At 41.8% G+C, this 60,948-nt stretch overlaps 2 protein-coding genes and 1 long non-coding RNA gene across 4 annotated transcripts; 2 read left to right on the top strand and 1 right to left on the bottom strand.

Moving 5' to 3' along the window:
* The first annotated feature begins 214 nt into the window (after nucleotides 1–214).
* Nucleotides 215–28,691, top strand: ano5b (anoctamin 5b). 2 transcript variants are annotated; one of them, XM_044031217.1, is made up of 21 exons: nucleotides 215–571; nucleotides 819–840; nucleotides 12,498–12,562; nucleotides 15,108–15,215; nucleotides 16,017–16,085; nucleotides 16,287–16,571; nucleotides 16,669–16,788; nucleotides 17,454–17,569; nucleotides 17,639–17,773; nucleotides 19,484–19,589; nucleotides 19,836–19,896; nucleotides 20,239–20,390; nucleotides 20,469–20,543; nucleotides 21,234–21,459; nucleotides 21,560–21,738; nucleotides 22,379–22,476; nucleotides 23,498–23,628; nucleotides 23,734–23,939; nucleotides 24,585–24,769; nucleotides 25,951–26,056; nucleotides 26,145–28,691. In XM_044031217.1, the coding sequence occupies exons 1-21, from the start codon at nucleotides 527–529 to the stop codon at nucleotides 26,355–26,357; spliced, it is 2,703 nt and encodes a 900-aa protein (XP_043887152.1). In that variant the 5' UTR covers nucleotides 215–526; the 3' UTR covers nucleotides 26,358–28,691. The 2 variants fall into 2 exon arrangements, with proteins under 2 accessions (XP_043887152.1, XP_043887151.1); XM_044031216.1 differs by lacking the exon at nucleotides 819–840.
* Nucleotides 19,964–30,423, bottom strand: LOC122772887. Its single transcript, XR_006360828.1, has 3 exons — nucleotides 29,786–30,423; nucleotides 29,321–29,410; nucleotides 19,964–20,085 (listed from the first exon to the last, which is right to left on the bottom strand). It is a non-coding gene; the product is annotated as an uncharacterized LOC122772887 (long non-coding RNA).
* A 551-nt stretch (nucleotides 30,424–30,974) lies between these two features.
* On the top strand, nucleotides 30,975–49,047 carry slc17a6b (solute carrier family 17 member 6b). Its single transcript, XM_044031218.1, has 12 exons — nucleotides 30,975–31,338; nucleotides 32,754–33,009; nucleotides 34,002–34,120; nucleotides 36,077–36,191; nucleotides 37,133–37,220; nucleotides 37,312–37,398; nucleotides 39,393–39,535; nucleotides 39,637–39,786; nucleotides 40,704–40,836; nucleotides 41,153–41,263; nucleotides 43,677–43,804; nucleotides 46,016–49,047. Exons 1-12 carry the CDS (start codon nucleotides 31,265–31,267, stop codon nucleotides 46,376–46,378), a joined length of 1,767 nt encoding a protein of 588 aa, XP_043887153.1. The 5' UTR covers nucleotides 30,975–31,264; the 3' UTR covers nucleotides 46,379–49,047.
* Nucleotides 49,048–60,948: the final 11,901 nt, after the last annotated feature.

The raw sequence follows: 60,948 nt of genomic DNA, 5'->3' as shown, positions 1-60,948 counted from the left end.
TCATTATATCTATGGTACTCGATGCTTTTGACAATTCATCCTCTAAAACTGCATTTTATGCCTGTTTGTGCCTTTGTTTTTACCCATTGGAAATGAATGGAGGGCAGATGAAAGGCAGGCACATAGATCACGTGAGTACTCATTAAGGACTATGCAAAGAATTTCGCCGACATAAAAGAGAAAAAAAGAAAAAAGAAAGTGTCCCTCCCCTTTAAGAGCCGCCTGCTCTCCCGTGGCAGCAGCGCGGAGTCCGGCACGCGCACAGTTACAGTCCCAATGAAAATACGATCCGTCTATTTTCTACAGATCCGGATCGGACTTATTGATTGTGGGCTGCTGTGTTTGAATGGCCGGAGTTGGTCGCAGCGGTGCGGGATCACAGTGACATAGTCTCTCCTCCTGGTCCTCCTGCTCCTCCTCCTCCTCCTCCTGCACCAACATTACTCCGTCTCTCCCTGAGAAGGTGAGGCGGCCTGTTATCATAACACCTCCGCCGCTATGAGCCAAATAACGGGAAAGGCGAAGGATGAAACTTACGAGCTGCAGAACACGGCGGATTTACACACTGAAGGTAACTCAATTATTTTATTTTATTTATTTAAAAAAGAAACACATTTGTCCAACGTGTCTCGCTGTTGTTTGTCATCCAGCCTCTTAATAGTTTAATCCTAATCCCTGGATGAAAATCTATCACAAATAACCGGATAAACAAAGTAAAAGTCAATGACTATTTTATATCATTTGAGTGTTTGTTGCTTTGCTGTTATTTACTTTAAGTTTTGTCTGTCACTTTTCACCACTGTGACGTCATACGTCAGCGTACATTGGAGGGAGTTTGGGGTAAGTGTGTGTGTGTGTGTGTGTGTGGGGTCTCAGGCAAAGGTCAGATTATTGGATTCCAAATTAACCAATCCACTCTACTGCATGTGTGCTATTCTACAGCCAGTTAACAGTGATCACATGACTCTTCCTTTTTGTGAGGATGTTTAATCTGACGCATCATGAATGAATGTCCCTGAACAGAGACACATCTGTGGGGGTCAGAGTTCATTTTAAGTCACAACTATCCCACAACAAAAGTATCCAAAGGTTCATGACACCACAACACTGCAGCAACAAGTCCATGGTACAATATTGATATTGTGATGGTAACATGGCTCCGAGTAGCTCCACCCATTCATGGTGAGGGAGATATACTCTGATGGTCTAAATGTTTATCTAGCTTTAGGTAGCTTTACGACTGGAGTACACAACACAAGTACAGGAGTACACAACACAAGTACAGAGAAGTATATTTGTAGAGAGCTGCTAACAGTGTGTCCATAACACAACTGAATCCATTGGTGTCCACTACAGAAAATGACCTTAATTCTTTTGCTAGATATTCACAAATACAGCTTCTGATCTGTTGGTTACTATTTTATGGTTTGGTCCATAAAATGTCACATAATGTGTTTCCCAAACCTAGAAATGATGATGTTTCAAAATGTCGTGTTTTGTCCGCAAATATTCACATTCAAGAAGTTAAAAAAAAACACCTGATATAAGTCCTTTCTTTTCTTTTGTGCCGACTGGATTGCTTTGCTTTGCCCTTATATCTTCTCAAATCTTTTCTGAGGATTCGACACGTGGCCATATTGGACCACCGTGTTTTTAATGGACTCACGGCACTTTTCCATTCTACGCGGGCGGGGTCGTCATAGCACGGCTGCACGAAACTGAAGTGTTTTTTTCCGGTGTACTGAATTACAAATATTTGTTCAGTACTTCCTGCATGACCGGAGCACAGACTCCGTCTGACACAGTCACGGAACTGAAATACGGCTGACGGGGTTGTGATTCGGCTCACTGAGCGACAGTTGTGCATTATTCGCTTTGGTTCATGTGTCTTGACGTCACATTTTAGTATCGGCTACCAGGTACCGTCTCTAATGGAAAAGCGTCTAATGGAAAAGAGTCGTGCTAGAACGGTATAATGGAAAAACGCCATAACTTAACAACTTTTGAGTTTTTATGACGCCTGTAGGTCAAGTCTCGTGTTGATGCTCCATCATTTTTTTATTATAATGAATATTGAACTGAAGTTTGACAAAAAAAAACAACGCAAATTAAATCACAATTGTGATGTGTCAGGAAAATTGCTGAAATAGATATTTTAGCCATATTAGACTATTGTTTACCGGGAACTCCCTTCATTAAATAACAACAGGTGGTGAGATGATGGTGCAGAAAGAGTGTCCGACAGTGTTTAAGCCAAATCCTAGAAAACTCTGCCCCTGTTTTCCTGTAACATCATCAATTTTGTTATTTGTCACTCTAAGCATCCCTTTGTTAACTTTTATTTGGATTCTAATTAATTGCATATATATGTACGTGACGGCGTCCAACTCCTGTCAGAATGCGTACTGCACGTCTTCCCAGCCTCATAACAGGATGTACAAAAACAAAAACAAGAATTAGCTGTGTTAACGTGTTCATCGAACGTCCGATATGACATCACGACATTGACAATATGCAAAGTAAAGATATGTTCTCCAGTTGCCGGAGGGACTTTCATCCTCTATATTAGTGTCCATATCCATATCTTGTCTGAGAGAGTGAGGCTTCACTGACTCACTTACTTAACAGCCAACCACTTTCACTCTGTGGCTTCAAACAGCATTTTCACTCACAGATATGCTTTTAAACACGGTGGAAGTAAATAGGTTCCACGTCGTTTGTTGCTCTCCTCCACATTCATCTCCCGTGACAACGGAACATAAGTTAAAAGTAATAGTTCCTGTCATTCCAGTAATGGAGGGCTGTGGTCTTTTAAGACTTGCATCGGTGAAGAACTAAGCAATGTCATCAATCCCACGATGGGACATTTGGAACAGCTTGTCCAAAAAGACAAATACAAGATACTCGGAGGAACTAACTAATAAAGGGAATATACTGCATGTAGCTCTATCTAATGAAGGCAGTAATCATTTATAGACGAATCCGGCGAAGTATTGGAAGTAAACATCAATCTCGTCTCCCTCCAGTATACGCGTGATTGAATGGGAGCTGTCGTAAGAAGTGTATATTTTTATGCAGCATTCATTTTGACAACGATGTCTTGGAAGTCGGGAAGAAGAAAATTACTTTCGTAATCGATTAATCTGTCGATTATTTTCTCGATTACTCGTTTGGTCCATAAAATATCAGAAAACCTTCAAAAATGTCGATCGGTGTTCGTCAAACCTGGAAATGATGATGTTCTCAAATGTCTTGTTTTGTCCACAAACCAAAATGATTCATTTTTAATGATTTCTTGGTAATCCAGAGGGAAGAAATGAAGAAAATACTCACATTTAAGAAGCTTAAACAATCGGAAATCTGGTTTTAATCATGAAAAAAGCTTCAAACTGATTAATTGATTATCAAAATAGTTTCATTTAGTAATTGATTAATAATCGATTAATTGTTTCAGCTCTAGCTCTAACTAGGGCAAACTCATGACCACAATGTAAACATCAAGTAGCTGATTTAATCACATTACTGTAATTCATTGTGGAGTACTCGTACTTTTTGGGAGTTTTTCTTCAGTCTGTAATTTTACATCACGTTGTCATCTGCTTAGTTCATTTTAAAAATCAGAATTTGCCACAGAGGAAGCCTACAATTTGAATAAATATCCAGACCTCTCAGCTGTAAAACCCTAACCCACGCGGATTCGTCTATTGGATAACATAACGTCCTAATCGAAAACTCAATGATGTGGTCAGAAGACAATATGCTGGACTCTGTACCTTCTGGAGGATTTATTAGATTCAAAAAGAATATAGATCCCTTTGGTTCACTTCACTGATCTTACAACACATTTTTGACAATATTGCTCTGGCTGTTTCTTGTCTTTTGGGGCAGTGGAACTAGTAGATGAGAGAAACTCCCAATAATCACCCACTAAAAGACGAACACAATAGTGTGGCAGGTCTGTCAAGGGTTTTGAAGTTCTTTTTTTAACAGATTAGTGTAAAATATGCAGTTAAAATACAATTTGGATGTCATTCATTGACACTTCACACTGTAGTACACTGTAAAAAAAAGCTTATGTCATTTATCAAATCACCAGTAGATAAAAGCACTGAAGTCTTGAGATATCTTGAAATGTGTCATGGCGTCAGAAGAGCCTCTCAGTTGTAACTGTCCTTATCTTTGGAACCCTCCGTGTCAGCATGCATGGGGACAGTGTGTTGTTGCTGTGATAAGAGCAGTGTCGCAGTCAGGGGCTCAACGTCAGAAAAGGGCGGGATTTTCAGGCCTTAATAACACAATATGTAGATGAATTAATAAACTACTTAGTTGTGTATCCCGTGTAGCTGTGAGTGTCATGTGACCATGTGCCATTTCTTTTTATTCACATTATAATACTGAGGTTTGGAAGACATGCAATCCAGCTGCAATTTTAAAAAAGCAATACAACACTGGTTTATTATTAGGCCATTTAGTGTTGAATATAAAGACGTTAACATTGAACATTGAAAAAAGTACAAAAATAATTAATGGAAAAGACTTAAATGTGAATATTATTCTTTACTAAAATGAGTTAACAAGCAGTTAGCTTCACCTCCTCGTCCCTGACTCTCTTTTTGCTAAACAGAGTATATCTTATTATATATTATGTGAATTGTCTTGGTATCAAAATAAAGATGACACTTGTGTGAAGTGTAAGCATCGCTGTAGATGCTACTGTGTCAGAGTAAATGCAGATGGAACCCAACTTAAATGAAAAAAAGTATTTGTATTTTTAAGTAAATATCACTTTTAAGTAAATATCCCCTTTAAAACCTCATGTAACCGGTGCCGCTTTTCAATGTTTACACTGTTGTGGTGTTTTCGGCTCCTGCTGGTTTGATCGATTCAACTTTAAACTGTGTTTGGTGAACATAAGAATGGAACTATCCCATTTCCACCGGTTTCTATCGGTTTGAACTGACATTAATCAGTGGAAATCAGACACGGGAGCGCATGCTAATTTCCTCATTTTAAAATTAAATTAAATTGTATTTCTGCTGACATAACGCTGACATGAGTTTGAACGAGGGATTTTAATGTGAAAGAGGCTTAAGCGAGACCTAGGATGAATTTGTTTCACCAGAGGACATGAATGAAATGTCTTTATTATTCATTTATTTACTTATTTATTGCCTTAATTGATGATTAAATAGCCACCAAAGTCCACACGTCTGGTTTCAAGAGCTTTACAGTAAAAGCTTAGCTTCTTTTGCTAATTTCTTGGCGGATATTGGCTACCACAGATGAAATGTTGCATCTATAGCTAAAGACCATTTACCATAGATAGAGAGACAGATGGATTAAACGTATTGTGCTGAGTCTCTTAATTATTTGTGAAAAGATATGGGCTATAACATGCAATAAAGCAATCCATATCCAATAAAGAGGATGCCTCTCTGCAGAGGAAATGTATCTGCATTGTGTGCTAAGTGGAAATGCACGAGCAGGCTAAGGGGCTGTCACACGTATAGCATCTAAAATCCTATGTGGAATAAGCCAGTATTCCTAACTAAGGCCCTGGGTGGTAGCACTCCTGTTATATGTTACATGTTGTCACTAAGCAACCAAAACCTGTGACGACTGTGAAGTTGCTGCAGCCTCATTAAATGATTTGATGCATTCAAACAATAAGTCTTCATTAATTATTACTGCCTTCTGTGATGCCTTATATCAAAATCCGTAAGTCAGTATATTAGGGGGAAGCTTTTATAATCCTACACGCTGGCCCATCAGTGCTGACTACAATGCAAAGGACTCCACGTCTCAATTTGTAGACCCATTATTGTGTTAATCAATTAGTTGTTATTAAGACACACGGCTGGGGGATAATGGACTGTGCTCGTTTTGCGAAGGCTTTGTTCAGGCTCTTATCAGGACAGACCTTCAGCCACATGTGAAAGAGAAAGCAGAGAGAGCAAGAGTGAAGAGGAAGGTGTCTGTCTTCACCTCTCTGTCTGTGTACGCAGGTGGCCAAACGTGATTTACAAAAGAAGTCGTGATGGATGATGGACTATTGGATGAACACCAGATGTACAGTTTCACTGGTTGTCTAAATCCAATACAACAGAAAAAAAAGACACTAGGTCATCTTCATTCATCCTGTTAAAGCTACTGTCAGTATAATTCAGTAAATCCAGTAAATCCAGAAGAAACCTTCCGAGTATGCTCTATACTTTATCCAATCAGGAGCCAGAGCTCCACAAAGAGACAGTGGAGCCTGGCACCAGGATAAAGAGGTGTTTAAAAATGGTCGTTTCCTAAACAGAAAATGAATCCAGCTTCAGAAAGACAAGAAACTATAGTTTCAAAGGTGCATCTTTATGTAGAAACAGGTGCTTGTGACTCCCATGTCGTGCTTAATAGATCAATCTAAGGGCACCTGTCGTTGGCGTTGTTTGCCTTCGGTGATTTTTGACAATTCACTTCTGAAACTTTCAGTTACAGTTTCAGGAGTGTGGTTTTCAGTCACACTCCAATCTTAGTGGCATAGAGTTACTGCCATGAATCACTTCCTGTGTGCAGAGCTGTAATGTTGCCAGGCAACACAAGATCCAAACCCTGCTACACCGATGAACACTGAGAGAGTCAAGTGGAGCTGATGGGCTTAATCAGCATTGTGCGAACTCATTAAACAATGGTTTGAAAGTAACAGACGTTTGATATTTAAAAGCTATAATACACTAAATACACATTAACTTGGAGAACAAGAAGGTAAATGTAGCAAAGCACTTAAAATTGCTGTGTTTGTGATTGTGAAATTAGCCAGAGAAACAGCTGTTTCATGTAGAACAACGTAAAGAAACAGCTGCTTGTGACTCCCATTCTTCCTCTCGAAAGATATCTTCATTCTTTTCTTTGTTACGTGCCCACCAGTGACACTTGGTCCAAGCCTTGGATGCTAATTCGACACTTTTAAGACCCACTCGTGGGGGGGGAGGGTCCTCATTCCCAGGCTGTAAACAGTGTCCGCCATCTTTGCTAACAGTTACGCTAACAGGACCAAGTGTCACTGGCGGGCACGTAACAAAGAATGATGCAGATAATTCAACTACACACATTCAAATCCACTCAGAAAGGCCCTAGTTTGAACCAAAATTCAAACTAGTGACCTTCTTGCTGTGAGGCAACGATGCTAGCCACCTCTCCGCCATGTAACACATCTGGAAACACAGTCAAACAGCTTTTTTCCCTCTCCGGGAGTGGATCACCTGGAGAGAAATCACTCATATTTTAAGGCCTTTGCTTCCATTTAAGGTGATTTCTCTCTGCTCTCTCTGCGGCCTTATCGGTGAAGTCATTGTCCGTGTCAGACATAAAACAGAGCCAAAGAGTTGCTATGGAAACAGTTCTTATAATTTCATTAGCCCCCTTCCGATCGAAGCGTGATACTGAATGAGAATGTGGAAACCCAAGATTTCCTCTCAGCAAACAAGGAGATGCTGGCAGTACAACCGTTTGTGCTATTTGATTGTGTTTGTTCCAGATCATGTGTTTTCTTTTGAGATCTTTGTTTACAACATGACCTGCGGGTGCCTTTTTTTGTTTTATGTCTACTTAGTCGGGGTAAAAGAAATGTCCTTGCAGGCCAATGTTTTATGTATGAGCTGCTGATCGAGTGACTGTGCCTGAAGGAGCTATATTTGTCCCAGCACAGCATCTATTGGTCACTGTTGCCTCATATAATTAATTATATGGCAACAGATAATAATTGCAATTGTGCATGACTGACAATGATTGCGTACAGTGAATGTTAACCTCCTGAATCCGAATTTTAAATGTATTCTGTTGTTTTTTTATGAAGATAATGCAGTATTGTCTGTGCTCTGCATGTGACCTCTTGTGTATGAGTCTGTGGTATTTTTATCCCACTCAAGGTTTCCGGGGATTGTCAGACAAAAACGCCCCGCAGGGAAAAACCATATCCTCCTGATAAGAGAGGGAATTAATGACAAAACATGAACACATCGCACAAAAAAAGCCTAATTTTATACGCACGAGTCTGGGAAAGGCAGGCGCTACAGATTAGATTTTCATCTGCTGTTACAGTTTAGAAAGGCGTATCTTCAAACGTAAGGTCAAAAACCAAGGTCATAGTGAAAGTAAAACCTTTCAATAAATTCACATCTTTTCAAGTTGTCTGCCCATATTTGTAGGTCATTCTCATGACCACATTTATCTCTGGAGCACCCAAGTGGGAATTCCTCCAAATTTGAGATACTGAGACGAACAGGTCAGGATTCTGTATGTGTTGTCCATGCCTCGTCTTTTTCACTCTCAAATGTGTACTTGAATGAAGCAGGTTCCCTTTGCTCAAGGCGCGCTGAGCTGGCCCGGCAGGAAACATGCTAAAAAGATAGAGAGGCTGTCTTGTCATAGAGCGCCCCGGGTTCTAGCTCAGGATGTTGTGGTTTCATGTTAGTGTGACGCACAGCACATCTGCAACATGTCTCACTGTATCGTGCATGTTTTTTGGGATGCAATGTTATATTTCAGTTTTTTAATAAATGTGAGTATCTGCCACGTTTGACTAAATCAATTTTTTGCCAAGAGGGAAGAGAGAGATGTCACTTCCCTCTTGGTTGTCAAAATCCCAGCTTGTGGTGTGCACTTGTTGATGGCCCAGAAATGGGTTAAATAGTTAAATAGTTAAATAGTTAAATAGTTAAATAAAAAGGTCTGTCTTAACTGAGAGGCAGCCTTGAGCGACATCTACACAAGAGCTCAAAGAAACCCACACGTTTTGGTAGTACTGCTGCTTGTTTAGACATAAATGGAAGCAATACACTTAATAACCCTGCATGTTGACCTACAGTTTTAACACCACCTCCTAACCTGTCATGTCTGTCTGTCCTTAAAAGACGGCCTTGCAGTGTTGACTGCGTTCAGGATAAACCTGCACTCAGGTACGGGCAGATCCGAGGCTCTTTGTGTGCTGCCCGTCTGTCCGCGTTCACGTCATCCTATCGTACTCATCCGCCGTCTGGGCTGAAGTCACGTTAGTAGTGTGGCCCGTATTTTTGCCTGTTCATTTGCTGATGTCTGTGTGTCTGTCTACTCGCTCAGGCTCTGCAGGCTCCTTGGTAGTTGTTGTGCCGTGTCCTGCACTGATGCATGCACTCATGCAGTGTAGCATGTGCACATGGGTAAAGTTTCATTTAGATGCAACTTTATCTTATCCATAAGCAGTTGTGACTGCTGTTGACATTCATCAATATTAGAGAACTGTATCCACATCCTCATGCACATGCACAGCTGGTGTAAAGTGGTGGGTGAAGTATTCCTATCTTTATTTTGACGAGTAACTTTATCCGTGAAAAGTTAAACATTTTGATCTGAAACCTGGGAAATAAAATGTAAAACAGAAATACCTCAACTTTGAATCCAACTCGGGTAAATGACGTCCCACCACCGCTGGTGTACATGTGCTTTTTAAGTGTGTGGCATGTTTACACTGTGTCCATTCTGAAGAATATGCATTATGTATTATGCTTGTGTGTGGGTAAAATGGATGTGTGTGCTCCGGATGTCACTTTAGATCAAGAAATCCTTGTTTCTACTACTTGTTTGAATGGCTCACTCTGGGATGAGGTGAAATGTGGCACAATGATCCGAACAAAATCAAACCATGGAACATTAAATATGCATTTTATCTGAGGGTTATGTACTATACAGTATGTTAAAGAGGTGCAGAGAGAGATATGACTAACAAGATAAATACAATTAGGGCGAAAGGCGGGGTACGACATGGACGGGTCGTCAGTCCGTCGCAGAGCCATGTCCTGTTTTTTGGACATGTGAGAGGAATGCCAGAAAACCCGGACACACGGAAAGGCCTGGACCGGGACAGGAACCAGCAACGGTGGTAGCTACGTGTGCCATGATGCTAACATGATGCTGATTTTGGACGGTACACATCAGCCTCCCCTGGGTGTCCTCTGTCCGCTCCGGTTCCACCAGCTTGGCCTTTATGGTTCTGTCTTTGCCTCAACCAAAGTGGTACCATCCCACAGGCGGTTATGGAGAAGGCCCCCTTAGACTGTGCCCCCGGCCCCCTCCCGACCAGACTAGAAGATTCACTGAGCCCCAGGTCACTTTGAGTGTGATGCTCCTGGTCTAAGATTTTATTACATTATTGCCCAACCCTATTGCAGAGGCCTTCACAGACCCTCAGCAGTAAAGAGAATGGGAACCTCTTCAGGGTGCAGTGATTTAGGTTTTGGATCGATGCAGCTCAGCTCGAGTGGGTTTTTTGTATCAAGAGAAATTGCACAGCTTCTCCTGTGTCTTTTCTCCACGTGATCCACGCACACGTCTGGGAATCCATATATTGACATTGAGGGGCTGCCTGTCCTGATATACACTAGGCCTGTGCTGTAATGTTCCTTCTCTGGGGGAAGGGCTTTTAATTATTCCTCACTGGCCTTCAGTGATCAGGCGTGTAGAAGTGGAGGTGATCTTTTGTGACATGAGTGGTTTAATGTGAGGATTATGGGAATATCTTCTGATTTCTACCAATTGACAACCAGCAGTCAAGCTTCCAGATTCATGATTTGACCATATTGACAATTAGCAACCAGACGTGCACAGATATCCGCTGCAACCGGGCTCCTATTGGACAATACCAGCTGTCAGTCACACTGGTGGGAGCGTTATTTACAAAACGGACATCGTGTGCTATTGAAGAGGCCCTGAATCTTGCGATTGAGACAATTACACTATGATTAATCCACAACTAGCAGTAAAGTAAACCAAACCAATGTTGTTTTTTGACATTATGTGTTTTCTTTAACCATAATATAATGTCAGACTGGCTAGCTGTTTTTATGCTAACCTAGGCCAAATGCTAGCTTCATGTGGACAGTAGTCGGACAGTATCCGGCCTTCTTTGGCAAACTCTGCAGGACGAGGCCCATTTTTTTTAATATAGTCTATGGTTTTTACAGCACCTGAGTTGCTTTATGAGAACTTTAGGATGCCGTGTTTTTGGATGGAGCTTTGCCCATAATGAAAATCATCACACAGCCTTTGCTGTGTCATTTCTGCTCATTCTTTTTTTCTTGCGATCGCTCCAACTTTACAGTAAAACAAGAAAGAAATGTAAGCAGTGAATTGACCTGAGGTGAACTGGGTGCTTTTATTGTCTAGTGAGTCTGATCTTCATTCAGGACACTAGTATTTGAGTATATTAAAACATGTAACATGGCCCTGTATCTCACTGTAAGATCAGCAAAGAAAAAAGCCCTCATTGGACTTTGACATTACTGTGTGGATTTCTATCAGACAGCAGCAGCAGCAGACCATTTTGTCCATTAGTTGGTTTAAAACTGTCACTTTGAGCCCAGGAGAGGATAATGGCATGTGAAACTAGGCTGCTCTGACATGAAAAACGGTGTGTGAGCTTTACTTTCAAGTGAGTTGTGACTGAATTCATTTGGTGTTCTCCCAGATTTAACTGTAATTAATGGACGTACAGTAGATATACAGTGGATTTGTGCCAGTGGCTGCTTATTTCTACATCTGTGACCTCTGTCTTTGTTCATTTGTTTCACTGTGGAAGTATATCGCTCACTACTGGGCCCTTTGCTTCTGTTTGCTCAAGCCAGGCTCTGGTTCGTGGCTGTGCACAGTTGGAGAGAGGCCAAAACAAGAGAGACAGAGAAGGCAAGAGGTGGGGGGAAAAAAAAGCTGCCAAGTAGAAACAAATAAACTGCTCAGCTGCACAGTCACAGATGCTTCCCACGAGCCCGATGGGAAACTCACACTGCCGCTTGTCCCTCGTCCTTCAGGGATTCGTATGATCTCACTGACATGCTATATTAACATACCTCTCTAGTGAGCCCACTTAGAAACACCACAGACCTTCTCTCATTGGCTCACGCTGCTGTCTGTCAGATAACCGTCTAATGAGGGCAGTGCGCCTGGTCTGCAGCAGAAGAAGGCTGGAGATCTTTGTCTCCTTTGTTCGCTAAGGCTGTGCTCCATCCTGGGGGAGGTTGGACTTCTGATACAGCAGCTACTCCATCCACTGGGCCCGGTCCCTCCCCCCTCTCGCTTGTGTCTCCATGCACGTTCCAGCCTCCCCCCACACAGGAAGTGGGGCTTTCCCACTGTTCAGTAATAACAGGGGGGGAGCAGGCGGCCAGCATAGCTGTGCTACATGAGCACATTCTCTCTGCCAGAGTCTGCCATGCAGGGAGAGAGAGAGACTGCAGGAATGTTGTGTGTCAGTGTGTTACGGAGGACGAGTGTGTGTACGATTGCCATTGCCCATGTGTTTCCTTCTCAGCTCTTATCTATTATGTCAATTATGTCTCTGCACCTGACAAACAACAAACATCGCGCTATTGTTCGTTGACTCAGTTGCATGCTCAATACACCTTTTTGAAATGTGGTCCAAATCGGCACTGCACACATTTGTGTACATTTGCACATGCATGACAGGTGTATTTCTTTTTCAGATGAAAACAATGGAAATGGTGTCAGTTCTTCGTCTGAGAGAGGGACACTGCCTGGAAATACAGAAGTAAGTAATGCCCCCCATTCCTACTGGTCCTGAAACCTGTCTGATCCACCAGTGAGAACTTAAGACTGGAAACACTACTTTCTTTGTGTGCTTTGTTTTGCCATCAGCATAGTTGTTAGCATTAATGTTTGTAGCTTTTAATTTAGAGTGTCCAATTTACCTAATCCTTATTGCATGGTTTTGGACCATGGGAGGAAGCCAGAGAACCCAGAGAAAGACCTTTGTTCCAACCAGGGCTCGAACCCGGGTCTTCTTGCTGCAAAGGCAAGAGTGCTAACCACTACATCAACTGCGTTGTCCGTTGCTAGCCTTACTTTTTAAATCGTGGGACAGCACTCAATAATTTATTTCATGAATCAGATCATTTGAATCAGTGGGTCCCAAAAACAGGGTAGCGACCCACTGATGGGTCATGGTAGATGTTTTTTGGGTCCCCAAACGAGTTTGCTGAATTGTCCAAAACCTTTTGGTTCAGACTGGTTCAGACTGACTAACACATTTACTGAGCATCTCTTGGACATAAGTTGTAAATTAGCCACTACATTATGCACAAATGTGTTCCTGCCACTAATTGTGTTGCGATTTGGGTCGCGATAGTTTGCCGTCTTTGAAAAGTGGGTCCCCATGTAGAAAGATTGGGAAACACAGATTTAAGTGACTGATTTAAGAAGACGCAAAAGAGTAACCACCATAATATTATCACGGAAAGCTATGATGGGATATAAAAACCCCTGGTAATGAGAATGGTGTAAATGTTCCATTTTTTAGTGGCTTCACCAGGGTTTAAATGTCCACATGAAGCTATAGCTAGCATTTAGCCTAGGTTAGCATAAAGACTGGAAACAGCTAGTTTGACCTTATATCATGGTAAAAAAAAACACATAATGTCAAAAAACAAACACATTGGTTTGGTAACTTGACTGCTAGTTGTGGATGAATATAAAGTGGAACAACATCATATTGTCAACATACCTCAAACAAGATGATAAGCCTTGAATCAGACCTGGAACACGGATGCTAGCTGTATTTTAGCCACTTTACAAAAGGCTCACCTCACAAAATCTATGCTTAAGTCAATGAAATGTCATTAAAAAATGAACATTTTTGCTCGTTTTTTTCTGACTAAAACCTGATGTATGTGGGACACAGTGGCTGACTTTGGTAAATCAAAATGTTGGATTTCAAACACTGAATTTACAAAATAACACATGTGCGCTCACTGATAGAGGCAGCAGTGGATCGTCTGTCTTTCTTCCATGATGTGAAATAGCTGGTTTTGAGGTTTAAAAGCAACACAAACTGTCACACAACATGATAAAGTGGACAAAGCATTATTAAAATATTGTTACCACACTTCAAAAAACCTGAACTGTCACTTCAATGCCCATAGATGCTGAACTATTCCTTTACTGCATTGTCAAGTTGACAGTTGACAATCTGTTACTTTCGAAAATGGACCGTCTGAGTTTCAGTAATAGTTTATTTGCCTTTTCAACTTTATCAGAGCTTGACATCGTTGCTTTTCAGCCAAAAGAGTGCCTCTAATTTGTGTGGATTTTTGTGGACACTCATCTGTCGTTGACTCACCGCTCTCGATGCTGAGTCACAAGACCTCTGCGTATCAAAGAGCTCCTCTCATTCCTCAAACAGCAACACTCACACAGGAGCCTGTTAGTCTGCTGATTTTCCAGCGATACAGTGAGACCATCAGGCAGATGCTTTATTCATCACAACTCATTACACTGAATAAATTAAGTTTCTATTGTTTGACTTATGTGTTCGGTGCAGGAATCGAACACTTTCTTTCCAGAACTAATCAGCCTGATGAAAACATAATGTGATTAAGTAACCTAATGAGCACTTTGGGGTTTGGTAGATAAGCCGGGTAAAAACAAGGACATCATCTCTCAATCTAGCAGAAAAAGTAGACATTTAAGGTCAGTTTAGGATGGTTTATCGACATATACTACCCATACAAGTTTATAATGGCTTTAAAATAAATATGGTTGTGTTTTGAAGCCTTAAAATAAACTCTTAATATGTACTTTAGTCAAGGGCTTTGCTTCTTGGGCCTCCATCTTGTGGTACCATAGTTCTACAGCACATATACTAGTTTTAAATCATGTGTATCTATGGGACCCTCACAAGCTGATGGAAGGAGGTGGAGCTGGAGGAGTGACCAGGATGGACAGAATCAGAAATGAGCATATACGGGGGACAGCTCAGGTAGAATGGTTTGTAACGGGACTAGATCATTTCCTTCAACAAGGGCGACGGGTAACGGAATCATGCCGAAACACCACCGAAATCCCATTTTCTCCTTAGACCATAACCTATATCCCCGTAAAGTCCTTTAGTTTTTGAGTTGTGTTCCTTACGGTCAGTCAAATAAGACCAAAAACATAACCAAATATTTTGGACAGTGTCTAATACTGGACATCTTGCCTGTCAAAATCTGAGTCCATTAAGTGAAGTTTCAAGTTTCATGTCTCTGTAAAAAAAAACAACTAAAAATGTAATTGTATGCCTGCTGTTGGTCCTTTAGACAGACAAGCTGCAATCGCACAAAGACACCGTCTTCTTCAGGGACGGCAGTCGAAGGATAGACTTCGTGTTGTCGTACGTGGACGACAAAGATGGAGAAAAGAAACAAGTAAGTGTACCGGAATAGAAAATGGCACATTTCTTGACGACGCAGCAATCTTTTTTTACAGTGTGGTCAGTGAACAAGTGTGACCCGGGGCGACATTGCGACACCATGTCGTGTCCAGAACAGGAATTTGAGGGCAATACAAAGAGGAAGTGAGAGTCATATTTTTCAGGAAAGTGTGAGAATATGAAGTAGAGATATTTTTTAAAATGGTTGGTATTAGGGAGATCAGGTATTAACGGTTACTGTAGTTACATCAAAGCAGCATCAACATACTTATAATAATAATTTTGTTATTGCCCCCTGTGCCCGACTTTTCTGTTTCCACAATATTTTATGTGGATTTGACACATAGACTGTATATAAGAAATGGACGTAATCCTCTGTGTACAAAGCAAACTCCCATTTTGAAGCCTCAAGTTTTGACTGGTGCCGTGTTGAGGTTGGTTTTACTGGCAGAAGTTCACAGACATCACTCATATGACACTTAATCATCCATTTTCCTTTAAATGGGAACAAAATTGACAACTTGAAGACCTGAAACTTAACTCGTCAGGAAAAATATTAACTGATTGATTATAAATCAAGTGAGAGGTAGAGGCTCATTTTATTTTCCCATAGACTTCTGTTCTGTATAGTCGCCCCCTGGTGAGTAACTGCCACTTTCGTCCTCCTTTTTAGTCCTCACTTTTCAAAGAGGACAGCAACCATCCAGTTCTCGTACATGGTCCAACAAAAATCCAAGTGTGATGGGTTTTAGCCGCTGTGTCGCTCATGTCTGTGACGTTTGTGCGCCCCCCGCAGGAAAGGAGGAGGGAGTTCGAGGCCAACTTGGAGAAAGCGGGTCTGGAGCTGGAGACGGAGGACAAATCAGTAAGAGATGCAGCCAAAGAGCGCCGCTGCCGCCTAGTGGCTAATCAGCTGAGGCACATGTTTGTTCTGCAGAAAAGTCTTAAAGGGATGGTTCAGGATTAAACATGTTGAACCAAAGCTTCTTATTGTAAAAGAAAAAAAATCCCTTAAGTCGTTCCATTGAAGCATACATAGTGTTTTGTTCTCTTCTGTTTGCATCAGAACTCCAAAGATCAGAAGACGTATTTCCTGAAGATCCACGCTCCGTGGGACGTACTGGTGACCTACGCCGACGTCTTAAAGATTAAAGTTCCCTTCAAGAAGAGCGACATCCCCCACAGTCAGGACGCCCCGCTGCAGTGGCTCTCGCGTCCTTTCCGTCTGCCAGATGACATAATGCGTCCCCAAACTGACTATTTCACGTATCCCTTCGACAAGCGCAAGACTGACTTCTTCCTCATGAGGGACAAAGATTCCTTCTTTCCACCGTCCACAAGGAACAGGATCGTTAGTACTCTGATGTTAAAAACACTTGCATGTACAGACATAAAGCACACAAACCCAAATCCCTTAATCTCGCTCGTTGAATCCCTTTCCTTGTTAGGTGTTGTACATCCTGGCCCGCTGTCCGTACCAAGCAGAAGGACGGAAAGACAGCGACAAGACGGGAATCAAGCGACTACTCAGCAACGGGACCTACACGGCGGCCTTCCCTCTTCATGATGTAAGACACGCAGAGGAAATGGAGGTCAAATAATGGAAGGGTTTTAGATACTGACATTTAAACGCTCCCACTTCCTGAAACTTTATATTTAAACTTGATTGAAGACGGCGATTATCGCGTATTTCCTTGCGCATTAATATTCAACATGCAAGAACTCGCCCCCTAAGGTGAAAACAGTGGCAGAATTGAGTTCCACCGAATTTCCCGAAACTTGGTGGGAAGGAACAAAAAAGTCGACCGTAACCATGGCCTCAACGCAATACGAAGTCGGCCATTTTGAATTTTATTACTTAACATTTTTTATTGATTTTCAATGTAATGACACATTACAAATACAAACCCAGCCATAAATCCCCCCCTCATATCCACCCTTGGCCAGCCTATCCCTTTACACAGGGGTGTCAAACTCAAATGACCTGGGGGCCAATGAGCATCTAGTCTGGTCAAGCGGGGGCCTGTTTGATAATGAAGTTTGATCATTTTTTTCAACAGCACAGGTCTTATCTTTGCGTTTTACTTGGTAACCACTAGAATTAAATTGGTATTATGGTAATATGACTTCAAAAATAATCACAATACTACTTATTGTAGTTTTCTCATTCATGTAAACCTTCACTTTCCTGTGGGGAACAGTCATTTAATTGAATGTGTTTTCTTCTTCTCAGTGTCAGTACTGGGAAGAAGCACAAAACCCTAAATGTGAGCGCGAGCGCTTCAGCTTGTACAACCACTGGGCCAGATTCCTCTGCTTCTACAAAGAGCAGCCTCTGAACCTCATCAGGTAACAAACAGAACAAAGTCTTTCAACGGAAGTCTACGTCAGCTTTACTCAAGTTGTGTTCCGCTGCAGGAAATACTACGGAGAGAAGATCGGGATCTACTTCGCCTGGCTGGGCTTCTACACGGAGATGCTGTTCTTCGCCGCCGTCATGGGCGTCATCTGTTTCACATACGGCGTGCTCAGTTATGACGACAACATATCCAGGTCAGTGCCACCAGAGGGCATCAGAGAGCGCATTTATATAGCACATTAAAAAACAGCTGAGAATGACATGTTTCCAATACTGAGCGATGAAATATTGGTGCTTGTCTGTTTCTTTAGAGTTTACTAAGACTTAAATCTAGGTTTGTATTAATGTTAGTTGGGTTTATGGGTTATTCTTTTACTTATGTTACTTATTATAATAACTTGGTCAACTAGCTTATTTATTTAAGTATACATTAATCCCTGATCGAGCGATAACTACAGTGGCTAATGGAAGAAAGTAAGACATTAAAACTCAAGATCTAAATTGATAATTGGTAAAATAACTAATCTGGAACTTTTTTCATTATTGTTTTACTGCCAGTTTTCACCACAGAGAACATGGAAAATACAAAAAAAAGCTTAAACAAAACCAAATAAACTGAACAGTTTGTACATAATTTGGGGACGGAAGATTATTCCACCATTTAGGGGCAGTAACAGAAACATCCATTGTCACCTTTGACACTTTTAGAAGTCTATAAAATTATACAAATTAACCAAATCTGTGATTTAGAGCATCTGTGGCTACAATGTTGCCAAGTATTTGCAGAAAAATCTCCCTGAATATGAGGCATTAAGACCTTGTGAAACTGGAACCAGGAGACAAAGACCACAATTCCACTGTGCTGCCCACATTTGTGTCCAAATATTGTTTTTTGGAAGAACATAGTGTCCCTATTTGTTGCCACCAATCAAATTCAGGTTTGGTTTGGAGCCGCGATGGGGGAAACTGTCTTTGGTGCCACATAAAAACACAAGTAAATGAATATAATCAAACACAAACAGAGGGAATTTAGACTAAAACTGGAAAGCTTGGAGTGCAGTTACAGGAAGTTCAACACCCATGTGACCTTTGTGTTTTTTTTTAGTCGTACACCAACCTCTTTGTCGTTGCCTCTTCTTGACAGAAGAAGGAATCACTTCCTGTGTGCAGCACAATGACGTCGCTGTGGTAGAGATGACTATACTGAGAAACAGAGAGTTGGAAATTCAATTGTAATGAAAGCTTTGAACAAGATGGAAACTTGCTTCTCAGTGACTTTAAGTGGTTTAAAAATATACACATTTTTCTGTTCAGGAATGCAAATAAATGATTAGAATTGGACGTGTTTTTTTTTGTAAAGCAGTAAATATGGAAATTCATAATATGTAATAGCATTAAAAATATAATTTAAGTTAAATGAGCTTTACTCTAGAGACATAGAGACACATTACTTTGATAATTACCAGTGCAGGTGAGCTGATTACATTTCTGGAGGTAGAAGCAGGAGAGAAAGGAGGAGACAAGGCGGGGCATGACATAGGGTTCAATTCAATTCCAAAAACTTTATTGATCCACAAGGGGAAATTCAAGGTCCAGTAGCTTAGACCTCATACACAACATAAACAGTATGATGAAAAAAGAAATGAATGAATAAAATGAATAAACATATATCAAAAAATACTAAAATAAACAAACAATTAAAGGAGTAATCGGTAAAATCAAATCAACCAGGACAAAAAAAGAAAAAAAAATCTAAAGAAACAGACCAGGCCCAATATCTTGGTTTGTCTCCTAACATTATCTATACATGTTTGACATCTTGTTCTTCACATATAAACATATTTTGATAAATACTCATACATTTACATTTGAATTATATTCATTTCCTTTCTTTCTCTTTTCAGCAAAGAAATATGCGACGCTGCTATCGGAGGCAGCATCGTGATGTGTCCGCTCTGTGATAAAAAATGTCCTTTCTGGAAGCTCAACTCCACGTGTCTCTCGTCCTGGGTAAATCGGCGCACTCCCTGTGTCATTTGGCAGCCATTTTGACATTAACGTTGACGATACTTGAGCGGAACTGAGCGTGTGCGGTACTCTGACTTAAAAACACATGTAGTGACTGTGAACTAGCACTTAATCGAACACAGTCAATAATTTGTGTCCCGCCGAGTCAGCAGTATGTCGACATTTTCGTGCCCAGCGTGTCTCTTCCTGCATTTCTCCTCTTAACCTTTCCCATATTCTCTCTCGCAGCAATCCCATCTGTTTGATAACGAGGGAACGGTGTTCTTTGCCATATTTATGGGGATTTGGGGTAAGTGTCAATCTGTGCTGCTCTTAACATCCAATGTGCCCCGTCTTGTAAGACAGATTTTTCACAGTTCAAGCCTTTTCACACTGCAGCAGCAGCAGAATTTGCCCATAGCAACTTGCCAGCGCTATTATGTTGTTATGCACAAGCAGTTGGCCGTAGCTTGCCTCGCACAGTGTCGGCCAAGAGCGCCTGAAAAGCAGATAGCCAAGTATTAATGAGAGTCATAGCACACATGAAAAACATTTAGACACTCGGATGCAAAGACTAACAACAAAGTCTGTGTTATTTCAAAATAAGAGTTGACAACTGTTTGTTTCTTCTCTCCTCAAATCACCCCGGCAGTGACTCTGTTTCTGGAGTTCTGGAAGCGGCGTCAGGCCCGGCTGGAGTACGAGTGGGACTTGGTGGATTTCGAAGAGGCGCAGCAGCAGCTTCAGATCCGGCCCGAGTTCGAGATCAGATGCACGACCAAGAGACTAAACAAGATCACTCAGGTGCTTTAGGCGTGTTTTTCTTTTATTTCAAACAACAAATATGTGTTTCAAAAGTGATCATAATAATGAATCTTTCAGGAAATGGAGCCCTATCTTCCCATCACCAGCAAGTGTGCTCGCTTCTGCCTTTCTGGAGCCACTGTTGTATTCTGGGTAAGTTGCTCACAGTACAGTTCACCCAGATTTGACTTGTGTTTCCACTGTGTGTAAGTTGTGTATTAATTAATGTAAATACGTGTCAGCTACATAAATACCGTGATGTGATACCAATAAGTTCCACAAAGACTAAAGCGAACTGGACCACTTGGGGGGAAATTGGGCTTTCATTCTTAGTCACTAAGTCCATTTTACGTGGTGACCAATCTTGACGTCCCCAATAAAAACTCCCACAATGAAGCCTTGAGGATCAGGATTTGGCCAGCACCGTGTTGTTCACTGGGAATTCACAATTGTCACCAGCTGTCAATCACACTGGTGTCCGCTCATGGAAGTAATATACAAAACTGACACAATAGTTTATTGAAGAAGACCTGGAACTAGTGTTTGAGACCATTAACTCCTCAGGAAAATGTAAATCAAGTGGGATGGCATTCAAACAGAGCTCTTTTTGCGACCAGTGGAGTCGCCCCCTGGTGACTATTCAGTATACTATTACTTCTGGGTTGTCGTCACCAAACTGGATGACCTTATCCACTTTGTACACAAAGAATCTTGTTTCTGTGTCTCAAACATCACCACTGTAAGCTCAGGAACTCCCTCACTGAAGGTCTGAGTTTGTGGAACCTGGGACACTTTGTATTTTCAGTTTGCCAGTTTGATTTTATTGTTTTTTGCTCCACGCAGATCTCTCTGATTGTGGCCTGTATCATCGGGGTCATTGCGTATAGACTGGCTGTATACGCTGCCTTTGCTAGTATCATCAAAGACCCCTTGAAGGACATCCAGGTGGTGGGCAGGTTTATCACTCCACAGCTGGCCACGTCTGTCACGGCTTCCTGTATCAACTTCGTCATCATCATGATCCTCAACTTCTTTTATGAGAGGGTGGCCATTTGGATCACTGATATGGGTAAGGGAGGTTCTAATTTACGAGGCGGGGTGGGGGAGTCAGTTCAATTCCTTTGTCCTACAGTCCGGTGTTGATCGTGCTTACCGTTTGTTTCCTGCAGAAATCCCAAAGACACACCTGGAGTATGAGAACAGGTTGACCATGAAGATGTTTCTCTTCCAGTTTGTCAACTACTATTCCTCGTGCTTCTACGTGGCCTTCTTTAAAGGAAAGTTTGTGGGTTACCCTGGCGACTACAAGTACATGTTTGGCAAGTGGAGCAAACTGAGAAATGAGGAGGTGAGTTTTAATCTCCAGTAGTTAGTTTAACTCAAGGAAGTCTAACGACCTTCAGCTCACTCCTGAAGATGACTATGACCTTGATGATTGAGAACCTTGACAGACAGAAGGAAGAACATATTGACCAAATAAATTCTTAAGAATAATGTTTGCCTTTAACTCCTGGAAACTGAAGATTGTCACCCACTCATGGTTCACACCAAAGTCCATAGAGAAAATCTGGGATTTTACATCGTGACACACGGAAGTTGTTGATCCATTGTGGTCTCCACCAGTTATTTCAAACGTGACTTTTGTTGTGAAGTTGTTTTGGAGTCCTTTGTCTAGATTTTCCTTAGGTGGCACAAACTTACCAAACAAGGCAGTGGTAGACCTGCAGCTCTTGTGTCCTTATGAGCTAAAATCACTCACTCTTCTCAATGGACTTTGGTGTGGGAGAGTGAGCAGCTATCAAACTTCCGTTACCAGTCAGAAAAGTCTCAGTTCTCAGTGAGCAGTTCTGGGATGTATTTCATCAACTTAACAGCCCCATCAAGTGAAGGCAGCTTCATAACCTGCGGCCAGTGAAGAGGAAGTACTTTAGATACAAGAGTGCTTCGTACTGTGTCTCATCTAAACACATCTTGCTGGTCTTCTATAGTGCGACCCTGGAGGCTGCCTGATCGAGCTGACCACACAGCTGGTGATCGTCATGGCAGGAAAACAGCTATGGGGAAACATCCAGGAAGCTCTGCTGCCGTGAGTCCGTCCGATCCGTGTCGTCCGTCTCCATCAGCTCCATGTTAATAATCATTTTAAACCACATTCGTTTGTTATGGTGAATGTGTGATTGAGTGGTGTGGGTGGGGATGTTTTTTATGTAAAGCACTTAGTGTTGCATTTTAAATTTATGAAACGTTTTGTATAAATAAAGGTGGATTGATTTAGCATTAAAAAAAATCACTTTAGCTGTCTAAACCATGTCATGTTCATCCATAATTGCTTTCAAAATTTATGGATCATCCAATATTTCTGGATGGAGAAGAACCCCAATAACTGATTTCAGCCTAGATTAATCCTGCTGTTTTCTTATTATCTCCCGCAAAAGTCATTATAAGTTTAGATCTTTCACGTTTTAGTGATTGTAGACACTCACACCCACCATGTTAATCCAAATATCAAATCAACCAATCACATGGCAGCAATTGGGGAATGTAGACATGGTCAAGCAAGCTTCGGAATGGGGTAGACATGCACAAACATCCATCCAAAAATATCCAGTAATAGCAGTTCTCTGGGAGAGAATGCCTGGTTGACATCAGAGGTCTGAGTAGAATAACCAGACAAACGACAGAAAGGCAACCGTAACTCAAATAACCACTTGTTACCACTAAGGTGTGCAGCGATGTCGTCGACCGCATGTCAAACCTTGAAGCTACAGCAGCAGAAGACCACACCAGACACTTTACTAAGTAAACGTCATGCCTAAAGAAGGGGGCTGGTGAGTGTAGATGACATCTGGAGGAAGATCATTTAGACCAGCGTCTGTGATTTAAGAGTGCTGAGCCGCTTGCCCAAACTTCCCGAGCACGCTTTCAAATAAATTGTTTCCATGAGATAAAGACATTGTGTGCAAAACAGATGTTGATCTGCAGATGATTTAAGTACCGTCGCTCTGGAAATGTCTCGCTGGCTTTGTTTAGAGTTCAAAGTCTGGGCTTATCTTTATTTAATTATTCCCAGACTGACATGTGGTTCTCCTCCACGGGCTCACTGACAGGTTGATTCGCAACTGGTGGAGAAGCCGAAAGGGGCGGCACCATCCGGAAAACCAATACAGCCGCTGGGAGCAGGACCACGTCCTGCAGAACTTCAGCCAACTGGGCTTGTTCTACGAGTATCTGGAGATGGGTGAGATACATGAAATTATGATCTCCAGGTTGCATTTATTTTTACTTTTACAGATCTGTTTTTTTCATCACTGTCTCTCTTCGTTTTCACCCTGTGTCATTGCAGTCATCCAGTTTGGCTTCATCACGCTGTTCGTCGCCTCTTTCCCCTTGGCTCCCCTCCTGGCTCTGGCCAACAACATCCTGGAGATCAGGGTTGACTCCTGGAAGTTCACCACCCAGTTCAGACGACCGGTAGCCTCCAAGGCTCGGAACATCGGCGCGTGGCAGGAGATCCTTAACGCGGTGGCTATTTTGTCCGTTGTGACCAATGTGAGTTTTTCATTTAGTATGAAAGTTTTTTTCTTTTACCACCAACATTAGAGGTAGCTTACTAGCTTACTACCTTGGGGACATGCTCTGTGCTGGTGGTGGGTGTGAGCTCGTCTGGGGAAACTTTAAGAAGCTCCTGCCCATCCTAACATCCAGGCACCTACCCTTCAAAACCCGTGGCATAATGTTCAACTCCTGCGTACGATCAGCCATGCTACATGGGAGTGAAACTTAGACATCGAAACCCAGGATGAGACGCCTTCTATATGCCCTATATGCAAGACTTGGGGTTAAGGACACCGCTTCAGTGCTACGGTCACACCAACTCTGGTGGTATGAGCACTTTGAACGAGCCATTGGCTGCATCAACACCATCACCAAATTGCAATTGCTAGGCAACAGAGGTCGTGGTAGACCGAGGAAAATCTGGATGGAGTGTGTCAAGAGGGACATCAAAGTGTGCGGCCTCACCAGCATTGACCCACTGGACAGAGCCGCCTGGAAACATGGTGTGAAGACTACCCAGCTGCTGCCTACCCCTGTGGCAGGGGCCCCCGCAGCAGTATAATCTAATACTGGATACTACTATAGTACTACTACCAACATACTAATACCACATCCATTTGTGTTTCCTTGTTTCTACAGGCATTCATCATGGCCTTCACCTCAGACATGATTCCCCGCATGGTTTACCTGTACGCCTACAACCAGGGCTCCATGACGGGCTACGTCAACCACAGCCTGTCCATATACAACATCTCACAAATACCCGCGCGCAACATGCCGGAGGACAATTTGAACTTGTTCTACAACTCAACCACCACCTGCAGGTATCAGGGATGGAGCTTGTTGGATGATGTTTTAACAATCTTTTACATTTATTTAAAGGTCTAGTGTGTCAGAATTAGTGAGGTCTAACTGCAGACCCCTCCAATTCTGTCCAAAGTGCTTCGGGGGAACTACGGTGGCCTACTAGAAAGGATGAAAACCCTCTTGCGCAGCTCTCGCTACTTCCACGTTCCCACTTTCTCTGCTGGTTCCTCCTTTCCAAGAGCCGTTCCAAAACACGCTGCAATAGTAACATAGTGCAAGATGACAGCCTCTGTAAAACAAGGCCTTTGTCTAATGCTGTGGGACCTCATTCCCAGAATGTAAACAGTGTCCGCCATCTTTGCTAACAGTTATGCTAACGGGACCAAGTGTCACTTGTGGGCAAGTAACAAAGAAAAGAATGAAGATATTAAGCACAATTTTTCAAAAATACTACCCCTATTCTAGTAATACAAAGCTAAATGCTAATCTGTGAATTATTCCTTTAAGCTTTGTATGAGAATAGACTGCGGCATTTACCTCGACTTTCACGGGATATTTACACCAGTCGCAAGAGAGTGATGTTTTTCTGTCGCCCAATCAGCTGACGGTCATGGGTGGAGCCAATTTAGCTGCACCCGGAGTGTACCATTGTACTCTGGTACTCCAAGGGAAAGGTGTCAAAAATGTTGAACGATTGGAACTGAGTACTATTTCTAATGGAAACGCAAAACCGAACCGTTCCACTCGGTGGAAACACAGCTGTTAGTGTAAATGGCTTCTTCTAAAGCTATGAAAACCAAACATTTTTGATTGCACTGATGCAAAAATACTAATGGCTATAGTGTTCACTTTCTGCCAATAAATAAACACAAACTCGACCTTTAATGTTCCTATTAATTATAGCCAGTATCATTTGCTAATATGCAGGGATTTTAAAGCAACACTATGCAGGATTTCAACTTTCAAATCATGTCTCCAAGATTGTTTTGATAGTAAATAAATCCTGAGCAGGTCTGTGTCACCTGCATTAGCACTATGTGACTCCCGGTTTCAGGTCCAGATTACAGAATTCTGCTTTACAGCATACTGTATGTTCCCTGGTGTCACTGGCTTGTCAACAAGTGTCATATGTCATATGGAGGTATGTCTGTGCTCCTGTGTAACTGGAGAACTGTCTGTTTGTTTTTGCTGTGTTTAGATACCGTGACTACCGTTACCCTCCAGGACATGAGCGGGAGTACACTCACACCATGCAGTTCTGGCACATCCTGGCAGCCAAAATGGCCTTCATTATTATCATGGAAGTAAGGCAGTGCATTCACGCATTGAAGCATTTAACAGATTAAACTGACTCAACTCTAAACGGTGTCATGGTTCTCCCTCCCTCCGCAGCACGTGGTCTTTGTGGTGAAGTTCTTTGTCGCGTGGCTGATCCCCGACATCCCGTCAGATGTGACGGCGCGGATCAAGCGAGAGCGCTACCTGATCCAAGAGGACCTACACAAATACGAGGTGGAGCGGCTCAAAATCCAGCTGAGCGCCAGCTTCGTTACGGAGCCGCCGTCGTCGGAGGCGTCCTTGTTGATGGAAAATCACGAGGTGTAGTGTCTGTAGCAACGCTCCTTCAACTAACACACCCGAGAACGGACACGTCTGGGAGTTTAATACACTGTTTAAAAAAACAACAACCCCAAAAGGCTAAAAAAAAGGCTATCAACTGTGTATAAATGGGCAGTCTTCTAATTTGGAAAGTGAAGCCCGGGAGATTTTTAATTCTCAGGTGAGGACTCAGTGATGAGTGAAGTTGAAAGATTTTATTGTAGACTGCTCAGACCCGAGGAGACAATGCCTAACATCTGATTCTGATGCATAGCGTTAGTAAAGCCTTGAGATCAGTGGATCAGGTCCAGATGCCTGGCGCCTTTGTATCTAGGGAGGGAACCTTGAAAGTTATGGCCGTTAATATTGAACACCAGCTCTGGTTTGGCTGAAGATGGAAGTAGCAGTTCACCACCAGGGGGCAACGTAGCTCAGTGTGAATGGACTTCTAATTCCCACCTGATTCATAACTTCTTCCCAAGGAGTTAACGGTCTATTTCAGGTCTTGTTCAAGAGAACATGATGTCAATTGGTTTTTTTTTATTCTGCTAAATTCCATTCAGAGTTAAATAGATGTTACAGTTTTCCAAAAACCTTTGTGATTTTACAACAGGAAGTTTGTTTGTCAAAGGAATTTTGTCCATTTTCCTATACAGTCTATGACTTTTAAGAGGCATCAGAAAAACCAAACCCAAAGCGGCGTCTCAAAGTGCTCACATACTTTAAACAGCTTTCGAAAAGTGACTGTTTTTTTGTGCCATAAAAAGTGTTAGAAAGTCCAAAGAAGCGAAGGAAGTGCAGTTTTCTTTTGTCATTCACCGTGTAATCCGGCGACTCGCTCCATTTGTCGTGACTGAAATGTGCTGCTGGAGCTTGAGTTTGATGTAATGGCATTAAACGTGTGAAGTAAGGTGTTATTTACCTTTCAAGAGCAGGCGATGATATTATAACTGTTTTGCATGTGATTCGTCTACTGCGAGTACAAGACGAAAGGACTGGACTGTTTAGACGCGTAAAACGCTCCATGTGTCTGTCGTGAAATTGTTTTAACGCATACTAGCTGTGGTTGGAAGTTCATATCCTTAAATTATGAATGTAAAAAACACTCAAAATGTACAAAATGTTGAAATATATCAGATATTAAAAAAAGTCATCTACGTCTATATCAGATATTTAAATAACTAGTTCCTATGTTTCCTTCTAAATCACTTTTCATTTTGGTAGCTACATTACTTATACCTATAGCTGGGCTATATGATATTTTTTAAGCGTATTGTTCTTAAAAACTGTGCATTTGAAAACCAAGTACCTCCATGATACTGCAGCAGAAGCCACGGGCTCATTATCGTGTGATCTTCCATATGAATTTCCAACTCACACGGGGACCAATTCTAAGACTTTAGGACTTCAGATTACAGCAGATTACCTGAAGAACACGATGTCGGGATAGATTTTCTGATTCATTAAGAGTTCAATCCGGACTACACAATCATAAACTGTGTTGCACTTGGATAACGATGGCCAATATTGCTGTTTTATACATTTGTTTGGAGTCTACTTGAATTCAGATTATCGTAAAAAATGAGTTCTTATGCCCTGATTAATTTATAAGTGAAGAAAAAAACTTTAGTAACCTCTGAGCGTTCCTGTAGACATAACAGATATTTATTTATTGGGTTGTAGTCGAGTCATTTGTGTTTAAAATTGAAAAAAATATTTTATTAACAATTCACACCTAATGTTTTGTCTCATTTAAAGACATGTTGGTTCAGAGAGATCTACAAGAGCGGTTTATACCATTAATTACGACTTTGCCAAGGGACCAGACCCCTGTGGGTGATGCAGGATTTGATGTCTTATTACTTACAGTATTATTATATTTATCAGACACTGTGTGGCTTTCCAATCCGCTGAAGCAAAACAAGCATTCTGTGTTTGTACCGTGATTTTCTCTGTCGTTGATCGCAGTTGCGATGTCAGCCCTGAAGCCTGATTTCCTCTGCTCTCAGGATCAAATGTCCTTTAATATTTGTGGAACATCACTCCGTGCATGGTGCTCCGTGTGCCGCGTTCTCCCCCAACAACAAATGCCTTAAATGTCTGTGTTTACTTGTTTTTGTATGAGTTTTTTGTAACGACGGCATTTTCCTGTCTCGACTCCAAACTTGTTTCATATCTACTGTCGTCGCTGCCGTTAGCCTCTGCAGAGTCGTGGTTGTTGTCCTCTGTCCCGTGTGATGTGCAGGAATGGTTCTGTAAATATTCTGACAGTAACTTATTGTAGCCTGTTGTGCAGAAATGCAGTAAAGATATTCACAATAAATGAAGAAACAACTATCATTTTAGTGTGCGGGGTTTTGTTTTCAAGTCACGTTAAACAGTTAAGTTTACGAAAAGAGCTTAGTCTTTAGAAGAGTTAGGCCTTAATTTAAGTCAGTTCTTAATTTCAACAACAACGGTTTTCATACTTATACAAATATTGCAGTCACAATAATCTCACAAAAAAAGACGAATTAATCTTTAGAACACAGAGCATTTCAGCTGCTTTTTTCCATAACTATGTTTACACACAGAGTATATACAGAGGGTATAAGAATGTGCTATATAATGTATCTTATATCCTTTTATTTTACCTGAGCAAAAAGTACTAAAAATGTTTAAAATTGGGTTGAATTTCTGAAATTTGCCTCGTTTTTATGAACAAAAACAAAAGACAAACAGTCTAGTCTAATTATTGCTAAGGGTTCAAAAACAGTAATCATCATTTTTAAATTCAACCACTCCTGAAAGACTGATCTGACACAGATCCTGTGACAAAGTGATGATGGTTGGCCAACCGGACTCAAGAATAAATAAACAAATAAATAGATAAAATGATCCCAAGTGACAGTAACACCAAGAAGAAAGGACTTGTGGGGAATAAAAGCACGACTGGCGATAAGAGCACTTTGACCTTTGACCCCCATTACCTGGCTGCAGCAGATTCCAGGTACAACCGTCCAACAGACCGCTGAGATACTGTGCAGGAACATCAAACTACCAGGCGTCTACCAGAGGACCTAAGAGAGCGGAAACAAGGATCCAAGCAGAAGAAAGTTAGGTGATTGTAGTGAGTTGGTGAGTATTTCAGAAACTACACAACCACTGTCCAAAAAAAGAGAAACTATCCATCGAGTAGTGGTTCTTGATGTCAGAGGTCGAAGGACTATGACCAGACTGGTTGAAAATGACAGAAAGGCAACAGTAACTCAAAGTGGAGGACACAGCAGATACTTTGATGGTTACACATTAAGAAGTTACCCAAAATAAATAGATAAATAAGTCATAAAAATACTAATATTAATACTGTACAAGCCTGTAGTGGCAGACCTGACCCTTCAGTTCTAGATTCAGCAACTCAATCTGTTTGAAAATGACAGGAATCAAGGACTCACCAGTTTGACCATCACTGAGTCGGGGCCAATGCAATGCTGCAGTGAACGCATGCAGTGAAGGCGGATCAACACTGATATGTTGCAGGTGTGTTTCCGTGCAGCGTGTGTATAAAGTTTGAGAAAGATGCAGTGCACTATTTAAACACCAGGTGGCATCCAACACCCACAAATGACAGGAGAAGCAATGCACGCGCTTTTCCCTTTGGATCCTAACATCACATTTATAATATGTGTCTAATATAATAATATTAACATTATATCATATAATAATAATATTATGATTATTATGATTATTATTAGAATAATATAAACAATGTTGTTTCATGCATGCGTCACAGTGTGCAGCATTTTGGTGATTCGGTGGAGATCTGATAAATACGTTGCTTTTTAAAAAAATAAAAATAAACAAAACAAAAACACTCATTTTGATTTAAACATTTTTATCCGTGCCTGTGTGGAAGGATGTCGTTGTCAGGGGGGATGGAAATCGGGGGAGATGCTTGAATTATTGATGGATGTGAGGAGGAGATGATGTTTTGGGGGAGGCGGGGCGGAGGGTTCCCACTCCTGCTCGTTTGGTTTCCATAGCACCGCCCTCGGGAGAGAGCGCGCGCGGCAGCAGCTCACAGAGTTCTGCCACTTAAACAAATAAATAACAAATAAATAAAACAAATTGCATTAACAAATAAATAAAATAAAACATTACCCAGGGCCTATATTTCTTTTTAGGCCCTTTTTTATTATAGAAATAATAAAAAATAATACTCTGTATTAAGATTACTAACATAAACAGCCTCGCGTGTCGCACTTCTCCGAGTGTGCTCTTGCTGCAGATGCTGCACGCGCCGCTGTCACTGACCTCGGTGCTGAAAGCGACGTCACGTGAACCTGCGCTCAGCACACACACACACACGCCCACCCTTCTTCCCTTTACTAAAAACGCTCATTTAGCTCAAACACACATTTCTGCTTTTTAAAACTTTAACCATCTTTTTTTTTTTAAATCTCTCTATTCACACTCTCTCTCTCTCTTTATCTCCCTCTCCCTCGCGCGCTCTCTCTCGCCCTCTCCATCTCTCTCTCCCCTCTCTCGCTCTCTCTTTTTCCCGCTGTTGCGGACACTGATCCATATCGCTCGACGACGCCGGCTCTCACTTCTTCCCACTTCCACACCTTTCCGTGTCCCCTCCCTCCCGCGGTGATGGCTCTCGGCGCGGCTGCGGTGCGACGCCAGGCAGAGGACGATGAAGGCGCGCGGCTCGTTTGATTTTCATTCTTTCTGTTTATTTATTCATTCATTTATTTATTTATTTTGCACACAGTGAAGTCTCGTGCGGGTGGACCGTCGCCTCCTCCCCGCGCGCTCCGACTCATTCTTATTAGAAGTTGTTCAGCCGTCCTGCGCGTGCCATGACGATGAAACAGTAAAATAACACAGAGGAGGAAAAAGAAAAACAGGCCTTTACACACGAACTGGATATGGCATCAGTGAAGGCGAGAGCGACGGCGGGGGTGAAGGAATTTGCCGGGAAAACCCTGGGTCATGTTTACAGGTAAGGTCGCGCATTGTCTTTTTTTTTTGGTACATCCTGAATGGCGCGTGCGTGAAGTACCTGATGTGTGGGTTTTTTTTTTTATTTGCATAAACACAGTGTATCCGATGTGAGACACCGCACATCTGTTTTTACAACTTACACGGATGTGTAGTCACGCCTCTGGACGTGGGGGAAATTATGTCATCGTGTGTGTGTGTGTGTGTGGAGGTTTTAGTGGACCAGATGCCACTGGTCTATCCTGGTGCTGCGCGGGGCCTGAACCAGAATCTCATTAAGGCCGTGCATGCGATATTTAAACCATAACTGATTATATTCGCTTTAAAGACCGTATCATTTTGAAATCATCGTCATTTGATTGACTTTTCTCAGCCATTTTTTCTAAACAACGCGCTGTCGTGGATTCACCCCTCAAGGGGACATTAAAGGAACATTCCCTGCATCTGCAGAAAATGTATCATTTAAAAAAATAAAAAGACTAGCTGAGGATCTGGCATCATTTTTCTTTTTTTATATCTAAATATATTTTAATAATAGAATATAGTCATTCTGCTTCTCTCGAGACAGACCTTTAAAAGAAAAACAGGCCTTTGGATTTCACTCCAGCTCCTGCATCCATGTATTATTCCATTCTCCTCTGAGTTTTTCTTTGGATTGCAGACACATGAATTTGAATATTTCGATTTTTCCTTTCCTTTTTACACCATTTTTGCATCCTGAGTGTGGAAAAACAACGTGTGTGTGTGTGGAGGGGGGATCAATGTGACTCTCCTGAGGAGGAGGAAGAGGAGGAGGAGGAGGAGGAGAGGTGTACTTTGAGGAATGCCCATAGACGTGATGTGTCTGGAGGCTGGAGCCTCTGCTCGGCCCCCTGAATGCTAATTAGTGTGGAAAAAGTGAGTGGCGCTGCTGCAATGCGGTACAAGTCAGGGACAAGATCCACAGGCGACGATTGTTTGTGTTTATGTGTTTGTTTATGTGTTTGTTTACTCACCCCTGCACTCACGCTTTTTTTTATTACTACTAATAAATGCGCAAATGTGGATTTACGCGCGGGGTTTGATCTGGTAACATCTTCATGCACAGACTGGATTTTCTCTGATGTGACAGTGGGGGACACAGTGAAGGCCTCGCGCCACACACACACACACACACACACACACACACACTGATTGATGATATTGCTTCTTGCACTGTCTTGACTGGAATAAAACATTAATAAACCACATGAAGACACAGCAGCTCCATGTCCAAATTATTCATAGTTGGAGATTAAAAAAAAGAAAGAAAAAAAAAGGCCTCAAATCCTTTGAAGAAAAAAATCCATTATTTATGAGGGAATATTAGTTTTTCAGCAGCACCAGGTCACGTGCTGGTGTCTCACAGCCTTGTCCTCACCTGGGTGCATGTTGCAGGGTGATGGAGAGGAAGCAGAAAAGCGGGGATGTGATCGAGATGACGGAGGACGGGCGGCCCCGCGAGGCCGCGGAGAAGAAAGCCCCGCTGTGCGACTGCACGTGCTTCGGCGCGCCGCGCCGCTACATCATCGCCATGATGAGCGGCTTGGGCTTCTGCATCTCCTTCGGTATCCGGTGTAACCTGGGCGTGGCCATAGTCAGCATGGTGAACAACAGCACCGTCCACGAGAACGGCAAGATCATCATCAAAGAGGTGTGGCATAGTGATGGGCTGCGTGCGGGCGCGCGCCTCATGTGAAATCACACACGAGGACATCTCAAAATAAAAAAAAAGAGGAAAGAAAAGAAAATAAGAAATGCTCTGATAAAAAGGCCTGCTGTCATATCAGGCCGTAAAATGATCCCACAAATGTCAAAATAACCATTTATTGATTTATCATCATTTAGATTTCGATATTTTCATATATATGATAATTAAAAGCTTTTTTTAAAACAAATAACACTCTTGTAATCCTTTTAAAACACGACCAATGCATCCATGCGCCATTTAGACTCGATAAAGAGAAACAAACACATTGCGATTATTCTAATGACATTGAAACCGTGACATGATTAACAACTGATATGACTCATCTGAACTGTTTTTTTAAAACATTCGAAAATCTAAGATCTAATCTGAGAGTTTTTGATACGTTTTCTCATCATAAGAGCAACATTATGACAAATAGTTTATTTATCTTCATTAAAAGATACCTGCACGTCAGCTGTTTAAAGTCATGTGATTATAAAACACGTTACATCACGTGCATCACAAGACTAAACACCAAGTAGACACCTTAAAACATATTTGGTTGAATTCGCTGTCAAAGGCCACAGCAGTTTATCCTTAAACTATTTTTGTATCTTTAAAATTACAATGTATAGATTCATAATGTATAGAATATTATCATTCTATCAATGATACATAAATTGAATAATTCAAAAATACTTGCCTTATGTGCACGCATTTATGAAAAATATGCCAAATAATCATCTATAGCCAGCATGTTTATCTTCTTTAGTTTTATTTTGAAATGCTCAGATGCATTTTTTTTAATTAATATATGATCGAAATAAAACAGGATTACCTTCACATGTGCTCCCTGGAGAGAATATGTTTATTTCTCTTAAAGCATGTCTCTTAAAACAATAAATAATAAATAAACAAAGTCATTTTTTTTTTACTGCATTGTTTTCCATATTCAGAAAGCCAAGTTCAACTGGGATCCGGAGACGGTGGGGATGATTCATGGATCGTTTTTCTGGGGCTACATCGTGACACAAATCCCGGGGGGATATATATCCTCCAGGCTGGCAGCGAACAGGTAACAACGACGACAACAACACACAGCAGCACCGTGGTTTTATGGTTGTAACCGTTGTTATTTTAAATAAACACAACAACAAGGCAGGTGAAATGAAACGAAAAAAGGAGACATTTAGAAAAAAAAAAAATCACAGGTGTTACTGATGAAGCCTGGACATTGTGAACATGAAGAAACAAAATGGAACGCGGCCATTATTAATTCAAATATTCCGACCTGTGTGTGTGTGCAAAAGGCCTTTAAACTCATTTTAAAACACACACACACACACACTGCACTAAACCAGTCCTCTGTTTTATAATTGTGATTCAGTGGCGTGCACAGCATTTCGGGGGGGGGGGCGGCCTCAAGGACGAAAAAGGGGACACCCTCATGATTATTAATAGCCCAAAAAAAGGAGGAAAAATCACTACAGTGGCTGATCCTGTACGTGCTAATGCATATTTATCTGAATTACTGCACACTCATGCAGATGATTAGTAGGCACATAATTCTTGTTTTTAAAAACGTGTTTTTATGGGCATTATTACACATTTTACACTGAGAACAGGAGTAATGGTTCACGTGTAAACGAAATGTGTGGATTTTAAAAGAAAATCTTTACAAAATAGAAAAAAGGAGAAGATTTGGCTTTTTTTTTTGTCTGAGTGAGGAGCTAAAAGGGAGGTGGCGCACTGTTCTGTTCCAGACTGAGTATGTGAGGCAGACAGACAGACAGACAGACAGACAGTCAGCTGCTGTGAAGATGCAGAGCTGCGGGGAGGGCGCGGGCCTGCAGGCTGCCTGGCTGCGGGCCTCCCCGCAGCTCTGCGGTGTCAGGGCTTCCTGCCACCTGTTAATGAGCTCCCTGGAGAGAGAGAGACAGAGAGAGAGAGTGAGACGGCCATGGAGACCAGACTCTGCTGCTCCAGTGTCGCCAAATGCGTTTTATCCACGCGAGCGTTGCCAATGCCGAAAGTCATCTCATCCCCGCTGCGCTGCATAACTAACAGCGCGGCTGCAACATTAACACGTCAGCTCATGTTTAAGAGAACCAATATGTAAATAGCATGGTTCATTTCATCGTTACTATAGTAACACCAGCACTGGAATAATTGTATCTATCTATCTATCTATCTATCTAATCCTCTCGTGTCGCCTGCTCCACGCCCTCTTGATTGACACGAGGATGCAATCGAATCCATTGGTCTCGTGCCCAACAGTGGCCTCAACCGGATTAGGGTCCCCCCCACCCCCCCACCCCCTACACACCAACACACACCCCGCGCGCACAAACGAGAAGCATCACCGTGTCTGTTTCCTCCCCGCAGCACGCGCTCAGCTGCTCCCTCAGTGACAGACAAAAAAAAAAACGCAATCATTTTGCAAAATAAATCATTAATTATTTAGCCGAAATCACAAGGTCAGAAATGAATGAATGAATGAATAAATAAATGCATGTAATTGAAAAAAATAATTGTAAGCCAGGTCCTGGTTGTTTGTATTTATCAAATGAAAAAACAACAACATATTTCTTGAAAGATTAACCCACGTGAAAACGGTTGCTAGGCAACGCACAGCACCATTACGGGGCGTTGCTGTATTAAAAAAAGATCTGTTGATGTGACGTCAGAAGGGTACACGACACTCAGACTGCACCAGTGCACGCGCTTTTTTTTTGAATGAACATTTTGTTCATTATTTGTTTACCCCTTCTTTTTTTCCTCAAAGGCCTTTTATTTAAAAAAAAACAAAAAAAATTCAGTCTGTGTATAAAAAATATATATAATATATATTTTCACTTTAGGCCTATGCTGGATTCATGAAACATAACCAAATCAAAACAATTATGCTTTGATAGTTCCTTCTACCACTGGATATTTTTGGTAAAAGTGTTAATATTTGTCATATTTCCTTTTAAAAATGTGAATATTTCATTAAAAATGCTACATTTAACCAGCATCTGATGATTTGCAGGGTGTTTGGTGCAGCCATTATCCTCACCTCCACGCTCAACATGTTCATCCCCTCGGCCGCTCGAGTGCATTATGGATGTGTCATCTTTGTGAGGATATTACAAGGCCTGGTGGAGGTAAGAGACTGTCAAAGGTGTTGTATTTCCGGAGCTTTCCTTTTGTGCCACGGAGTGCTGGACACGCTGTTCACACTCTCACCGTGGCCAGAACAAAAACAGGTGCCATGAGTCTGAGGTTGCGTCCGTGTTATTGTGTCCGTGAATGGCTGCATGGGGATTAGCGGTGATGTACTCCACATGAAAGCATGAAAGGGAAAGACTGTAACATGAGACTCACAGCCGGAGGAAATATAAGATGCATAGTATTGATTCAGGGCCACTATGTGTTTGGGTTTTTTTACTGTCACTTTGTATCCTGGCAACAAAGATTCATACACATGTTCTCAAATGGATGGAAAGGAAAATGATGATATTCAAAAGCGAATCAATTCCCCTAGGCTTTGTAGTGCAACATGACACACAGATATAGTACAACAAACCATCTTTGAATAGTCGCTGAAGTCACATGCACAGAAATATGATCATTTTCTATTATGATGTCCAAAAAAACCGAGGTATTATGAAGTAAAATATTACAATTTTAATAGAGATGCTGATTTTTCCATCTCATTTTCAGTGCGCACATGGCTCGATGTCGATGACGCACAGCGCTGTCCATGCTGATTTCGCATCACTGCAGTTTGTTCAAATTAGTCACTGATGAAGAATTAACGGCTGCAGATTTAAGAGCCGCTTTGCTCCATGAACGGCTCGTGTTAATCGGGGTGAAAATGTTAATTCTTACTTACATTTCGACATCCAATATTTACTGGGCCGAGATGGGTGCGAATTATTTTACACATGGCTCTGTAACTGTATTTGTTAGCTCTTTGTTGTGCATTCTCGTTCAACACACAATGACTCGGCTCTTTAGAGTGAAACACTTAGACATCCAGTCTCTTTTCGCGTGTTGTCCTCACCGCGAATAAAGACCGACTGTTGCTCTGTGGTCTCTTTAGGGAGTGACTTATCCGGCCTGCCATGGCATCTGGAGTAAGTGGGCACCTCCACTGGAGAGGAGTCGTCTGGCCACCATATCATTCTGTGGTAAACACTCAGCTGTCTCTATTTCCCTTCATTTCTTTGGTATTTTAAATGTTAATAAACTGATTAAAACTGTTTTTGTCTGTTTTGTCAGGGTCCTACGCTGGAGCTGTGATAGCGATGCCTCTGGCTGGGATCCTAGTTCAGTACACCGGCTGGTCCTCAGTCTTCTATGTATATGGTAAGATTGACTGATGAGGTCCTACATGTTATATCCACTCTCTGGCCACTTTATTAGGTACAAATGACATCTAATGTAGTGGCAGGAGTGGCATCGGGTGTGGTCCTGGTTGTGTGTTCAGAGATGGTCTTCTGTTCAGTTCAGAGCTTTATTGTCCCACAAAGGGACGTTTATTTTGAAGTTAGATGGTACCAAAATCAATATAATAATTAATTAACAAAGAAACATAATAAACAAGGACAGAGGACACCATGGACACACACACAACCAAATTTGACTTAAAGCGATCCTAATCCAAATTCAGATTTAAAAGAACTATCAAGAATTGTGCAGACTGATAGTCTTGATTGGAACATAGGGAAATCTATTAGGTCTGACTCTGGAGAGCTCGTATCTCCTTCCAGAAGAAAGATGAATTACTTCATCCATGAGTGGATGATCACCACTGGACAGAAAGGACCAAGTCTTCTGCAAACCTTGTCTGTTATAGATTTGGACTGTATATGCCTATTACTGTATTTTACCAGCTTCCTTGACAGTTTTGGATGATTGCATTCCTTAGGTGTGGCACAATGCACTGTCATGCATTCTCCACCAGAAAACTGCTGCTCACTGAATATTTTCTCTTTGTTGGACCATTCGCTGGAATCCCCAGAGATGATTGAACGTGAAAATCCCAGAAGATCAGCAGTTTCTGAAATACTCCGACCAGCACTGACAACCATGCCTCTTCAGAATCACTTAAATCACCTTTCTCCCTCATTCTTTTAAACTCAGCAGGTCATCCTATTAACCATGTCTGCATGACTGAATGCATTGGGAAGCCACCATGGGATTGGCTGATTAGATACTAGGGATGAGTCGATGCTCAGTATCAGTCAGATACTGGTCAAAATCACTGGATCGGATATCGGACAGATAAAAAAAATGTAAAATCCAATACAAGCCAAACACAATAGCTTGAAATGCCACAAATGTGTTTAAAGGGTCTAAAATGGCTTGTGATATTGGTACCAAATACAAAAAAGTGGTATCGTGCCATCCCGATTAGACACTCACACTCACTCTGCCGGCTGACTCGCATGCACCTACTGGCTCATGTTACCCACCCTCGACTACTCCCTTCATCAAAGGATTGTCGTCAACACCCCGCACACGACAATACAGACTCTTTCCACGCTGGTGGAACGACCTGCCAAGCACTACCAGAACAGGGGAGTCCCTGTCCGTCTTCGAGAAGCTCTCGACGACCCAGCTCTTCCAAGAGCATCTTCTGTCCTAGCCCTTACCCTACCCTGCACCATCTCCTTCTGCACTATCATTCTCTTTTTGGAGTCACTTTGGATAAACGTGTCTGCTAAAAAGCTTAAATGTAAATGTAAGTTGAGAAATGTTCAACTTTCCAAGCGTTGGCCAATCCTATATCACATTATGCAAACGCTTCAACGCTAGTGCTGGCCAATCAAACCGCGTTTCCCGTTGAGCTCCTACACCCTACAAAGGCCAAACGGAGCTCTCGAACAAGCTTGTTCTCCCCGTTGTCGATGTCAGACATATGTACAGTAGTTAGCCATGACAAAACATTGCTCTGCTAACCTCCTATAGCCGCCTGTCTCACCAAGGGTCAGACCCCCAACCACCGTCAAGTGAGCGCACTGTGAGAGTCTCCTATAGGACAGTGATCTAAGGCTCTTGGATCCTCAGTGTCAGCAAATCTTTGGCTGAAGTGTTTTTAAACCCGAGAATTCAACAGTGAGAAAGCCCAGTGAAAGTCAAATAGATTTATCCAGAAAGACTGTGTATTGATCTCGTCCAATGTTTTGGCATGCCTGTAAATAGCCATCAATCTTTCGCCCCGGACTGAAGTGAGTCCAGTTAAGCTTTTGTGTCTGGCTCTAATTCCCCACTAGCTGCAGTGCTTCATTTGCAGCTTAATAAGTTGGACTTCCTCTGTTAAGAATCTGAAGAATCTCTCCTGTAATCTGCCTGTGCAGGGTGCTTTGGCATATTCTGGTACATGTTCTGGATCCTTGTGTCTTATGAGAGCCCTGCTGAACACCCAACAATCACCGATGAGGAGCGCTGCTACATTGAGGAGAGCATCGGGGAGAGTGCCCAGCTACTGGCTGCTGCTGAGGTGACGGCAAACGCTCCACAGCTCCAACGTATACTCTTAAAAAAAAAAGAAGTACAATACAATACAGTTAATATTGACTAATGTGTGTGGATCAATTTCAGAAATTCAAAACCCCCTGGAGGAAGTTCTTCACCTCTATGCCCGTCTATGCAATCATCGTGGCCAACTTCTGCAGGAGCTGGACCTTCTACCTGCTGCTCATCAGTCAACCTGCATATTTTGAGGAAGTGTTTGGCTTTGAGATAAGTAAGGTGAGCGTATACTGTATGATACAAGCCGGTGGACAAGTGACAAATGGATGGTGTGTTCTCTCGGTGATGGATTCAGCACTGGTGTTCTAGAGCTGAACGCGTCACACACCGAAATCAATGTCAGTGCAAACTTTTGGCCCGGGGTTCTAACACATCAGCTGATACGTTATATAACAAGAAATCACTCCACACAAGGACACGCACTTGTTTTTGAGAAGTTGTGTTTTTGACGATAGAACAAGTGTGGAAATATCCCACGTTAATGGTATTATTTCTGTTTAATAATATGCACAGAGCCCTGAAACATGTCTTCTGTATTCTGTATTCACACAAGAATGTTAACCCTTGAGAACACCCAATTTCCATTTGTACTGTATGATAAAAGAAGGCGATAATAACGTGCTGTATAGAGTGTCTTATATGCTTTTTTTTCAGCACAACCTATAGGCAATCTGATGAAAAGGATTTTTTTTTTCATTTTCACCAACTATATAAACACACCTTAGCCACCTACTAAAAAATGTTGAAATTGGATTTAATTTGTGAAATTTGTCAAAGTTTTTAAGCAAAAATTAAAGAAAAAATGTCTACTTTTTGACTTTTGCACAATTATCGCTACTTTTTTCTCTTTTTTTAAACTATGTGGTATAAAAGGAATCATACATACATTTTGTAAAGCCTTAAGATGTGACCTTATGTGCACCTGCGGCACAGATCTGTGCCGTGTAAGCACTCAGGGTTAAATAATCAAGTGTCAGAAAATGGATAAGCTTTTGTACAATTTCATCAAACATGAAAAACTGCATGTGACACCGTCTTTTTTGAATTTTTGTTGAATTGTCAGGGCTTGACAATAAAGAAAATAAATATCAGTTTCCTAAAAACACTGTACAATAATTATCTTTCTGTGGTCCTAGGTTGGCATTCTGTCCGCTCTTCCCCACCTGGTGATGACCATCATTGTGCCCTTTGGCGGCCAGCTGGCCGACCACCTGCGCAGCAATAACATCCTGACAACCACCACTGTCAGGAAAATCATGAACTGTGGAGGTGAGAAGTCCGGACTGGGAATGAAATAATACTTTCCACACCTCTGTGCTCATGCTGCAGGGTGTTGTTTTCCTGGTGTCAGATCCATACCGCCGCCTTTTGTTTCCCTGCCAGGCGGCAGTATGAGAGATGTCTGTCTCACATTAATAGATCTTTACAAAAACACAGTCGTGGCCAATTGTGACTGTGCATTGATTTCATATGTGCCACTTGTGTAATTGAGTGCAGACCATGCATGGTGGTTAATTCAATTGGCACCGTGATGACCAATAGCCTACGGGCTTTGTGTGTGTGTGTCCTGCTGTCTCTGCGGCAGGATTTGGCATGGAGGCGACGCTGCTGCTGGTGGTCGGATATTCCCACAGTAAAGGAGTGGCCATATCGTTCCTGGTGTTAGCAGTGGGCTTCAGTGGCTTTGCTATATCTGGTAAGTGCAATTACAACACACTGTGACTGTATGAAAAGGAATGTAACGTTATCAAAACCTCATCATAGGATAACAGTGAGTGGATGTTATAATTTAGCGTGAGCGTACAGAAAATGGCCTCAGGTCTTTGGCTACATATTCACTAAAACATCTTGCAATCTCTTGAGCTCTCTTGCAGGTTTGGGGTGAAGTGAAGATGTAATCACGTCCTTTAGAGCAGAGGTCTCAAACTTGCTGCCCCCCAATCAATTCCATGCGGGCCGCCGCTTAATATCAAGTTATTTCTGTCCATTTTGTTCGTTAACGCTAGCCCATTTTAACGCCATCAATTTTTTTTATCACAAGATTAACGCTCTTTTTTTGACCAAGCAAACTCTGTAGTTTTTTTTCACATGCTGTTGCAACAACTAGTAAGGTTCCGAAAAGCACAACACCACACCGGCTCTAGCTAGCTTTTTTGTGTTTGCGTTTTTTGCATTTTGAGTGGATGGCGAGCGCTGTGCGCTTCTCCGTTTCCAAGCGGGCTCTCCGTGTCCAACGCAGCCTGGATCATTTCTCGACGCACTCCCCACACCCAAGTAATGATGTATGCAGTGTTAAGCTAGCAGACCCCTGAACCGTAATAAGGAAACCTCCGAAGACTGCTAGCTCCTTTAGCTCGAATTTTGCTACAACACATTAAACCACGGGAAAAAATAATGGGACAAAAAGAAATCAAGGGACAATTAGAATAGATAAAAATGTGCAATTAATTGCAATTAATCGCAAGTTAACGATGACATTAATGCGATTAATCGCAATTAAATATTTTAATCGTTTGACAGCACTCATTTTAAATATGTTTATATTGTGAACTATTTATCGTTCCATATCAAAACAAACACTTTTATTATTGAAATAAATCAGTGTTTCGGTGTGATAGTATGCAGATTAGCTTCTTTTATTACTTGTATTACTCATCTGAGATTTAAGAAATTAGATGGAGCATCCATAATTCCAAAATTGTTGCCTCTCTTTCGTATATCCATGCAAACTGTGGCCACTTAAGCCAGAAATGACTGAATAATGAGAAGCAGTTAATTAGTCAACGTCAACAGAGGAGGCTGTGAAAAGTTACATGTACAAGCTAAATATGCAAAATACTTTTCACAACAGCAGGTGTTGATTGTACCTTTCTGATTCTGTGTCACTTGTGCCCTTATTTTTACTAAAAAGGTCAACACTGACGTACAAAAGCGTGGTTAAAGGAGTAATTTGAACATGTTTTGGAGGAGAAATTGCTCATTTTCTTAATTGCCGAGATGAAAAGATTCAGCAGCACTATAGGTATAGACCGCTGACCATTAGCTGATCAAAGAAACCCCCGGAAAGAGGGATTAAGGGTTTAAAAATGGCACGGACCATCATGTTATATGTTTGTTAAAACTAGAGCTGCAACAATACATTGATTATTCATTGATCAATCATTGTGAGTGGGGGTTTGTTCAGCTTCATAAATGTGAATATTCTCTGAGTCACCGGTTAACATTTATTCACCATTTCCTGACATTTTATGGACAAAGAGATAATCAAGAAAATGCATTTACTGAGAAATAGATCATAAGAATAACAGTTGCAGTCCTTGTTCAATCCAAACTTATTTATCTAGGTCTTTTCTGCACGTCTTTTGTTACATTTGGACAGAATCAGGTCGGAAGTCTCTTATTTTAGGCTTTTAAAATATGGTAAAATAAATGCTTTTAGTTGGAGGTTGACGAGCAGTGACAGTTTACATTTGTATATAATTTCACAAAAGAGTGAAATCAGTTTTCTATAACATATAAAGTATTTGTGTGTGTGTGGGTTTCTCATTCAGTAACATTCACTCTATTGTTATATCGTATCGGGGTTTTTATGAAGTGCTAGAACACAACACCTGAGCTAAGCCAGACGAGGGTTGTTGGTTTGTTTCCTTGGTTCACATAGACTTCGTTATGAATGGGCTCATCGTTATTTGATACATGCAATATTGATACTGTTGCACCGGACTGTAGAATCCACTGGTGTGTGTTATAAAAAGGAGATGAGGGTGTGAGTATAAGCCAGAACGAATCCTCTCGACTTCCTTCGTTCAAACAGACGTGGCATGAGTTGCCGTTTGGCTGCAGAGGTCTGCGAGGAAATCATTTCCTTCCCCGTTGTTCTTGAGCTTTCTGCTGGAGTGTTTAATAATTCAGTGCTCGCCCGTCCCGCGGGACTCACCAGTCAGCCGGCAGCTCGGCGAGGACACTTACTCATTCAGCCAGTCAAAGTGGGGGGAGGAGGCGGATGCAACAGCAACAGCATGGTCACATTTCTGGGTCCTGAATGTGTTGTTGACATTTATTTGCATGATGATTATTTATCCAATGTTTTCATTTCCCCCCTCTGTTAGGTTTTAATGTCAATCACCTGGATATTGCTCCACGTTACGCCAGCATCCTAATGGGGATTTCTAACGGCGTGGGCACGCTGTCTGGCATGGTGTGTCCCCTGATCGTTGGTGCTATGACAAAAAACAAGGTAAAAGCTTTTCTTCCGCTCTAATACAGTCATAAAGATCATTGTAGGAGTCGAAGGAGTTTATTTTAAGCGTTTAAAAGCAGTATACAGTAAATGGGTTGGCTTTTGCTACTCTTGCTACAGTTCTGCCATTCACCCATTCACTCACACATTTATATGCAGCACATTTCCATCACACATATTTTATTCACACTGTTTTATACATGCAGAGTAGTGGCGCTGAATCCACAGCCTTCCGGTTGAAAGACGACTCACACGACCACTGAGCCATCCGAGTGAGAAAATAAATCAAAGTAATCACCTAGGGTTACAAATTACTGCCACACCTCTCCTTCGAACTGTTTCCTTTAAAAAGTAGCTGCAGAATATCGTCCTTTTACAATTCAGATGGCGCCCGCTAAAAATCACACATTAAGAACCCTCAATGTTCCAAGGAACCAACACAAGGAGATGATGAAACATCTCAGTTTCTCAGAGCACAGAAAGTGCTGGAGGATTCGTCTGAAGAACTCTCTCAATGAACTTTAGATTCCCCCAAAGAACCGCAGAGCATTGATTCAGATTATTTTCCTCAACAACCAAGATAACAACTATGGAGGTCAGAAGAACCCACAATGGAGACTATTTCTCTAAAAGTAGAGAAAACAACGTTGTACACCATTTATATGCATACAGATGGTTATCCAGATGGTGTTGCACTGTTATTTTGGTCAAGACAACGGTAACCATGGAAATGTCCTTGAGCACATGAGTGAGAAGGTTTGCTGGTATCCACACATGAACAACTCGGCACTCAAAGTAAACATGAGCATGGACAAATGAGAGAGAGAAATTGCTGCTACTGAAATGGGATTTGTGAGATTGAGTATTCATAAAAGCTAGACTGACGCGGACGCTACATGTATGGTAATGCTGGCCCTAAGAGTGCCTGCAGATGAACATGTCAGGGAACTACGGTGGCCTTTGGTCAATAAATGGGTTGAGTTGTCTGTCACCTGATGAGATTTCCATACATATAGATGTAAGTAATATTTTTCTTAGTTTGTAAAGAAAAAAAATAGGTCGTAGTTATGTAAAATAGAGAATGAGGTGTTTTTTTACTTGTATGTATTGCGGTGTGAACAGGAAACATAGCATAGCACTGTTTAGCTTAAAGGAATAATGCACCGATTAGCATTTAGCTTTGTATTACTAGAATAGGGGAAGTATTTTTGAAAAATTGTGCTTCCCAACCTTAGTTTCCCCTGAGTTGAGTTGAGTTGAGAAATATCCACTTGCAGGGTGTCCGCCATCTTTGCTAACAGTTAAGCTAACAGGACCAACTGTCACCGGAAGAATGAAGATATTTCTCAACTCGCACAATTTTTCAAAAATACTACCCCTATTCTAGTAATACAAAGCTAAATGCAAATGGGTGAAGTATTCCTTTAAGTGTGCATAAAACAAAACAGGAGTAAATGTGCATTTTGGGATGGTTTTAATGCTCTTATCAACATAGAAAAGTGGATCGGTTTTCTTTGTGCTAAAGTTTGTTTTTTAATTGAGACAATATCTCTGTCACCCTGCATAGTTTGAGTTATTCCTCTTATTGTGAGAGCCGCACAATAATAAGAGAGGCCGCGTATCACGCTGCAGTGCTGTGAATAAAGTGACAGAGTCCCGTGGTTTAAGGTGTTGTTGCCGTAACAAGCTAATCCGAGCTAATGGAGCGAGCGATCTTTGGTGGTCTCGTTACTACGGGGTTCGGGGGTCTGCTAGCTCGGTTGTTAACACTGCATACATCATTACTTGGATGTGGGGAGTGTGTTGAGAACTGATCCAGAATGTGTTGGATACAGAGAGCTCGCCTGGAGATGGAGAAGCGCACAGCGCCATCCACTTAAAATGTAACGCTAGCCTACTACTCTCTGGCCGGCTCGCAAGCCCAAACAAGTGTGTGCAGCGTGCCTGTTGTTTTGTTTCCGGTCTAGCTAGATCCGGTGTGGTGTTGTGGTTTTTCTAACGTTACTAGTTGTTGCAACAACATGCGGAGAAAACGCAAAGTTTGCTCGGCCAAAAAGAATGTTAATCTTGCAATACATTTATTTAAATGGATTTACGCTAACGCCATTAATAACGCGCTTAACTTGCAGCACTAAGTAAAAGAAAATGAGTTGTTAAGTAAAAAAAAGTGTTTAAAAAGACAGCATTTTGCTTTCTTTTTCCCTTCAGACACGAGAAGAATGGCAGTATGTGTTCCTGATTGCCTCCATGGTACATTACGGGGGCGTGATCTTCTACGGCTTATTCGCGTCGGGGGAGAAACAACCGTGGGCCGACCCGGAGCTGACCAGCGAGGAGAAGTGCGGCTTCATCGACGAGGACGAGCTGGCAGAGGAGACGGGCGACATCACTCAGAATTACGGCGCATTCGGAGGCCCGGCGAAGACGTACGGCGCGACCACGCAGGCGAACGGAGGCTGGGCTGCCGGCTGGGAGAAGACGGAAGAGTACATCCAAGAAGAAGCACAGGGAGGAGGAGGAGGAGGAGGAGGAGGGGGATATGGATACAGGCAGGAGGAGGGATATTCTTAGACCAAAACACACATTCACTGACATATGAGTAGACCTATTTTCCTGAGTGTGTATCTGTTTAGTCATAAAAAAAAAACGCCAACAAATGAGAAACACTACAATCCATTATTGTGAGCTCATGTTTGCACAAATTATTACAAAAACATCTATAAAAAAAATCTAAAATAATCTAAGAATTACGAAAGTATAGAAAATATAATAATATTTGATTAATAGAGTGGTAACATATCAAATTGGCAGTCTTTAAATGTATTATTATGCATATTAATAATAAATATATTTATTTCCATCCTATTATAGTGGAGACTTCCCGATCACACTGAAGTCTGTAGGGTTACATCGAATCTGTCCGTCAGAGCTAACCCTTTAGTTATATCAGTGACCTACCTACAGTACAATGTCGTACAAACCAGCCATTACAGTGTATAAATATGTCACTGCACAGCATTGTAAACAGGAAGTAGACACTGTTGATGTAGATTGTACTGTGTCCTAAATGCACTCAGAGTAGTGTGACCTTTAAATGCACAAAATGGTGGAGTTTTTCTTCTTATTTTCCGGTTTGCTTTTCTTATCCACGGCTTCTGTGTCCTTGACAAGTGAGTGAGCTGCAGTGAAGATTTGACAAGTGGCGTAGTGACGTTTCGACGGCCCGTTTCGTTACGCTTGCATAAAAAAAAAAAGAGGTTGAAGTCTTCGTTTCGCTATGTGTCATTCATTTCGTGAAAAGCAGTGCGCGGGTTTTCCGCATTCGCCGCAGTGCGTAGTGCAGAAGTACAGCCATAGTCCACCACAGATGTTTTAATGAAAAGAACCTTTTTATAAAGTCGTATATTACAGAGATACCTAGTGGTGCGGCGAGTTACAATTAGAATTTAAATAGAATCATTAAACCGAGAGGTTTTTGGTGCAATGCAAAGACTCTGGGAAAGTGCAGACTAACCAAAATCAGTATGAGAGTCTAAATCTAATAATATAGAAAGTGTGAAATAGAGATTTACATTAAAGAAGATATAAATGAGTAATATTTAATATCAAAGTCCCTGAAAACCAAATAGTTTTCAATAATAATGTCTAAACAAAGACTCATCAGTCAGGGCCTGTAAGAATAAAATGAAAGTGAACATTCCCCGAATAAGTATTTGAATGTTTACATAGATCTGTACGTTGCATTTAAAGCTCCAGTGTGTAACTTCTGTTGCCTTCAGTAGTTTTCTCAAAGCACCACATTCCACATTCGTTTGGTATCGCACTACCTCACTCATGTTTCAGAGAGCCGCGGTCAACCCCTTGACCTAAAGCTCTCTCTTTTCACCCTTGCGCACTGTGGACATGAATTAGCCTTAAATTTGCTGCCGTCTCCGTCTCGCGGCGTAGCCGCTACGCATTCCCCCTCCCCCCGCCCCTCCCCGTCGGTTTGTCTCCACAGACACGAAAGCGAAACACTGCTGAGAGGCTCAAACTTGCACACTGGAGCTTTAAAAGTTAAAGACATAATGCGATAGGAGAGTCAACCAGGAGGAACGTGCAATTTGGACAAACTGCCATTTGTCCATTTCCATTAGAGAATGAGGAGATATGATATAGTATATACTAAGACGATGACCTTTTTCTTACATTTGGAGCGTGGTAAAGAAAAAGTGTTTTCGGAAGAACGTGTGAACGCATATTCGCACAAAATCTGCTCCGTCCTCACTCCGCACTTACTCTGACTTCAGCTCTGTTTCATTCGTCGCTCTTTGTCTGTGGAGACACTCAAGACAGCACTTCACAATATAGATGTGTGTGGATGTGTATTTATGCATGGAACAGTGTACAATTTCGTTGAGTGTCCTTTTTCTTTCCAAACGTTCTCTGTCTCAGAAACTGTTACTGATGCTTCAATTTCTTTGCACAATTAACCAAAGGGTGAAGAGCAGAGCCGGGTTTTAGCTGGAAGTCTAATATTTTTTTGTGGTTGGGGGAGTATGGGACGAACCCGTCAGTGTGCAGGCGGCACCAAACATTACTCAGTGTACAAAGCAATAAATCCATAGTAACAGTTCTGGTCCAACGTCACAAACGGTCATTCTGTAACTTGTTTTTTTTGTATGCATTTTTGTTTTTACTGTTGTGTGTTTTTTTTTGTGATAACAAATGTAGAAAATGTAAAGAAAAAAAAACAAGATATAGTAAAAATAACTGTACGTATGAAAATATATAGTAATAGAGCCCAACACAATCCTCATTGACAAGAAAGTGCAATGAGTTTGTGCGGCGGCTGCTCACCAGATGAGAATGATAAGACGAGCTCCATCTGAGAGACGGGTGCTCGTCTTCTTTTCGTTTCTGTTTGTTTTTCGTGTGGTTTCGCGTGGACTTTGTGCTGTTGTCTTCTCCCCCTCTCCTTCCTCAGGTTTTAGTTTGATTGGTGTTTTTCATTCACCCCCACTGTCCAACCCCGATTTCACAGAGGATGAAACGTAACCGAGCGATTTCCTCAAAAATGACAAAATGTGCAACCTGAAGTAGTAAACAACAACAACAAAAAAAAAAAGAAAAAGAGTTTCCTGTTTTTGTGCCTCTGAAGTTACGGTGTGATTCTATGGCTTCTGTTGATGTGTAAATTGAGAGGTTTGTTGATGTCAAAATGAAATATATATCCTTTTTTATTAAAAACTAAATCTGTGTGTCTTTGGTGCCGTACCGGTTTGAAACGTGGAGTTAGAGAACACACTGTCACACCTGGACAAGGACTTGGACCCGATAGCACGACTCGGAAGACGAAGCGAAAAAGAAACGTGCAACAAAAAAACACTCCTTAGAGGGAAAAACTACTAGCAAAAACGACTAAAGCTAACAAACAAAAAAACACTCCTTAGAGGGAAAAACTACTAGCAAAAACGGCTAAAGCTAACAAACAAAAAAACACTCCAACAAAAAAACACTCCTTAGAGGGAAAAACTACTAGCAAAAACTACTAAAGCTAACAAACAAAAAAACACTCCTTAGAGGGAAAAACTACTAGCAAAAACGACTAAAGCTAACAAACAAAAAAACACTCCTAAGAGGGAAAAACTACTAGCAAAAACGGCTAAAGCTAACAAACAAAAAAACACTCCTAAGAGGGAAAAACTACTAGCAAAAATGGCTAAAGCTAGCAAACAAAAAAAATACTCTTTTAAAGGAAAAACAATGGCTTGGCAAACAGGGCGGGGCATCCGACAATCAGACTGGCGGGAAAACTCAAGGGGAAGGAAGAGAAATTTCAAAATAAAACAGGAAACCACAAGACAACATAGACAACTAAACAGCAGCAGCTTTCTTGGTCATGACACAAACCAATGACTGGTCAAATAACACTAAACCAACCATTACGGTGTTTGTAAAAATGACATTTACAAGCAGAAACTAGACCAATGCGACGAACACTTTATCATTTACAAAGTTGAAATCATGTTCTACTGAAGAAGACCTAAAACTAGACAACTGTCATTATAAATCAAGCCAGAAATCTTAGTTTTTCAATGATCTCCATTCAAACTAAGTCATTTCTTTTTTACAATAAGTGTTTTTGTGTTAGAGATCAGATAAATAATGTCGTTGGTTGTTTCTTTTTTATTATATACACTACAAGAGTACGTCTGGAAAGCACAATCCGTGTGTAATATCTTTACAGTGAGGTTTTCCAGCCGAGGGACTCTCAGCGTGTTCCATCAAGGCCACAGGAAGTGTACAGTTAATGGCTGCTCCTCCTTCCCTGTCGGTAAAATCAATAGGGTCAGTCCCCAGTGTTTGGCTGGACCTATTGACTATTCTAACCTCTTAATGGAGATGAGAGGGAGGAGAAGCACTTACCGAGCTATTTGGAGGTGTTACTTCGATTCAGCAGGCGACCCCTGCCTCCTCCACAGACAAAGCTCAGGGCACAGTTCTCCAATAGGATCTTCAGAGGAGATGCAGCCCAAAAAAAAGAACAAATAACGGCGGAGCCCCTGAGCAGACGGATGATATTGGTGCTGTCAAGATCCACGCGTTAATGTTCGAGCATAAAAACCGAAGAATTTCAGTATTTCATAAGTAATAACCACAGAAACCACAGAGTACAGACCTCCACCGAGGCCACTCAGTATCCCAACAAATGTGCCGTGTTTTGGTCACACTTGTCTGTTTATGAGCAGCTTCATTCAAAAAGTAAAGGACAGATTTGGATGACATTTTCTGGGGATGAAAATTATGGTAATGGCAAACTAAGAAATGAAGATTCCCGGTTTGTTCCTGAAAGAAGAACCCTAGTTTTACTATCAATTTCTTCAAAATATGTTCAAAGTAGGATTTTCATCAATGAGGATGCCTAAGTAATTGATTGTCAGAGCTAATTTGAGGGGACAACATAGCAACACCATGTTCCATCTTACATTGGTGCTAAATGCTGACTAAAATAAAGAATATTCAACTGAAGTTCAACTGAATGGTGTCAAATACCAACAGCAAGCGTTGAAAGACCAATAAACGATTGTATCGTCGGCATAAAGAAATTGTACATTTCTGTAATTAAGGAAACTATTTATTTCAGAATGTTCACAGATTATATAGGTTAGGGTTAGCAAAATGATTGAACTAATTAAACCTTAAACTAAAATCTAACAATAATCCTGTTCCTTAGGTCACAGAAACATACTGTATATGATCTTTTAGACTCAGCTAATGATAGATTGTTGATATTTAAACTTTTGGGGTTACTGCGAGGTTAAAAAAACACACCAACTAACTCAGAATAAATCCAAAAGACCTGCTGTAGATATTCCGGGGTCCATCGTGTCAAATAATCTCATGGTGCGACTGCAGATTGTGACACTCCACTGCTCACCCCTCCCTTTCCTAAGTGTGTCAGGGAACTACGGTGGCCTTCATAAACCAGAAAGGATGTTGATCTTCATTTGCAAAGCAAGCGAAGACACACACTGTGGCTGGGAGACAAAGGGCTGCACAGGATGACAACATGGCCTTACCTTAATCAGCGCACACGTTAAAGCAGGGGTGTCAAACATACGGCCCAGGGGCCAGAACCGGCCCGCCAGAGGGTTCAATCCGGCCCACAAGATGAATTTGTTAAAATTTCACACTACAATTAAAATCTAAACGTAATGTCAAAGACAATATTTTTCACTTCCAGATACCTGTGACTAAATGTTTGTGCCTTTATAGATCCAGAGTGATGTGTAAATAGTACATTTAGGCATGATATTGTTGAAATTGCACTTATATTTCTCAATAATTTCTCATGTTTTGTAAAAATATCCTTTATTAAATGTAAAACAAAAGAGAAAAAACAAAGGAGTTCTTCTTGTTCATAGGTTATTATGCTATTATTTTACTATTTTTACTGGTCCACACCCACTTGAGATCAAATTGTGCTGTATGTGACCCCTGAACAAAAAAGAGTTTGACACCCCTGCGTTAAAGGCTTATTTCGAGTTTGTGTAACTCTGACGCCCTGACGTCAAACCGGTCTGCAGGAGCGCTGGAAAGCCCAAGGTGACACAGAGATCAGTTGTTTGATTGATGCACAACTCCTGCGTCAGGTGAAATTATGAACACGCCGTCTACTTCATCCTCTCCCTCCATCTCTCCATGAGTGTGTGTGTGTGTGCGCATGCTGTTTGTCTTGCCTCAGCTCATTGCCTTTCGTAATTTGACAGGCTCAATAAACGTGTCACCAGCCATCCCTAAATGGTGTTTTCTCTCGGTCAACCAACCAGAACCGTCATCCCATGTCAGCGCAAGTGAGGGAGGTGACCCATAACCCCCCTGCGCTCATCAATCCACCAATTACATGGAAATTGCCACAGCTCCGGAGGAAGAAAACAAAAACATCAAATACGTCCTGATGCCACTCTTTAAAAGCGCTTTGAAAACTTCTCTTGAGTTCCACTCGCATCACGTTTATAAATACAGCAGCGTGTAGGTGTGTGTGTGTGTGTCCGACAGCATGGATGCTAAATTGGGCGAGTGCGTGCGCATATGTTCAGCATCTTAGACGGCTGTTGGAGTGTGGGTGGGGGGCAGGTGCTGCTCCAGCCTCAGGGGAGTGGGGGGAGTGGAAGTAGATGCCAAAAATCGCTCTTTAATGACTCGGGGGGCCGTGCTCATGTTGTGCCCGGGCCCCTGAGATCCTGCGTGGCTCATAAATAAGCTCCTGATTTGCACACTGTGCCTGCAGCAGCTCAGAGCTGGACACGGGATGATGAGAGAGAATGTCTATAGTTGAAATAGGATATTGATTCAAGTCTGGGACACAACATGAAGACGATCACATTATAGGGATGAATTATTAGTAGCTCTTGGTGATTGTTGTTGTTGTTGTTCAGCCTTTGTTTGGTCTGCGTGAACAGAAATGATGTAATATTATTATATGAAAACAGGCTCCGTCATGAAAAACTATCAGACCTGACGAAGGGAGCGCTTGTGTGTATTTGTCAAACTGCTGAACGACCAGGGCTTCTTTGTGCTCGGTCTTATTCCAGCAATGTGGATGTAGAATAAAAGTCCAGTATCGAAGAATTAGTGACATCTAGTGGTGAGACAGCAGGTGACAGAGAGGATGTCCTTTATGGAGTAAGCTCTGAATTCTACTGTAAATTTACAAAAGTGTAATATACTTATCCTTCTATCCTTTCCCATGTTCAACCTTGTTTGTTCATAGAGTAAATATCAAGTCCATACTGTGTATATTCTGCAAACTGTCTATAATGTACTGTACATTCTTTTTTAACTTTTTTTATAGTCTTAGTGCTAATATCTTTATATATTGTACATTTTTTGGTAATGGGCCAGACGGTGGTGTAGTGGTTAGCACTCTCGCCTTGCAGCGAGAAGACCCGGGTTCGAGCCCCAGTTGGAACAAGGGCCTTTCTGCATGGAGTTTGCATGTTCTCCCCGTGTGTGCGTGGGTTTGCATGTAACCCTAACCCTTTGTCTCTAGCTGTGTGGACTGGCGAACTGTCTAGGGTGTACCCAGCCTATCGCCCGATGTAGCTGAGATTGGCACAGCACCCCCCGCGACCCTCTAGTGGAGAATAAAGCAGTTAGATGATGACTGACTGACTGACATTTTTTGGTAATGCATATTTATTATCTAGTGTGTTTATCTTTACTGTCTTTGCTGCTGTAACACTCTTAACTTATCTTATTCCAAAGTGCCAAAGTTCCAAAGTAACTTTATACTAATACAAACATTCATGAAGGTTATTATATCCAGTTTCTGCCAGTAAACTTTCCTAAATGTTACACACTGAACCTGTAAATGAGGTTATGCTCCTCTAAATAACAATTAAAACAATATAAACCCAAGTTATATATATATATATGTACATACATGTATACAAATATATAATATCTATACATATATGTATAGATATACACATACACATGTATGTATATATGTGTGTGTATATATACATACATACATATCTTTAGTATTTAGTAATTTTACCCCCACCAACAAACAAAGCATTTATATTACATCAAACTGCCTTTTTTTTTTCAAACCTCATGCATGATTAAACATTTCTACAAACTCCAGCTGCAGACGGACAGACAGACAGGCAGACAGACGGACACTCGTAACTTTGTGCAGCTTCCTCTGAAGTCACACACACTCACACGTGAGCTGTCCATGGTGCTCAATGAAGGATCACTGCGTAACCAGACCACGGGCGAGTTCACCGAGCCGTGCACAGATCTGCCAAACACAGACGAGACACGGCGTGCCGTAGTGGAATTCAACACCTTCAACTACACTCTGTGATCTATATGTTGCACTTCTATACAAACACCCCCCCACCCCCCTCCTCCTCTCTCCTTCAACCAACTCTGCTTCAGTGCCGATTGGCTTGGAGAAGAGAAGCAGCATCCTCCTCCTGCGTGAGTCAGGAAGCACGATTGGCTGCACATGCCAGGCTTCAGCACTTTCTTCAGCACAGCTGATATATATTTAGCCCCCACCCCAAACACACACACACACACAGCTCCACCTTTTTGCCTCCTCCCTTCCTTCCCGTCTTCTCATACGCAAACCATCACCTCGTCAGGAAGTGCGTCATAGCCTCGTCAATGGGGGAGCCTCTGAGGTGAGGCTCGCTAAAATTAGGAGGGCGAGGAACTCGTCTTTCTCTGGTCTCCATCGAAAGATCACAAGTGTGACATCCAAGGACAAGGAGCTGTTAACACTGCTGTTATAAAACATTTCCCCCTTTATGCTTAACCAGTGTCAAAGTTTGAGTACGAGTAAACGGCTCCAGATTCTTCTATAATTCAGAGTAAAGCATGATGTTCGTGTGTGGAAGCAAGAAAGAAGGACACCTGGAAACAAGCTTGTGCTAATGGTCTTTAAAATGTATATCAGGGAAGTTGTTTTTTACATTAATTGCACAAAATCTAATTTCAAAGCTATAACGAAAGCTTGACAACGTAGAGAAGCAGCATACGATTTCAGGACATGGTTGTTTCGTTTGGTTCCTCCGTGTTTGTGCTTGGCGGCAAAACGTCGTACGGAATAATCACACTGGCTTAAATAATAGTAAAGAAAAGTACGTCCTACCTCACTCTGATGTTTCATTGCATTTTCATACTTTTTTTTTTCTGCACTCCATTTACATCGGAAGTCGGAACTGGGAACGACGTCATCCGAGGTCACCGCATTCCTAAAATACACACGTATCATAATCCAATAATAAACATTTTGACAAAAAACATTCTACGAGTTCTGAAAATAATAACATTAGTCGTTAGATATCGTAACACAGAAATGTGTTAAATTCGATTTCCAAATTATGGCTTTCTTTCTTTTTTGGTTTTTAATTAAAAAAAACATAATAAATAAAAAAAAAGTGACGAGTTCCTTTCTGCTCTGATAGAAAAGAACAGTTTGTTGGATTATACTGAATAGAGCACCTCAGCTGAAGTGTGTGTGTGTGTGTGTGTGTGCACTGTAGTTCTTTATTCAGGCCTCTCTCTTAATACCGGATCACCAGATGGGAGCTAGCAGATGATGTGTGTATGAATGTGTTTGTGTGTGTCTGGTTAGAGGAGGGTGTGTGTGTGTGTGTGTGTGTGTGTGTGTGTGTGTGTGTGTGTGTGTGTGTGTGTGTGTGTGTGTGTGTGTGGGGGTATTTCCTAAACCCAAGCATCAGGCCTCCTTTTGTCCTCTTGCCTGTCACCAATGGTTTCACAGTGGGTGACACACACTCTCCAAATCTCATTAAAAAGTGAGAAATGGGGTGTGTGTGTGTGTGTGTGTGGGGTCTTTCATGTCCAATGCAAGCCGCATTAGTGTTGTGCGTGTTATAGTGTAGTATCACCACGTTCACATTCTGTGATTGTGGTTTTCAACTGTTGCTTTCCCGCGCCGACGACACGGCCGCACCCCGCTTTATTGATTCCCCGCCGTCACCGTCCGATACCGTTCGTCGCGGTGATGCGATAACGCCGCGACGACACTATCACCCCCATCTGTCCCGCCCCCCCCACAACCGACACGCGCGCTGACACCGCGATGAATCCATTCCCCGCGCCCGTGTTAAATAACATCAACCCTGACACAAGGCGTTCCAATCTGATTACCCCCGGCCTTTTATTATCTCATAGTAAACACTTTGCTGTAATTGCTGGTATGACTGTCACAGCACCGAGACCCTTTTCTACATCCTGCAATTTACCCATTAGAGCAAAGAAATTGCAGGCAATTGCAGGCAATTACCCTCCACCCACTGCAGCAGCACATGCACTTGTTCCTTCTATGAAAACAGGGCTGTTTCTCTACTCCCATCTTTGTTATTAACTTTCCTGCAATTCCTGCATTTTTTTTTTAATCTCAGCCTTACAGCATTTGCATTAATCTAATGGATTTTATATTGTCCTTGGTGGTGGCGATCAAATATTGATGCGTTGCGCCTTTAAGAGCAGAGCCTGGGAGGAGTGACACCTCGGGGGGGAGTGTGTGGGAGAAAAGGGGGCGAGACGACAAACACACACCCTGACATTGGCTTTGGAAATGATGATTTTGGATGAAAACGGAGCACTAAAATGAAAAAATGACCACGGTACAAAAACGTAAACTCGTAAAATAAGGCAATTATTTGGGTAAACCATGATTATTCTGATTAATAACAATTGACGTAGAGTTTCAGTTCAGCAGAATGAACTCCCATCATGAAGATTTGAGATTTAAAAGCAGAAATTCACAGACGTCACCTGCAACCAGGCTCCTATTGGACGACGCCTGCTGTCGACAGCTGTGTCGCCTACTTTCCTCTAAAAGGAAACATAAGTCACAAAACTGACTTCATGTTCTATTGAATTGGACCTGAAACTTCAAAATATTGTGATTTTCTGTGCCATATATTCAATATTTATCCCTCAATATTGACGATTACATGATACATGATGAAAACAATAACATACTTGCAAGTAAAAGTGTCTTATTTTGACATATAAGTTGCTACTTTCACTTTTTATTTTTATTTACCCAGTTGCATGTCAGGTTTATTACTTTCCCCTGCAACACCTACTCTGTGAAAGTGATTCTTTCCGCATCAGATGTGAGACGGATCACTCGACAGTGATATTATGTCCAGTTCTTAGCATCATAAAGGCTCCTCTGAGCCTCACGCGGGGACAATATCAACTCGAGCGAGGGCTGTCGAAACGAGTCGCATGAAAAGGAGAAGATAATGTCATGATCTTTCTTTCATCATCGCGGCCTCCTTTGTTATCCCCTCCCTCGCGCTCCTCCTCGCTGTCACCACTGCATGGTGAGTCAGACACTGCGGAGATGCCACATTTGAATGATATACAGCATGAGTCACACACAGAAAATTCAGTTTTTTCCTACATAAGTGAGTAAAAACACTGCACAGATCTAAAGGCTCAGGCTCCAGCAGGGTTTGATGTTTCACACACGCTCCCTCTCCCCCTCGTCGGCTCTCTCTCTGCACACAGACTCCCGACTAAAGACAACACGCCGCCCTTAATGGCGTTCCCTTCACACCGCACTGACCACTGATACACAGGAAGCGCGCACGCCCTGTAAACCTGTCAATCCACTGCTCCACAGAGAGGCTGAGCTCTCTGCTCAACTCTCTCTCGCTCTCTCTGTCTGTCCATCTGTCAGTCTTTCTGCCTTCTGCTCCGTAACAGAGAGTCAGCGCCTCTGCACACACGCCCGACTTCCCCCCTCAAACACACACTCACTCACAAATGTTAGGACACTGCGCTGACTTCCATTCCTTTGGGCGGCCTATAACAGAAGCACTTTTCCCTGACCCCTAACCATAACCACGATGCATGTCTTAATCCCAACTTCCTGGCCTCAGAAATGAGCTCGTCGGTCTCTAAATATTCAACCAAAGCACATATTTGGAGCACCATGAACAACAACAAATCAGAGAAAGAAAGAAAGAAAGAAAGAAAGAAAGAAAGAAAACATATCTTTTCAGATATCTCTGTCTCGATGAAGGAAAGGTCGCAAGCATTTGTTTCACCCAGAATATGACACTCCAAAACATTTCAATCACTTTTCACACACGGATGACGACACACATCTATTGTGTTGGGCACTCATGGCATGCGTTAGATGTTAAAAAAATTGGAATATGTTAGCTTAATTTATTTCATTTATATCTCTATATTTCATTTGTTTTTCGGTCTAAATAATAACACTTAGACACCGGAGTTGCCAGAAGAGTTGGTGTAAGCCCAATGCTATCACCCCTAAGGGGCCTTGCTACCCATCATAGCCCTTTTTGCATTGCCGTAAATTACGCGGAAAATTGCACCTGTTTCTGAAAGCTGGGACGTTGCACGTCAAAGCCAACCTGTGGTCATCACAGTGATGTCACTCGCGCTGTTCCAGGAAGCCGGTGAACCCGAGTCTTGGTCACCAGAGAGGAAAGAGTTGCATATTGTTTCCATTTTTGGCCTGTTTTTGGACATTGAGACAAAAACTCAAACACATGTCATTTTAAAGATGTTTAACACTGTTCAAATTTCACATTTAACAAAATCTGGTGTTAGTTTTTCTTCATTTTAAATTGCTAAAACTGTATTTTAACATGCATTAAACTGTAAATAACTGCCAGATATTGAAAGTTATTCTGGAGAAAGGGGCAAAAGCACTTAGTAACAGGACATTTTCTGGCCCTTTTATGGTTAACGGACATTTTGAGGCTCAGGTGTTAAAGGGTTAAAAACATTGTAACGAGGAGAAGAATCAAAAGGCTCAGCATTGGAGATTTGTTTGAAAAATGTCTGAAATAGTGTCTTGAATTAGGATTGTAGATTTGAATGACACTTTGTGACTTCATTCAGCCTTCATTTAGCCTCAAAGCTAAACGAGCAGCTAACACGACACACCTGCATCTCAGGCCAATCCAGTTGAGTTGCATTATGGGTAAGGTAGGCACCAAGCTTTGATAAAAAGAGATGACGTCTGAAACACGGCGACCACATCTGGAAACGTTGTTCTTTAGTTCAGGTGCATTCACAGGGATTAATAAACAGATGTTGAATGGGATTTTCAAGCTGGAGTGACAACGATATTAAGTTACACTGTGACCGAGGACCAAACGCTGATAAACGACAACATTATTGTGTCAACAGTGAGGACAAAATGTGTGATTTAATGTTTTCCACTGGTGAAAACCGCACTCGTGACAGTCGTGTCGTGTATGCGCGACGCTGTGTGCAGTTGTGTGCGTGCCCTTTGTGTCCCTACGTGTGTTTTTCTGTGTGTTCCATCTTTTTATTCTATGTGTCTTTTGTCCACATTTCTGAAACTGAGACGAGTTGCTATGGAGACTGGGATACTTGTGGAAAAAGGAAGAGGCAAAAGAGAGAGAAACCGTGGTTGTCAGGAGAGACTCGAGGTATGACCATGAGGCTGAAAGAGTGTGTGTGTGTGTGTTTGGACTTTGTTTCTGTAGAAAATGGATGTGCATTCATATTTCTTTTTCGGCAAAAAGAGGATGAAACCCAAACATGTGAACGTGCTAAAGCTCGGGCCGCGAGACTGCGATCCGTCACGTGTTGACAGGGGTTAAGCGACTCGCCAGTGATAACGCAGCGGGCTGTAAGCACTCCATCACTTCATAATCACATTACACTGGTACTCCATTGCTTCCACTCGCTCTCTGTAATCTTGTTAAAAATCCAGTGATTGGGAGTCGCAGTGACAGCGAGACGGACGGCTGCCTGTGGAGCCGAGCCCTCGCCACAACAAGTGCATTAGGCTTCTGTCTGGCGTACGGTACACACAAAAGTGCTGACGTGCACTTTTAAACACAAGTATTGCACTTTTGGTAGAATCGTCTTATTCTCTTTACTTCTTCAAATAAATGAACCCACGCCACAGCTGCTACGAGCAAAGATGGCTCCCCTCCTTCTTTTTCCCTGCCATCCTGGGTTTGTGATGGAGTAGCTATGCTGCCCTCTGGAGGCCATTCCCCAACACTTCACTTCACAGAAACCATTTTGGAGACTCAAAGGTAAAGTACAGTCATTTCCCGGCACTGATTCTAGACATTTAGAGGCTCAGTGTGACAGGTAGCTTAATTAAAGTAAAGGTCTGCCCTGCAGCTACTGACCCCGTGTCCTGCGACGCCCGAGCCGAGGAACCAGCGTTCATTTGTCATGTGCGGGATCGGCTGACGTGTTATTTATGAGTCATTTACCCGAATGCCTCCGAGCCACAGCCGCCGACACACTGTGACAGTTTTAATACTGTGGAGGAATAATTATCAGTGTAATCGCCACAACGCCATTAGAGATTTGGCTAAATCACAGTGTATTCCTCAGAGATGGGGGAAAAGAGGTAGAGTGGGGGGCGGGGTGACAAAGACATAAATGAAGCAAGTGAAGGGCCACACATTTAAAAAAAAAAAGAAAAACATCTTTATATGCAACATGCATAGCATTTACATTTTTTTTAATATACAATCTCGCTGATACAGTTCCTTTCCTGTGACTATATCAAAATAAAAGCCTGCTTGTGTTTTACTAGGATGAGTCAGTTATTTTATATGACCCTTTATTCTCTGGGTTGTGTCGTGTGTCACTTGTTCTCTGGATTTTATCTCTTGTATATTTCTATGTTTTAAAGCGGCAGTGTTTGATCTCTGTGAACAGAAACTGCATTTGCTGCGTCCTACGTCTGAAAACGGGCTATGTCAAGCAAAACTATCAGACCTGACTGGGGGGAGCGTTTGTGTGTATATACAGCAGCAGGGAAAACACTTCTTTTTCCCTGTCAAACTGCTAATCACTGGGTTTTTTGAGTAGTAGAATTCAACTTTTTGTGTGTAATTATTTGTGTTTTCAGTCGTACACCATCTCGCGGGAATGTAGCCAAAACATAACAAGATCCAAACGCCTCTATTCTGAGAAAAACAGGCAGTAGTTTGTTCTAATTTTACATGTTACAGTTTAAATCAGAGATGTCAAACAGACGGCTCGTGGGCCACATGTGTCCCACCACTTAATATCATGTTACAGCCCTTTAAAACCAGAATAATGACAAAATTGCACATTATAGA

The sequence above is a fragment of the Solea senegalensis genome, linkage group LG7, assembly GCF_019176455.1.
Source record: "Solea senegalensis isolate Sse05_10M linkage group LG7, IFAPA_SoseM_1, whole genome shotgun sequence".
Lineage (NCBI taxonomy): Eukaryota > Metazoa > Chordata > Actinopteri > Pleuronectiformes > Soleidae > Solea > Solea senegalensis.
Note: the sequence above shows the minus strand (reverse complement) of the source record. Positions and strands in the feature narration are given on the sequence as shown.

Coding starts and splice junctions, on each gene's coding strand:
- ano5b (XM_044031216.1), top strand. CDS start 499: ATGAGCCAAATAACGGGAAAGGCGAAGGATGAAACTTACGAGCTGCAG. Junction 19,897..20,238: donor CATATTTATGGGGATTTGGG/GTAAGTGTCAAT, acceptor TCACCCCGGCAG/TGACTCTGTTTCTGGAGTTC. Junction 21,460..21,559: donor CATTTGGATCACTGATATGG/GTAAGGGAGGTT, acceptor TGTTTCCTGCAG/AAATCCCAAAGACACACCTG.
- slc17a6b (XM_044031218.1), top strand. CDS start 31,265: ATGGCATCAGTGAAGGCGAGAGCGACGGCGGGGGTGAAGGAATTTGCC. Junction 31,339..32,753: donor ACCCTGGGTCATGTTTACAG/GTAAGGTCGCGC, acceptor TGCATGTTGCAG/GGTGATGGAGAGGAAGCAGA. Junction 34,121..36,076: donor TCCAGGCTGGCAGCGAACAG/GTAACAACGACG, acceptor GATGATTTGCAG/GGTGTTTGGTGCAGCCATTA.